Source organism: Ranitomeya variabilis, chromosome 3 (assembly GCF_051348905.1).
Source record: "Ranitomeya variabilis isolate aRanVar5 chromosome 3, aRanVar5.hap1, whole genome shotgun sequence".
Lineage (NCBI taxonomy): Eukaryota > Metazoa > Chordata > Amphibia > Anura > Dendrobatidae > Ranitomeya > Ranitomeya variabilis.
Genome location: NC_135234.1, coordinates 381,340,189 through 381,412,277, shown reverse-complemented (window position 1 = coordinate 381,412,277; position 72,089 = coordinate 381,340,189).

The following is a 72,089-nucleotide window of genomic DNA, read 5'->3' as shown; positions in this document are numbered from 1 at the left end:
TACACATGGCGCTGCTCCGTACACCTTCTACACACCTGGCTCCGCTCCGTACACCTCATACACACACGGCTCTGCTCCATGCACCTCGTACACACACGGCTCTGCTACATCCACACTGTAAACCCCTCCTGACACTACACATAGGCTTACCCTCATCCAGCACCATGACAGCACAGCAGATCCTGCAATACACTGAGGCCCTTGATCATGTGACTCCTGACTCCTCCCCTCCTGTGACCTTATCACAGGTCCTGTGCGCACAAAGCAGCAGCAGCCATATTTGTGGTGTGCAGCTCTCTACTCTGCGGATGGAGAGATGCGGCTCTGCAGTGCGGGACCGCAGGGTACTCTAAAAATCGGGACTATCCCGCGGGATACGGGACGGTTGGAAAGCGTGGTACCAGATCGCGGCTCTGAATCTCCCTGGTTCGGGGAACCAGCTGCTTTTTTAACAAGTGGTTCCATCGAACCGGAGAGAACCAGCCGAATCCCACCCCTGGTCACAGGTCTGTGAGAGACAGAAATCTTGCATGTTTTTAGATGACCAAATACTTATTTTTCACCATAATTTGCAAAATAAATCTTGCCAAATCAGACAAGGTGATTTTCTGGATTTGTTTTCTCATTTTGACTGTCATAGTTGTGGTCTACCTATGATGTCAGTTACAGGCCTCTCTCATCTTTTTAAGTGGGAGAACTTGCCCAATTGGTGGCTGACTAAATACTTTTTTCTCCACTGTATATCGATTATCTGACTACATTCATCTGCAAATCTGTATGTATCTGTCCTTTTAGATCTGTGTCTTGCACTGGCTGATGTATGCTGACCATCTTGCATGAATGCAAATCTACCAGGTGAGCAGTTTCCTTTTCTGCATTATTGTGATGTTTTATCAGTTAAAACCCTATTACGCTCTATTTGTTCTCCAAGTTTTTCCACGGTTTCCAGTGGGTCATGGCACCTGCAAACCATAACAGTAAAATCTGGCGCTCCTTGCCTTTTGAGCTTTGCACAGTGCCTGAAAAATATTTCAGTTTATTGTAAAAAAAACTGTTCCTATTAGCCCTTCTGTGTGTCACAAGTGGTGTCAATATGATCACTGCATCCCTAGATGAATTAATTGGGGAGTGCAGTTTGTAAATTGAGTTGACATATAGGGGGCTTCCGTTGTTCTGGTTTCTCTTGGGGTCTGCTACTGTGACATGGCAACCTCAAAGCATTCCAGCAAAATCTGTCTTTTTTGTCTCAAGATTTAAAATGGATTGGTCCTTCAAGAGTCCAGTAAGAGAAAAGTAACTAAATTCTAGTCAACTTTATGCAACACAGGTTAACAAGGTGCTGAACGCATTTTAGCATTATGTATGGAATGCAAAGTGTTCTGTCCAGCCATATAATAGCTGTCTAGAAAGTCAAGTCATTTTTTTTTATGTCTCTGTTATTACAGACATTGTATTTTTGTGTGTATTAATCCTTCATATATTTCATATTGTAAGGTAACAGCACCATCTGCTGGCCGTTTAATGCATAGATTCTAGTTTAGTTTGCAATGTCTTGTGGGAAGTTCCTAGGGCATTGTGAGATTGTTCCTGATTAGTGTTGAGCGATACCTTCCGATATCGGAAAGTATCGGTATCGGAAAGTATCAGCCGATACCGGCAAAATATCGGATCTCGCCGATACCGATACCCGATACCAATGCAAGTCAATGGGACGAAAATATCGGAATTAAAATAAACCCTTTCTTTCCTTGTAGGTTAATTCTACATGAAGGAAAACAACTAAGAATAATGTAGGATGTATTGGGGGAGGTGGCGGAGACATTAAAGGCATAGAGGTTTAGCCCAATCAAATAGAATAGCAGAAATTTTAAATTTTTTTAAAGACGTTCGGAGTTACAAAGATTTTGACTATGTTAAGATTTTTTTTATTTTGTCAGATATTGATGTTTCACTACTTCCACGCCCTTCACCCTCTTTTTTACTTTTCCCACACTTTCTTCTTCATCATCATCAGCATCTTTGACATCAAGTTCTTCTTCACCTTATTCATCTTCTTCTTCATCTTCTACCTATAATTTTTTTTGGTTACATTGTTCATATTCTTTTTATTTAACTATTATTCTTCTTCATATTCAACTTCTTCATCATATTCTTATTTGTGACAGGCATTCCCGTAGTTGTTATCTATAAAAGTTTGAAGATTACACCTTCCGTTCTGCCTGTCACAAAAGAGTTACATTTGTCCGCGTTCAGTTTGGCCTGCAGCATCAGGCTTTATCCAGGGGCACCACGAGGAGGAACGGACTCACCCCCATACACTGCTTAGTCTTCTTCTGCTTATAATTTAGATAATATCTTTTGCTCTGATATTTAGTGTTATCAGAGGCGTAGCTAGGGATTCAGCCCAGGGGGGGCGAGACATCTGAGTGGGCCCCTAACCTTTGATTACAACTATGGTGATGCACCCTAATAGTGGACGTAGGAGAACCTCATCAGATGATCCTGCTTCAACAAAAAAAAAAAATCTCCACAAGACCAATACTGATATTACCACCATATTGTGACCACATAGGGGTAGATACCAGTCCTACAAAGCATACAAGTGATCACTGCACAGTTACAGATGGTGTCTTACCACTGACGTTCTTTCTGATGGAATCGTTCACTTTTCCATCTGGCCCAGACCGACATGGCGACTTCTTCCACCCAGGACTCAGCTGCAGAGAATACAACAAAGACACATTTCACTTCTCATATTCCAGCCCCATCACCATCTATTCCCAACCTGCACAAACTCCTCATCCTGCTGATACCCCAATACTGAGCTGCTGCTGCCGTATGTGACCCTATTACTGCTCCTGCTGTGTGATACAAATGCAATGCTCCTCATACTGCATCACATAGTAATGCCACCACTGTGCCCTTACATAGTACAATGTCTCCTTTGTGCTCTCACGGTAGCCCCAAACTCTTTACAGGCCCCCATAGTAGTCCCCACACTGTATGATGGCCTACACTGTATGATGGCCCGACAGCAGCCTTCAAACTGTATAGTGTTTAGCTTCCACACTGTATAATGACTCCTGCCTTAGGTCCCACGCTGTGTACCGGCCCCCACATTATTTACCACACTTCATAATGACCCCTCCATTAGCTTCCATACTGTATAATGACCTCCGCATTAGCTTCCACGCTGTATAATGGAACCCGCTGTAGCTCCCACTCCTTGGATTCTGGTCACTGTCTGTCCCTCTCTGTGGGCTGATACTTGCACAGCCCTGAAATATATGAGAAAGACCTAAATAGAAGAAACTGCCAGTGGGTGTGTATAGAGGCCATCATATGGGTATAGTTCCCTGAATGTGTCCAGGTAACCCTAAAGGAATACTCTTGTCTGGACAAGACCCCAAAGAGGGAAACGGAAATGATGGAACCAGAAAAAAGAGGGGGAGGTAGAATATTACCAATCTAAAGAAAAAAGTACACCCCCTGCCTCTTCTGTTCCTTTTTCCTCTTCTCCCCCTTGGGGATCTTGTGGTCTAGACTGAGTATATGTAAATGGACCCGCACCCATTTACACATACACCCACTGTATACGCCGTACGCACCACACACCCACTGTATGCACCGTACGCACCACACACCCACTGTATACACCGTACGCACCACACACACACTGTATACGCCGTACGCACCACACACTGTATACGCCGTACGCACCACACACACCGTATATGCCGTACGCACCACACCCACTGTATAAACCATACGCACCACACACAAACACACTGTATACGCCGTACGCACCACACACAGTATACGCCATACGCAACACACACACACTGTATACACCGTACACACCACACACAGTATACGCCATACGCAACACACACTGTATACACCGTACGCACTACACACAAACACACAGAGTATACGCCATACGCAACACACACACACTGTATACACCGTACGCACCACACACACAGACACACTTTATACACCGTACACACCACACACACAGTATACGCCATACGCAACACACACTGTATACACCGTACACACCACACACACAGTATACGCCATACGCAACACACACTGTATACACCGTACGCACTACACACACAAACACACACAGTTTACGCCATACGCAACACACACACACTGTATACACCGTACACACCACACACAGACACACCATAGCATCGGGTCTCCATATAGTAAATATATATTCATCCTCAACTTTTTTAATAAAAGGTTTTACCTTTTATTTTTCATATTTCGTGTTTTTTATTTTTCATGTTTACCACCTTAGATTTACTGATATGAAATCCTGCAGACACTGGTCTGATGGGATCCCAACCCAGGCTACAGGATAGAACATATAAATGGGTTGGGGTCTTATCAGACCAGTGTCTTTGTGTATGTGTATATATATATATATATGTATGTGTGTGTGTGTGTGTGTGTGTGTGTGTGTATATCTATATATATATATATATATATATATATATATATATATATATATATATATTGACAAGACTGGTCAGTAATGTGCACTCATGAACGTGACCCTGGCTGCAGGACCCCACACATGAGGATACTTGACCCTTTCCCATATATGGTATATATAGGAAAGAGACATACCGTATATCCTCCTCTGTGGGGTCCTGCAGCCAGGGTGAGTGCACATCACATTACTGACCAGCCCCCATAAATCTTCAGTGCCTTAAAAACTGCAGATACAGCGCAGGAATCCTGATGGGTCTTATCAGCAGAGTAGAGTAGTAGTGGGAGCTGTACTTACACCCCTGTGTCCTGTTCCTCTCTCACTGGAAAAAGATGCTCCTTCTTCCTGTCTGCTCTGCAGCGGACATGCCCAGTACTCAGCGTGCAATGTGGGCGTGTCTTCAGTATACTGGAGGCAGGCAGCTGTCAGGTACAGTGCTGGCACTGCATGGGGGGGTGCTTTGGGGAATTTGTTCCTCTCTCTTCAGCCACTGCCCGCGGTAGTGCAGGGAGATCACGTCTCCCTCTTCTCTACCACGGAGCTTACAGTAACTATATCGGCGGTCTGTGCATGCTGATATAATTAAGTGTAGCAATGCATAGCTCCAGGTGGGCCCCTGTGAGTGGTGGGCCCGGGGCGACCGCACCCTCTGCCCCCCTGCTAGCTACGCTACTGAGTGTTATGCTTAATGTTGTTCTGCTCTTTGTTCTGCAGCCTCTTGTTCTTCTGCTTCTCGGTCTCCCATGTCGTCGTCGTCTCCAGGGTCGTCGTCTCCGGGGTCGTCGTCATCGGGGTGGTCTTCAGGGTCATCGTCTCCAGGGTCGTCGTCATCTCAGTGGTTGTCGTCTCTGGTGTCGTCGTCATCTTAGGGGTGGTCTTCCAGGTCATCGTCTTTAGGGTCTTGAACTTGGAAATGTAGCAGAAGGTACAAGAAGGCTGAGAAAATGCCGAGAAACAGCTGATGGAACTGGAAATCGGATGGCTACCCGAAGGTCCAAGAGCCAATGGAACTACCGAGGACCAGCTGACGTTACTGGAACCCGGTTACTAAGCAGGAGGTACCCGTGCCTGAAAGCACTACCAAGGACCACCTGATGTTGGTGGAACTTGGACACCCAGAGGGAGGCACCTAAGCCAAAGGCTCTGCCCGGAACCAGCTGATGGTACTGGAACCAGGATGGGGAGCAGAAGGTACAAGAGCAAAAGACACTGCCGAGAACCAGCTGACGGTACTGGAACCCGGATGGGTAGCCGAAGGTCCTAGAGCCAATGGAACTACCGAGGACCAGCTGACGTTACTGGAACCCGGTTACTAAGCAGGAGGTACCCGTGCCTGAAAGCACTACCAAGGACCACCTGACGTTGGTGGAACTCGGATACCCAGAGGGAGGCACCTAAGCCAAAGGCTCTGCCCGGAACCAGCTGACGGTACTGGAACCAAGATGGGGAACTATTCAAGCTTGTCTTCCTAGAGCCCCAACTAGTGGTGTTGGAGGAAAGGGTCAGCAGGGGGAGCAGAGTGTAGGCCGAAGCCTGCACTGGAGGCATTTGGAGGTCTGTTGTGTCTGCGTGGCGTTTGCAGGCCACGATGCCGGCTACACAGCAGGGGAACAGCTGGCGGTGCTGAACCCCACTGACACATTGGCTGGTGTTTTTCTCTGTGCAGCTAGCACTTCCGGGCTCCAACTGGCAGTGTTAGAGCCCAGGGACAGCAGGAGGAGAGGGAGCAGAGTGTAGGCCGAAGCCTAATTGAACCAATTTTAAAGGTAACCTTTAACCGCCCCTCAGGTGTTACAAACTGGAAGAGCCACACCTTGTGCAGCTGTAATGCTGCACAAGTGAAAGGTTGCTCTTTAAGTTTTGAATCTTGCACACACTGGATGAAACAGGTTTAACATTTAGCCCCTTATACAGTCAAAACTGTCTTGTAGGCGGGAGTTTCCTTCTTAATGAGACGCAGCACAGCTGTCAAGAATCCCACCTTGGTGCTGGGCGCGGCCTCCTGAGCGTCGTTATTTGCTGTACAGGAGTCTGCGCTGTCGTGTTATCCCTTGGCCTTGCGCTGTTACCGCTGCCCGTCTTCTGACTTCATTTAATGTCAGCCGGTGCGGTTCGCGATGCCCATGAATCCCAGCCCCGCAGTGTCTTTTCAGTAATTCACACTGCGGGGCTGGGATTCATGGCCTTGCGCAGTCAATATGTTAGCCTCTCACTCGTGTCCTTACACCTGCTACAGACTGTGCGGCGTCAGCTGATCCCTTATCGCATGCCACGGCCATGAAGCCGTACAGTCTGAAGAAGGCGGAAGGAGATGAGTGACAGGCGAAGATATGCACTGCTCATGCCCATCAATCACACCCTCGCAGTCAAAATAAATAAGACACCGAGGGGCGTTGTGTCGGGCAGGGCGGCCGCAGAGGCGCAGCCAGCCAAACAATGATGTCAGAAGACGGGCAGCGCTACCAAGGGGGGTGCAGCGTGTCATTACAAAGGAAAGTCACACCTCAGGGATGGTTGAGTGGTCTCAGGAGACACATTTTAGACGTGCTGCATTCGGCGTGTGCAAGGAGAGTAACTTAATGAGCCACCTTGTACAAATGCAGCATTACTGCTGTACAAGGTGGCTGTTATACATGCCAACGCCTGGGGGGGGGACAGGTTCCCTTCAATTTCAGTTCTTGTGTCTGCGTGGCTTTTACAGGACACGTTGCCAGCTACACAGCAGGGGAACAGCTGGCGGTGCTGAACCCCACTGACACATTGGCTGGTGTTTTTCTCTGTGCAGCTAGCACTTCCGGGTGCCAACTGGCAGTGTTAGAGCCCAGGGTCAGCAGGTGGAGAGTGAGGAGAGTGTAGGCCGAAGCCTGCACTGGCGGCAGCTTTGTGTCCGCGTGGCTTTTGCAGGACACGTTGCCAGCTACACAGCAGGGGAACAGCTGGCGGTGCTGAACCCCACTGACACATTGGCTGGTTTTTTTCTCTGTGCAGCTAGCACTTCTGGGCGCCAACTGGCAGTGTTAGAGCCCAGGGTCAGCAGGTGGAGAGTGAGGAGAGTGTAGGCCGAAGCCTGCACTGGCGGCAGCTTTGTGTCTGAGTGGCTTTTGCAGGACACGTTGCCAGCTACACAGCAGGGGAACAGCTGGCGGTGCTGAACCCCACTGACACATTGGCTGGTGTTTTTCTCTGTGCAGCTAGCACTTCCGGGTGCCAACTGGCAGTGTTAGAGCCCAGGGTCAGCAGGTGGAGAGTGAGGAGAGTGTAGGCCGAAGCCTGCACTGGCGGCAGCTTTGTGTCCGCGTGGCTTTTGCAGGACACGTTGCCAGCTACACAGCAGGGGGACAGCTGGCGGTGCTGAACCCCACTGACACATTGGCTGGTGTTTTTCTCTGTGCAGCTAGCACTTCCAGGCGCCAACTGGCAGTGTTAGAGCTCAGGGTCAGCAGGTGGAGAGTGAGGAGAGTGTAGGCCGAAGCCTGCACTGGCGGCAGCTTTGTGTCCGCGTGGCTTTTGCAGGACACCTTGCCAGCTACACAGCAGGGGAACAGCTGGCGGTGCTGAACCCCACTGACACATTGGCTGGTGTTTTTCTCTGTGCAGCTAGCACTTCCGGGCGCCAACTGGCAGTGTTAGAGCCCAGGGTCAGCAGGTGGAGAGTGAGGAGAGTATAGGCCGAAGCCTGCACTGGCGGCAGCTTTGTGTCCACGTGGCTTTTGCAGGACACATTGCCGGCTACACAGCACGGGAACAGCTGGCGGTGCTGAACCCCACTGACACATTGGCTGGTGTTTTTCTCTGTGCAGCTAGCACTTCCGGGCACCAACTGGCAGTGTTAGAGCCCAGGGACAGCAGGAGGAGAGGGAGCAGAGTGTTGGCCGAAGCCTAATTGAACCAATTTTAAAGGTAACCTTTAACCCCCCCTCAGGTGTTACAAACTGGAAGAGCCACACCTTGTGCAGCTGTAATGCTGCACAAGTGAAAGGTTGCTCTTTAAGTTTTGAATCTTGCACACGCTGGATGAAACAGGTTTAACATTTAGCCCCTTATACAGTCAAAACTGTCTTGTAGGCGGGAGTTTCCTTCTTAATGAGACGCAGCACAGCTGTCAAGAATCCCACCTTGGTGCTGGGCGCGGCCTCCTGAGCGTCGTTATTTGCTGTACAGGAGTCTGCGCTGTCGTGTTATCCCTTGGCCTTGCGCTGTTACCGCTGCCCGTCTTCTGACTTCATTTAATGTCAGCCGGTGCGGTTCGCGATGCCCATGAATCCCAGCCCCGCAGTGTCTTTTCAGTAATTCACACTGCGGGGCTGGGATTCATGGCCTTGCGCAGTCAATATGTTAGCCTCTCACTCGTGTCCTTACACCTGCTACAGACTGTGCGGCATCAGCTGATCCCTTATCGCATGCCACGGCCATGAAGCCGTACAGTCTGAAGAAGGCGGAAGGAGATGAGTGACAGACGAAGATATGCACTGGTCATGCCCGTCAATCACACCCTCGCAGTCAAAATAAATAAGACACCGAGGGGCGTTGTGTCGGGCAGGGCGGCCGCAGAGGCACAGCCAGCCAAACAATGATGTCAGAAGATGGGCAGCGCTACCAAGGGGGGTGCAGCGTGTCATTACAAAGGAAAGTCACACCTCAGGGACGGTTGAGTGGTCTCAGGAGACACATTTTAGACGTGTTGCGTTCGGCGTGTGCAAGGAGAGTAACTTAATGAGCCACCTTGTACAAATGCAGCATTACTGCTGTACAAGGTGGCTGTTATACATGCCAATGCCTGGGGGGGACAGGTTCCCTTCAATTTCAGTTCTTCTGTCTGCGTGGCTTTTGCAGGACACGTTGCCAGCTACACAGCAGGGGAACAGCTGGCGGTGCTGAACCCCACTGACACATTGGCTGGTGTTTTTCTCTGTGCAGCTAGCACTTCCAGGCACCAACTGGCAGTGTTAGAGCCCAGGGTCAGCAGGTGGAGAGTGAGGAGAGTGTAGGCCGAAGCCTGCACTGGCGGCAGCTTTGTGTCCGCGTGGCTTTTGCAGGACACGTTGCCGGCTACACAGCAGGGGAACAGCTGGCGGTGCTGAACCCCACTGACACATTGGCTGGTGTTTTTCTCTGTGCAGCTAGCACTTCCGGGCGCCAACTAGCGGTGTTAGAGCCCAGGGTCAGCAGGAGGAGCAGATAGGAGGTATTGCAGCACACACAGCAGGGGAGCAGCTGAAGTTACTGAACCCCACTAACACATTGGCGAGGTGTTTGGCTCTGTGCAAATAGCACTTCCGGGCGGCAACCAGCAGTGTTGGAGCCCAGGGACAGCCGGAAGAGCAGAGTGTAGGCCGAAGCCTGCACTGGAGGCATGTAAATGTCTGTTAGTTGTGCCAGCGTGGCGGTCGCATGACACATTGCCGGATACACAGCAGGGGAGCAGCTGACGTTACTGAACCCCAATAACAGAGGAGCGACTGTTGACTGTGTGGACAGCACTTCCAGGCACCAATTAGCGGTGTTGGAGCCCAGGGACAGCAGGAGGAGCAGATAGGAGGTATTGCAGCACACACAGCAGGGGAGCAGCTGACGTTACTGAACCCCAATAACAGAGGAGCGACTGTTGACTGTGCAGACAGCACTTCCAGGCACCAACTAGCGGTGTTGGAGCCCAGGGACAGCAGGAGGAGCAGATAGGAGGTATTGCAGCACACACAACAGGGGAGCAGCTGACGTTACTGAACCCCAAAAACAGAGGAGCGACTGTTGACTGTGCGAACAGCACTTCCAGGCACCAACTAGCGGTGTTGGAGCCCAGGGACAGCAGGAGGAGCAGATAGGAGGTATTGCAGCACACACAGCAGGGGAGCAGCTGATGTTACTGAACCCCAATAACAGAGGAGCAACTGTTGACTGTGCGGACAGCACTTCCAGGCACCAACTAGCGGTGTTGGAGCCCAGGGACAGCAGGAGGTGCAGAGGAACACCGTTTAGGCTGAAGCCTGACTGGAGCAAGTTGAAAGGTAACCTTTAACCCCCACCCCAAAAGGCGTTTGTAGCTGAAAGAGCCAGCTTTTGCATCACAAAGGATGCCAAAGGAAACGGTGGCTATTTTCATTATGCTCCTTGCAAACACAGAACTAAACACTTAAAGTGTGTCCACTGATACCATAAAACCATCCCGGAGGTGGGACTTTCCTTTGTAATGTGACGCAGCCCAGCCGTCATTCCTACCCCCTTGGTGCCATGCACCGCCTCCTCAGCGTTGCTTGATTCCGTCACGGAGCCTGTGCTGTTCTGTTATCCCTTGGCCAGGCGCACTTTGCGGTGCCCGTCTTCTGACATCATTTTGTGTCAGGCTGGCTGCACCTGTGCGGCCGCGCTGGCCGAGATCCCACCTCGCAGTGTCGTCTAATGTAATCCCACCGCGGGCCTGGGATCCGTGGCCATGCGCAGTGCATATCCTCGCCTCTCACTCCCCTTCTTCAGACTGTGCAGTGTCACGGCCGTGGCATGCTATTAGGGATCAGCTGACGGCGCACAGTCTGAAGGTGGAGGGAGATGAGTGAGAGGCGGAGGTGAAGATATGCACTGCGCATGCCCATGGATCCCAGGCCCGCAGTGTGATTAAATCAGAAGACACTGCGAGGCGGGAACTCGTCCGGCGCGGCTGCACAGGCGCAGCCAGCCTGACACCAAATGATGTCAGAAGACGGGCACCGCAAAGTGTGCCTGGCCAAGGGATAACAGAACAGCGCTGGCTTCGGGACAGAACTAAACAACGCGGAGGAGGCGGCGCACGGCGCCAAGGGGGTAGGAACGACGGGTGTGCTGCGTCACATTACAAAGGAAAGTCCCACCTCTGGGATGGTTTTATGGTATCAGTGGACACACTTTAAAAGTGTTAAGCTCTGCGTGTGCAAGGAGCTAAAGAAAAATAGTTACCTTTTCCTTGTGCAGCATAACTGCTGCACAAGGTGGCTATTTCAGTAACAAACGCCTAGGGGGGGGGACAGGTTCCCTTACATTTCAGTTGTTGTGTCAGCGTGGCGGTCGCAGGACACATTGCCGGCTACACAGCTGGGGATCAGCTGACGTTACTGACACCCAATAACACTGGGTCGTATGTTTTGACTGTGCAGACGGCACTTCTGAGCCTCAACTGGCGGTGTTGGAGCCCAGGAATTACAGTTCAGGTGGTAGAAAGATGAACACAACAGGAGACCTGGATACTGTTGACAGTCACCCAATTATTTAATCAGGAACAGGAGTGGCAAATTCCTGCGAGATCCAGGCCTGGTTCATTTTCAGGAAAGTAAGCCGGTCAACGTTATCGGAGGATAGTCGCATGCGACGGTCAGTTAGTACACCACCTGCAGCACTAAAGACGCGTTCCGATAATACACTAGCCACAGGGCAAGCCAGCACCTCCAATGCATACTGGCTTAGCTCTGGCCATGTATCCAGCTTAGCTACCTGTCATGTTCTCAATGGCAAGAGAACATAGCATCAGCATATATAGGAGCTAGCTCTTGGAAGATGGGAACTGAGCTGACCATGAACTAAACCTAACGCACAACTAGCAGTGGCCGGGTAGCATGCCTACGTTGATTCTAGATGCCCAGCACCAGCCGGAGGACTAAATAATGCTAGCAGAGGAAAATATTAGTCCTAGCTCACCTCTAGAGAAATACCCCGAAAGGAGACAGAGGCCCCCCACATGTATTGGCGGTGAATTAAGATGAAATAACAAACGTAGTATGAAAATAGGTTTAGCAAATTTGAGGTCCACTTACTACATAGCAGAAGACAGAAAGGACACTTTCATGGTCAGCTGAAAACCCTATCAAAACACCATCCAGAAATTACTTTAAAACTCTGGCATTAACTCATAACACCAGAGTGGCAATTCCTGTTCACAAGAGCTTTCCAGACACAGTAACGAAACTACAGCTGTGAACTGGAACAAAAATGCAAAAACAAACATGGACAAGAGTCCAACTTATCTAGTAATTGTCTAGGAGCAGGAACAAGCACAGAGAGGCTTCTGATAACATTGTTGACCGGCAAGCAACTAACAGAGCAGCAAGGTTATATAGCGACTCCCACATCTTGATGGGAACAGGTGAACAGAGAAGATGAAAACACCAGTTCAATTCCACCAGTAGCCACCGGGGGAGCCCAGAATCCAAATTCACAACAGTACCCCCCCCTCAAGGAGGGGGCACCGAACCCTCACCAGAACCACCAGGGCGATCAGGATGGGCCCTATGAAAGGCACGAACCAGATCAGAGGCATGAACATCAGATGCATTCACCCAAGAATTATCCTCCTGGCCGTATCCCTTCCACTTGACCAGATACTGGAGTCTCCGTCTGGAAACACGAGAGTCTAAGATTTTCTCCACAACGTACTCCAACTCACCCTCAACCAACACCGGAGCAGGAGGCTCAACGGAAGGCACAACCGGTACCTCATACCTGCGCAATAATGACCGATGAAAAACGTTATGAATAGAAAAGGATGCAGGGAGGTCCAAACGGAAGGAAACAGGGTTAAGAATCTCCAATATCTTATACGGGCCGATGAACCGAGGCTTAAACTTAGGAGAAGAGACCCTCATAGGGACAAAACGAGAAGACAACCACACCAAATCCCCAACACAAAGCCGAGGACCAACACGACGGTGGCGGTTGGCAAAAAGCTGAGTCTTCTCCTGGGACAACCTCAAATTGTCCACCACCTGCCCCCAGATCTGATGCAATCTCTCCACCACAGCATCCACTCCAGGACAATCCGAAGATTCCACCTGACCAGAGGAAAATCGAGGATGAAACCCCGAATTACAGAAAAACGGGGACACCAAAGTGGCAGAGCTGGCCCGATTATTGAGAGCGAACTCTGCCAATGGCAAAAAAGCAACCCAATCATCCTGGTCAGCAGACACAAAACACCTCAGATATGTCTCCAGGGTCTGATTAGTCCGCTCGGTCTGGCCATTCGTCTGAGGATGGAAAGCGGACGAAAAAGATAAATCTATGCCCATCCTAGCACAGAATGCCCGCCAAAATCTAGACACGAATTGGGTCCCTCTGTCAGAAATGATATTCTCAGGAATACCATGCAAACGAACAACATTTTGAAAAAACAGAGGAACCAACTTGGAAGAAGAAGGCAACTTGGGCAGAGGAACCAAATGGACCATCTTAGAGAAACGGTCACACACCACCCAGATGACAGACATCTTCTGAGAAACAGGCAGATCTGAAATAAAATCCATCGAGATGTGCGTCCAAGGCCTCTTAGGAATAGGCAAGGGCAACAATAATCCACTAGCCCGAGAGCAACAAGGCTTGGCCCGAGCACAAACGTCACAAGACTGCACAAAGCCTCGCACATCTCGTGACAGGGAAGGCCACCAGAAGGACCTTGCCACCAAATCCCTGGTACCAAAAATGCCAGGATGACCTGCCAACGCAGAAGAATGAACCTCAGAGATGACTCTACTGGTCCAATCATCAGGAACAAACAGTTTATCAGGTGGGCAACGATCCGGTCTATCCGCCTGAAACTCCTGCAAGGCCCGCCGCAGGTCTGGAGAAACGGCTGACAATACCACTCCATCCTTAAGGGTACCTGTGGGCTCAGAGTTACCAGGCGAGTCAGGCTCAAAACTCCTAGAAAGGGCATCCGCCTTAACATTCTTAGAACCCGGTAGGTATGACACCACAAAATTAAACCGAGAGAAAAATAATGACCAGCGCGCCTGTCTAGGATTCAGGCGCCTGGCGGTCTCAAGATAAATCAAGTTTTTGTGGTCAGTCAATACCACCACCTGATGTCTGGCCCCCTCAAGCCAATGGCGCCACTCCTCAAATGCCCACTTCATGGCCAAAAGCTCCCGATTCCCAACATCATAATTCCGCTCAGCGGGCGAAAATTTACGGGAAAAGAAGGCACAAGGCCTCATCACGGAGCAGTCAGAACTTTTCTGCGACAACACTGCCCCAGCTCCGATCTCAGAAGCGTCGACCTCAACCTGAAAAGGTAGAGCAACATCAGGCTGACGCAACACAGGGGCAGAGGAAAAACGGCGCTTAAGCTCCCGAAAGGCCTCCACAGCGTCAGGGGACCAATCAGCAACATCAGCACCCTTCTTAGTCAAATCGGTCAATGGTTTAGCAATATCCGAAAAACCAGCAATAAATCGACGATAAAAGTTAGCAAAGCCCAAAAATTTCTGAAGACTCTTAAGAGAAGAGGGCTGCGTCCAATCACAAATAGCTTGAACCTTGACAGGATCCATTTCAATGGAAGAGGGAGAAAAAATATATCCCAAAAAGGAAATCCTCTGTACCCCAAAAACACACTTAGAACCCTTCACACACAAAGAATTAGACCGCAAAACCTGGAAAACCCTCCTGACTTGCTGGACATGAGAGTCCCAGTCATCCGAAAAAATCAGAATATCATCCAGATACACAATCATAAATTTATCCAAATAATCGCGAAAAATATCATGCATAAAGGACTGGAAAACTGACGGAGCATTTGAAAGACCAAAAGGCATCACTAAATACTCAAAGTGGCCCTCGGGCGTATTAAATGCGGTTTTCCACTCATCCCCCTGCCTGATTCGCACCAAATTATACGCCCCACGAAGGTCAATCTTAGAGAACCACTTGGCCCCCTTTATGCGAGCAAACAAATCAGTCAGCAACGGCAATGGGTATTGATATTTTACAGTGATTTTATTCAAAAGCCGATAATCGATACATGGTCTCAAAGAGCCGTCTTTTTTTGACACAAAGAAAAAAACGGCTCCTAAGGGAGATGACGATGGACGAATATGTCCCTTTTCCAAGGACTCCTTTATATATTCTCGCATAGCAGCATGTTCAGGCACAGACAGATTAAATAAACGACCCTTTGGGTATTTACTACCCGGGATTAAATCTATGGCACAATCGCACTCTCGGTGCGGAGGTAATGAACCAAGCTTGGATTCTTCAAAGACGTCACGATAGTCAGACAGGAACTCAGGAATTTCAGAGGGAATAGATGATGAAATGGAAACCACAGGTACATCCCCATGAGCCCCCTTACATCCCCAGCTCAACACAGACATAGCTCTCCAGTCGAGGACTGGGTTGTGAGATTGCAGCCAAGGCAATCCTAGCACCAAATCATCATGTAGATTATACAGCACCAGAAAGCGAATAATCTCCTGGTGATCCGGATTAATACGCATAGTTACTTGTGTCCAGTATTGTGGTTTATTATTAGCCAATGGGGTGGAGTCAATCCCCTTCAGAGGAATAAGAGTCTCCAAAGGCTCTAAATCATACCCACAGCGTTTGGCAAAGGACCAATCCATAAGACTCAAAGCGGCGCCAGAGTCGACATAGGCGTCCGTGGTAATAGTTGACAAAGAGCAAATCAGGGTCACAGATAGAATAAACTTAGATGGTAAGGTGCAAATGGAAACAGATTTATCAAGCTTTTTAGTGCGCTTAGAGCATGCTGATATAACATGAGTAGAATCACCACAATAGAAACACAACCCATTTTTCCGTCTAAAATTCTGCCGCTCGCTTCGGGACAGAATTCTATCACACTGCATACTCTCTGGCGACTTCTCAGTGGACACCGCCAGATGGTGCACTGGTTTGCGCTCCCGCAAACGCCTATCGATCTGAATAGCCATTGTCATGGACTCATTCAGACCCGCAGGCACAGGGAACCCCACCATAACATCCTTAATGGCATCAGAGAGACCCTCTCTGAAAGTCGCCGCCAGGGCGCACTCATTCCACTGAGTAAGCACAGACCATTTACGGAATCTTTGACAGTAAATTTCCGCTTCATCTTGCCCCTGAGATAGGGACATCAAAGTTTTTTCTGCCTGAAGCTCCAAATGAGGTTCGTCATAAAGCAACCCCAAGGCCAGAAAAAACGCATCCACATTGAGCAACGCAGGATCCCCTGGTGTCAATGAAAAAGCCCAGTCTTGAGGGTCGCCCCGGAGCAAGGAAATTACAATCCTGACCTGCTGTGCAGGGTCTCCGGCAGAGCGAAATTTCAGGGACAAAAATAATTTGCAATTATTTCGAAAATTCTGAAACCCAGATCTATTCCCCGAGAAAAATTCCGGCAAAGGAATTCTCGGCTCAGATACAGGTGCATGACAAACAAAGTCTTGCAAATTTTGTACCTTCGTGGCGAGATTATTCAAACCTGCAGTTACACTCTGAAGATCCATTACAAACAGGTGGACACAGAGCCATTCAAAGATTAGAAGGAGAAAAAAAAAAAAAAATTCTCAGCAGACTTCTTATTTCTCTCCTTTCTCAGCCAAGGATTTTAACCCTTTAGTGGGCCGGTCAAACTGTCATGTTCTCAATGGCAAGAGAACATAGCATCAGCATATATAGGAGCTAGCTCTTGGAAGATGGGAACTGAGCTGACCATGAACTAAACCTAACGCACAACTAGCAGTGGCCGGGTAGCATGCCTACGTTGATTCTAGATGCCCAGCACCAGCCGGAGGACTAAATAATGCTAGCAGAGGAAAATATTAGTCCTAGCTCACCTCTAGAGAAATACCCCGAAAGGAGACAGAGGCCCCCCACATGTATTGGCGGTGAATTAAGATGAAATAACAAACGTAGTATGAAAATAGGTTTAGCAAATTTGAGGTCCACTTACTACATAGCAGAAGACAGAAAGGACACTTTCATGGTCAGCTGAAAACCCTATCAAAACACCATCCAGAAATTACTTTAAAACTCTGGCATTAACTCATAACACCAGAGTGGCAATTCCTGTTCACAAGAGCTTTCCAGACACAGTAACGAAACTACAGCTGTGAACTGGAACAAAAATGCAAAAACAAACATGGACAAGAGTCCAACTTATCTAGTAGTTGTCTAGGAGCAGGAACAAGCACAGAGAGGCTTCTGATAACATTGTTGACCGGCAAGCAACTAACAGAGCAGCAAGGTTATATAGCGACTCCCACATCTTGATGGGAACAGGTGAACAGAGAAGATGAAAACACCAGTTCAATTCCACCAGTAGCCACCGGGGGAGCCCAGAATCCAAATTCACAACAGCTACCCAAAACTTGAAAGGGGAAGAGCCGTCTGGGAGTACAGCAAGAGGGCAAGACATGTAGTCTGTCACCATCTGACGGAACCGTTGCCTCCTGCTGACTGGAGCCGTCTGTGATGGTTTAAACATTTGTGGCGGGCACAGAAAACTGTGCCACAGTTGGGCCATACTGGTCTTGCCTTGGGCAGAGGCACTGCTTCTGCTCCCTCTTTGTGCAGAGCCTCCTCCACTGCCTGGACGCACTGAGCTGCTTTGTAAAGCACTAGCAGCACTTCTCTGGACTGGAGAAGATGATGGAATTCACCAGTGTGTCTTGGTACTCCCGCATTTTACGCTCCCGGTTCAACGGTGTGATGAGGCTTTGTACGTTGTCCCGGTAGCGAGGATCGAGGAGGGTGAACACCCAATAATCAGACATGTTGAGAATGTGGGCGATGCGGCGGTCGTTTCTCAGGCACTGCAGCATGTAATCAACCATGTGCTGCAGACTGCCAACTGGCCAAGAAACGCTGTCCCCTGCTTGAGGCATGATCTTTGCCCGCTCGTCATCACCCCACCCTCGCTGTACACACTGACTACTGGACAATTGTGTAACTCCCTCCTCTGGACCGATGTCTTCCTCCTCCATTGACTCCTCCTCATCCTCCTCACAAAGTGTCCCCTGCCTACACGTTTGTGAGGAACCACGTGGCGCTGACTGTCCAGAAGATGATGGAAATGGTGAATCCTCATCCTCCACCTCTTCCACAACATCATCCCTTAGCGCTTGCAGTGATTTTTCAAGCAGGCAGATAAGGGGGACAGTCATGTTGACTAGTGCATCATCTGCACTCGCCATCCGCGTGGAATAATCGAAGGGACGCAAAACCTGGCAGACGTCCTTCATAGTGGCCCACTCTGTGGTTGTGAAGTCTGAATGGCGCGGAGTGCGACTTCTTTGCGCCTGATGCAGCTGGTACTCCATTACTGCTTGCTGCTGCTCACACAACCGCTCCAACATATGTAACGTGGAATTCCACCTGATAGGTAGGTCACATATGATGTGATGTTCTGGAAGGCGGAATCGGCGCTGCAGAGCTGCAATACGCGATTTTGCCGTGCTGGAACGCTGCAAGTGAGCACACTCTAGGCGGACCTTGTGCAGCAGTGCATCAAGATCCGGATAGTCCCTCAAAAAACTCTGCACGACCAAGTTGAGCACATGTGCCAGACATGGGATGTGAGTGAGGTTGCCGAGGCCCAGAGCTGCCAACAGATTTCGGCCATTATCACACACTACCATGCCTGGCTGGAGATTCGCTGGCACAAACTACACATCGCTCTCCTGCTTGATGGCATTCCAGAGCTCCTGCGCTGTGTGGCTTCAATTCCCCAAAGAAATTAATTTCAAGATGGCCTGTTGACGTTTGGCCACGGCTGTGCTCATGTCGGTCGTAACAGGTAAACATTCACGGGTCCATGTGGAGGTGGACTGTGACGGCCCCTGCAGCGACGATTCTGAGGAACTTGTGTAAGAGGAGGAGTCAATGCGTACAGACTGGATTCCTGCAATCCTTGGAGTGGGCAGGACACGTCCTGTGCCACTCGCACGATCTGTACCCGGCTCAACAACATTAACCCAATGGGCAGTGAGGGAAAGGTATCACCCCTGTCCATGTTGACTGGTCCACGCATCGGTGGTGAGGTGGACCTTGCTACTGACGGCGTTCAGTAGCGCGTGTTTTATGTGTCCCTCCACATGCTTGTGCAGGGCAGGGACGGCTTGCCTGCTGAAATAAAAGCGGCTGGGCACATTGTACTGTGGTACTGCCAATGATATCAAGTCACGGAAGCTGTCAGTCTCCACCAGCCTGAATGACAGCATTTCCAGTGACAGAAGTTTGGCAATGCCTGCAGTCAGAGTCTGTGCTCGTGGGTGGTTTGCCGAGAAAGGCCGCCTTTTCTCCCATGCCTGTACTACCGATGGCTGTAGACTGGCCTGGGAGTGTGAGGATGACTGGGAACGTGGTGCTGCGGGTGGAATTACAGTGGGTCTCTGGACAACAGTGCCAGAGGTTCTTCCATGGCGATCCTGGGAGGAAGCCGAACCAGCTGTGTGTGAGCTGGAGGAAGAGGCAACACGAGCTGAAGGGGTGGTAGCTGCCGCTGTTGGTTGGCCTAGCTCTTCAGTGTGTTTCTGTAACTCCACCGCGTGCCTGGTCCGCACATGTTTCCACATGTTGGAGGTATTGAGGTTGCTGACATTTCTCCCTCTTTTGACTTTGTGATGACACACCTTGCATTTTACATAGCAAATGTCATCTGCAACTGTGTCAAAAAAGGACCAGGCAATGCAAGTCTTGGGAGCGCTCTTTTTGGCTTTTGGAAGAGACACGCTCCTAACGGGTGCCAAAGTGGAGGCTACAGGATCCGCAGTCTTCCCCCTCCCTCTCCCTCTTTGGCCCATTCGGGGAATCTCTTCCTCAGAGCTGCTCCCACCACCTTCCTGTCCCTCACGCCACGAAGGGTCAAGGACCTCATCATCTACACTACCCTCTGCTACCAACTGCTCCTCCTGGGTAGTCTCAGCAGCAGAGCACGCACCAGAAAGTGGCACCTGAGTATCATCAGCGGATGCGTTCTGCGATGTGGTGACCGGAGGCACTGGCCCACCCGCATCTTCAGACTCAGAGAGAAAAAGCTGTTGGGCATCACTGCACACTGCCTCTTCTTCCATTTCTCCAATGCTGCTTGGCTGGCCCCCTGTTTCCAAGCCAAGAGATTCAGAGAACAGAAGTAGAGATGGCTCCTGTCCTGGGCTCTCTGTCTGCCTGGGCAATTTGGCAGGTGGCGAAGAGACAGATGGGTGCTCTCCAGTGCTCTGTGTCTGAGAGGATGTGGCACTAATTGAAGTCGATGCGTTATCTGCCATCCATCCGACAACGGCTTCGATTTGGTCTTCACGCAGCAGCGGTGTACAGCGTTCTCCGACAAAGCTGCGCATGAAGGACTGTTCCCTGCTGAAACTGGGTGATGATGAGTCACCGGTGCCCGCAGCAGGCACAGAATCCCCACGTCCTCTCCCTGCTCCGCGCCCATGCCCATGTGCCTTACTCCCTGCCTTCTTCATCTTGGTTGACTGATAAAGATAAGCAGAAAAGTACTAACGGCTTAGTGTGCTTATTCCTGAACAGCTCCTAACAGGTATAAGAAACACTAATTTTCTAAAGTGTGGACTAGACTTTAATATGAGCTAATGTGGCTTACACAACTGTAAAGTGGTGTGTTTGGTGAACTTTATTCTTTATTTATTTTTTTGGGGATGAACTGACAACAGGGCGAGCTGCACTCACACGGAGACCGTGCAGACAGCCGTAAATGGCGCTGCAAGGCCCCAAAAACCTCCTCTACGTTATCCTATGTAGTGTTTTTCCACAATTTAGCTGGACACAGGTGGAAAGTCACTAATAGGAATTATTTGAAAAAAATGTGCAGCAGCCTGCACTACTTGCAAAAATGGACAATGGAATGGATAGAACAGTATGAGGCAGTGAACCACCCTGACCTGAATACAACCAGCTATGGCTGCACACAGACTACAGAGTGGGCTGCACTCACACACACACACACACACACACAGACCTTGCAGATCGCTGTGAAAACAGCGCTGCAAGGCAAAAGCAAGGTGAACACACAGCGGTTGCTAAATTAGCCTGGGAAAAGCACAAAGAAGCAAATCGCTATCTCAACTGGCCCTCAGTCAGAACACAGCGTCCTGTCACTAACTGAATTCACAGCAGAGTGAGCCCAAAATGGCGCCAGCGACTTTTAAACTGCAGCATGACATCATTTCAGCAGCCAATCACAGCCTTGCCAGTAGTTTCATGCCCACCATGCTGAACAGGATGTGCCCACACTTGTAATCAGTCCTCATTGGCTGAATTCGTGCAGTTTGAATCCTGGGAACTTCCGATTCCGGTATCCGATATGCGGCAAGTATCGGATCTCGGTATCGGAATTCCAATACCGCAAATATCGGCCGATACCTGATACTTGCGGTATCGGAATGCTCAACACTATTCCTGATGCATCATGGTCTTATTATGACACTGTGAAGGGAACAGCAGCCATTATTCCTCCATGTATCTTAGGAGAAACTACACCATTCGTGTTCTTCATGCTCCTTAAACAGCCTGCTGTAAGCATAGTTGGTAAGCACTATCTATGTGTTATAATCCGATGTTTATCAATATGTTTGGTGTACTAAGTAGGTAATCATCAGTTTGTATATTACCTCATGTTACCTGTGTATTGCAGACTATTTGTGTTTCATGCTCTGCAGTTATATATTCTGAAATGCTCCTGTTATTGTATTCTATAGTTTCACCCTTTCCTGTCACATCTACAATCAATAAAAGGTTACAATTTGACAGCCTCTTTTCTTAAAGAAGACAGGGCGTTTAGCTACATGTCTCATTGCACACCCTGCTAATGTGTATGAGGACAGCATAGTGAAACAACTGCTGAGAACAACAAGCTCAGAAGATCTGACGTTACAGAGCCCGCCATTATCCAAGCATACGGTTATTGCATACGGATATTGCAGCAACCTCCTAACGGTCGGACCGAATAATCGGACCATACAGAGCCCGCCATTATCCACGCAGATCCGACAAAGGGATATCACAGCGGTCGCCTAACTGTTGAATCATGTCTTAAAGACGAGCATCCTCTTTCAAGACGAGATCACGAGTTGGTTCCTCCAAGACATCATCCGTCAGCAATGCCGCCGCTATTGCCCGCACAAATCTGAAGCAGCAAAAGCAGGAAGCACCTTTGCTGAGCAAGAGATAGAATTGAAACTACAACAAGCATGCCTGGATGCGGAAAAATCATCACTGGATGAAGAAAAAGCACGCCAACAAGCATCCCTGGATGCGGAAAAAACGTCACTCGATGCAAAAAAAGCATGCCAACAAGCATCCCTGGATGCGGAAAAAGCGTCCCTCGATGCAGAAAAAGCGCGCCTTGAAGCAACATTACAGAAACTTGCTATTGAAAAAGAAACAGCAGCTGCCATAGCAGAAGCAGAAGCCTTAGAAGCTGCCGTATATTCTGACGATGAACACAGCAGACGCAGCAGTGTGCAAGGCCTACAGCAAGTTACTCACGATCCATTGCAGCGTACTGCAGAGTACGTCCATCAGCATTCCAAATCAAATGACGATCCAGACCCACAGGTGAAGACAGAGCATTTTGTCAACAAGTCAAGCCTACCAGATAATTCGGACCCCCAGAAAGCCAACTATCAGTCTCCCTACCGCAAGCAAGGAAATACACATTGGGATGAGACTGACTACAATAATCTTTCTCCAGGTCAGAAGATCCGGAATCTATCCCGGCTTAAAGAGAATCCCTTCGCTTCAGAAAGGTACTACAGCAGTTGGACCAAACCAGAGACATCTAACAGGTATGATTGCACAGCACACATGTACTCTGACAACACTCCATCAGCTGGCATCAGTGCCAATCAAGCCACAATGGACTTTGCCAAGTTCCTTGCTTGACGTGAGTTGGTCACTAAAGGACTTGTAAAGTTCAGCGATCGTGCTGAAAACTACAGGGCTTGGCGAGCCTTCTTCAAAAATGCCATAAGAGACATAGGTCTATCATGTAGTGAAGAAGTGGATCTCCTGGTAAAATGGTGTAGAGATTAGACTGAAAGAATCCATTGTATCTTTCTCTTGAGACGTCTGGCTTATCAGCAAGAAACTTGAGCAAGTTGACATTTCCTTTTTATGCACGCATTCCTTCTGTTATTATAGCCTTTTACCTACATACTAGAGGTTGTAAATTTCACAGTATAGATAAGCTTTGTAAGAGAATGTGAAATAATGAGCGCTTGTGCGCATGTCTGCAAATGCATAACTCTTTTTCTTTATAAAGGAGGGGTAAAGCCCAGAGAGTCAAACGCGCTCCTGAGCTTCCCCTGTATATGATCACACAATACTTTGTTTGCGTGTCATTTACCTGGAAGCTTACCTCCAGTAAGCCAGGGACTGAGAAGGACTTAACATTTCTCTGGCGCACCGAACAGGGACCTGAGATAAGAGTATTTGCTCGAGATTTACCTGTGGATACGGACAACGGAGATCTGGGATAATGGACGGCAAATGAACTGAAAAACCTGGCCAGGTAAGAGACATTATTAGTTCTCTTTTATCTGCCCTGTATTATCCGAAAGATCTCTATGAGCCGTGTCACGCTGGGTTAGTCTAGTAGTGAGTAGATACCTATAAAACTCGGGTTACCATATTGTATAGACTTATGAGTCCTGTCCCTGGCAGTGTGTGAACAGTGTGAAGGTTGTGGTATGTTGTGAAAGAAGAGCAAAAGTGCGTAGAAAAATAAGCCGAAATAGTTGGGGTATAAGCCTTATACACGAAAGTCAGCCTAACTGGGTCATGTTGTTGCGTCCTTCTGGGAGACCTCCGCCCATGCTTGACTATTCATTAAGTGCTTAACCTCCTTCATTTCTGGATAAGGTTTGATAGAATGAGCCCAGGACGCGGGTTTTCATGAGCCTGGGACAAGTATGCTAACTGACACAGAAAGTTTTGTGATCTGTATGGTGTTGCTGGGTCTGTTTGTGTGCATAATAGCACTTAGGTACGTCCTGCATATTAGAAGAAACGGAGCAGACAAGCCCTTCAATATTTTAGCTCCCTAGGAGAGAAGGCAACGAGACATCACCATAGAGTAAGTGATTGTCCAAACGTCACCTAGGGTAGTCATAGCTAATATTGAAAAGAAAAATGGGAAATAAACAGACCAAAACTGTCTTAGGACAAGTGGAAGCAGCAGATATCATACAGGAAAGATGTGGAAAGACAGTCAGAAGGCAGATTAGAAGGGTAAGAGGAAAATTGGGAATTTCAGAAGCACTTATGTTCAGTACAGAATGGGAAAGACTGAGTAAAGAACGAGGTGGAATTATCAAAGACAATGGGTGGGAAGAAATCATACATTGTATGATAGAGGTCTCATTAGGACCTAAATGTTTTGCATCCAGATTTTTGTATGCCAGAGGTGCCCCAACATGTCTGTTAGGAACTGATGTACTAAAGAAATTAGAAGCTAACATCAAATTTAGGGACGATGGCACAGTTATGCTGACTATCCCTGATGATGCAGAATCATTAGAACAATATGTCAGAATTCAGGCTTTTGAGGATTATACTGAAGAAAAAGAGTACACCACAGATCTAGACCTCTCAATGATCCCAGAAACACTGTGGGCACAGGGTGACACTGATGTGGGATTATTGCATATTTCTCCTGTAAAATTATCTGTGCAACCAGGAGCTGTTCTCCCACAGCTCAGACAATACCCTGTGAGTGCCCAGCAGGAACTAGCGATTACAAAACAGATAGAGGAATATAGAGAGAAAGGAGTTTTGGTAGAGATACAATCACCTGCTAACACTCTTCTGTATCCAGTCAAGAAGAGAACTCTTGATAAGAGTTCTATGCCCAAATACCGTATGGTACATGATCTAAGAGAAATAAACAAAGTTCTAGATCCAATCACCCCAGTTGTACCCAATCCTCATACGTTACTATCACAGATACCAGCCAGTTCTCAAGTGTTTACTGTAATAGATCTTTCAAATGCATTTTTCTCGGTTCCTTTACACCAAGATAGTTGGCATTTGTTTGCATTTACATTTAAGGGCAAACAGTTGGCGTGGACACGCCTTCCACAGGGAATGATACACTCCCCTACTCTTTATTCAAATGCCCTACAAACAGTTCTTCAAAGGTTTGAACCTGAATCACAGGTAGTAATTTTACAGTATGTGGATGACATACTACTTTGCTGCCCAGATCTAGAAACTGCAGAAAGGTCCACTGTGAGTTTACTATGTTTTCTAGAAAAAGAAGGGTGTAAAGTGAATAGACAAAAGCTACAAGTTTGTCAGATCAAAGTGGTCTTTCTAGGTCATTGCATTTCTCAAGGTAAAAAGCATCTTACACCTCAAAGAACTGAAGCAATAAGACAGATGAATGAGCCTAGAAATCATAAACAGCTACGAGCATTTTTAGGAATAGTGTCTCATTGTAGACAATGGATTATACATGCCAGTCAACTAATGCAATCACTGTATGACTGTGTAAAAAGTGAACCTTATTTGTTGACAAAAGAAGGTCAGATTTCGTTCCAACAATTAAAAGATGCCCTTGTTTCAGCTCCAGCGTTAGGGCTACCAGACTACACCAAATTTCAGCTTATGGCTGCAGAAGTTGATTCTCATGCTACAGGAGTTCTTACCCAGAAGCATGCAGGGAAACAAAGACCAATTGCATATCTTTCAGCAAGGTTAGATCCAGTGGCTAAGGCAGCGCCAACCTGTGTACGTGTGGTTGTTGCTGTCTCGCTATTGTTGGACAAAGCATCAGAAATTGTCCTAGAGCATCCACTCACAGTTCAAACTACACATGATGTTTATGGGATATTAAACCAGGTCCAACCAAAACACATTTCCATGGCCAGACATTTGCGGCTACAGTGTTCTTTGCTGCTTCCCTCTACTATCACATTTGCAAGGCTTCAGACTCTCAATTTAGCTACACTGCTACCTCTCGAGTCTGAAGGGGGGAATAAGGACACTGATCCACACGCAAATTTTTTCCCTACAGACACACATGATTGTACAGAGCTCATTTTACAAGAAACAGCAGGCTTACCCAATGTATCCGAAACACCACTTCAAAATCCAGATTTAGAGCTGTTTATAGACGGTAGTAGGTTTGCAGATGACACAGGTAATTTCCATACAGGGTATGCAGTTGTGTCAGAATCTGAAACTCTCAAAGCAGAACCTCTTCCACCGAAACAGTCTGCACAAGAAGCAGAACTAACAGCATTGATTGAAGCGCTAAAAATAGCTGAGAATCAGACAGCTAATATATACACTGATTCTAGGTATGCACATGGTATTGTGTTTGACTTTGGAGTAATCTGGAGAGCTAGAGGTTACATGACAGCGTCAGGCCAACCTGTAAAACATGCTTCTCTGATCAAACAGATCTTAGAGGCTGCACAAGAAACAAAAGAAGTAGCAGTAATTAAGGTAGCTGCACATGTGAGACTCGACACTAGGGAATCTAGGGGAAATGATAGGGCTGATAAAGCAGCCAAGGCAGCAGCGGTCAAACCCTTACAGCAGATTCATACTGTAAACCCCACAGAAAATACTGAAGATAGACTGAGACAAGCACAGGAAGATGCAGGAGAAGAGGAGAGGGACAGGTGGAAAAAGGAAGGGGCAGAAGAACAAGCAGGAATTTGGAAGAAAGATGGACTAATATGTCTACCTAGAGCCTGGTACCCGATTGTAGTTGGTGGACTACACCACCCTACTCATGTGTCTGCAAATGCAATGACACTACTGGCAAAGCAAGTCTGGTTGGCTCCAGGTTTTGGCAACTACGCAAGAGACTATTGTGCTGCATGCGTTATATGCCTGGCACATAATCCCGGACAGACGACAAAGACCCCTATGAAGCACCACGTCCGACCTCTCTATCCGTTTCAGCGATTACAAATAGACTTTATCCAGCTGCCAAAAAGTAATGGGTATGAGTATGTGTTGGTGTGTGTGGACATGTTCTCAGGGTGGCCAGAGGCCTATCCAGTTCGGAAGGCTTCAGCTAAAAACACTGCTGTAAAGCTAGTTGCCGAACTGATACCCCGTTACGGTCTCCCTGAAGTGATCGAGTCAGATAGGGGTACTCATTTCACTGGAGAAATATTTCAAAATGTACTGAAAATGTTGGGTGTTGAAAGTCAGTTACACACTCCATACCATCCTCAAAGTTCCGGTAAGGTGGAACGCATGAATGGAACTTTAAAATTAAAAATACAGAAAGCCATGGCTGAAACAGGAAAGCCTTGGACAGAATGCCTTCCACTGGCCCTTTACTCAATACGCAATACCCCAAGGGGTAAGACTAAACTGTCTCCATATGAAATTTTGTTTGGCAGGACTGCCAATTTAGGATGTTATTTTCCACAACAACTTGTGTTAAATATTGAGTCATTGACTTCTTATGTGCAAAACCTCCAGAAACAATTAACTAAGGTGCATGCACAAGTTTTTGCTTCCCTTCCAGATCCTGACAACATTGAAGGAAGTCACAAGTTGGAACCAGGTGATCAAGTCTATGTAAAAAGACACACCAGAAAGGCTCTTGAACCAAGATTTGACGGACCCTTCCAAGTCCTGTTGACAACACCTACATCAGTCAAGCTTGAAGGAAAGGCATCATGGATACATGCAAGCCACTGCAAAAAAGCAGTACAAAACTCATGATATTGATGTTAATAATGTTAACACAGATGTGGGATAAATTAGTTAGAGCCACGGATTATCTAGATGATCAGATTTGGGATATATTGGACATATTAAATACTAGTATAGCTCTACAGAATCAGCTTATAATAGTCGTCAACCAACATACCCTGGTATTGGATTATCTAACTGCCTCACAAGGGGGTATGTGTCAAATCATCGGACCCACCTGCTGTCATTATATAGACCCGAATAGTACTATGAGTATGACATTTAAATTAAAGGACGTACAACGACTCAGAGATCAGTATGACAAAGATAATGACCAGAATAAGGATAACTGGTGGTCAGATACCTTTTCTTTTCTTAACCCAGCCAACTGGTTCAGAGGAATCGGTGGGTGGGTTGCTGGGATTATGCAGAGCATAATACATATAGTTATGATTATTGTAGTCATATACGTACTATTCCAGATTGTGCTCAAGGGTATCTCAGTATGCACAGATAAACTTTGTGTAATAGATGCAAGAGTATAAAGTTTTTTTTTTTTTTTCTTCCTTCTTATGTTATCCTCTAGTGATTCTGATTAATATTACTGTACTAATTTTTGTTTTTATATTTTAGTATACTGCTAAAGAAGAAAATAATTTGCGATAGAAGAATTAATACTAGATTTGATTCTCTTATTAATAATATAAGTGTGTGCATGTGTAATACCAAAAATAAAGGCTTTGTCTTTGGCCCTATGGTAATAAATAAAAGGAATATGTCAAAGGGGGGAATTGTAGAGATTAGACTGAAAGAATCCATTGTATCTTTCTCTTGAGACGTCTGGCTTATCAGCAAGAAACTTGAGCAAGTTGACATTTCCTTTTTATGCACGCATTCCTTCTGTTATTATAGCCTTTTACCTACATACTAGAGGTTGTAAATTTCACAGTATAGATAAGCTTTGTAAGAGAATGTGAAATAATGAGCGCTTGTGCGCATGTCTGCAAATGCATAACTCTTTTTCTTTATAAAGGAGGGGTAAAGCCCAGAGAGTCAGACGCGCTCCTGAGCTTCCCCTGTATATGATCACACAATACTTTGTTTGCGTGTCATTTACCTGGAAGCTTACCTCCAGTAAGCCAGGGACTGAGAAGGACTTAACAATGGCTAGGAAGTGAGTCTGCTGAACACGCAAAGAGAATCAGAGACATTAATGTAAACTATCCAGATGTCGGCCTAAAAAGAATTTGGAATAGACTTGATGTATGCTATGGCTCAGTAGAGGTTATAGAAAGTGCCTTGTTTAAAAGAATAGAGGACTTTCCTAGAATAGTGAACAAGGACTATTCAAAGCTCAGAGAATTAACTGACTTGTTAATGGAGTTGTGTGTAGCAAAGGCGAAAGGAGATCTTGTGTGGTTGATATATCTCGACACTGCGAGAGGTGTGAACCCCTTAGTTCAAAAACTCCCATATAACCTGCAAGACAAGTGGGTTACATATGGTTCTAGGTATAAACAGACTTACAATGTACCATTTCCTCCATTCGATGTACTTGTAGATTTTGTTTCAGAACAAGCGAAAATTAGAAATGATCCTAGCTTTGATTTCACGCTGTCATATGCCAATAACTCTGTTAGTAAACCTCGTAGAACAACTGTAGAGGTCAACACAACTAACATTTCTTCTACAGGTTCAGTTCACAAAGAGTTTAGCTCCCGTCAAGGAGAAGACAAATCCGAGGACCCAAGCAGACAGTGTCCCTTACACAAGAAGCCACATTCCTTACTTAAGTGCAGAGCTTTCAGAGAAAAGTCATTGGAAGAACGGAAGGCATTCCTTAAGGAGAACCACATCTGCTACAAATGCTGTGCTTCAACATCCCACTTCGCCAGGGACTGTGAGGTTAGTGCAAAGTGTGCCGAATGTGACAGCACCGAACATAACTCAGCTCTACACCCTGGACCACCATCCGATGCTTTGCCCCAAGAGCATAGCGGGGAGCTGGAGGACTCAAATACTGACACTCCAACAATTACTTCTAAGTGTACAGAAGTTTGTGGAAATCTCATAGGAGGCAAGTCCTGCTCCAAAATTTCCCTAGTGAGAGTCTATCCAGCAGACGAAAAGGACAAAGCCATCAAAGTATACGAGATTTTAGATGATCAGAGTAACAGGTCATTAGCCAAGTCTGCCTTCTTTGATAGCTTTAATGTCAGAGGACCCAGTGCCCCCTACTCTTTGAAAACTTGTGCCGGTATAGTACAGACAGCTGGTAGAAGAGCAACAGGCTACATAGTTGAGTCTATAGATAGCCAAATGTGTTTGCCCTTGCCAACCATATTGGAATGTAACCAGATTCCTGACAACAGGTCTGAGATACCTACGCCTGAAGTGGCATCCCATCATCCTCATCTGAAGCGTATAGAACACCTGATTCCTAACCTTGACCCAGAGGCTCAAATAGTCTTGCTCCTTGGGAGAGATATTTTACGAGTCCACAAGGTTAGGCAGCATATCAATGGCTCTCACAACGCTCCATATGCCCAGAGACTCGACCTTGGGTGGGTCATTGTAGGAGAGGACTGTTTAGGAGAAGCACACAAACCGACGGTGGTTAACAACATGCTTAACAGTACGCTCGAGAATAGACTTCCATCTCTCCTTCAGCCATGTGAAAATCACTACTTCATAAAGGAGTTGCCACACAGCACTTCAGCACCAAGTATTATAGCAAGTCGTGCCTACGATGATTGCATCCTGAATGACGACCAAGATCACCTTGGGTGTACAGTCTTCCGCAAGACGAAAGAAGATAATTGTACAGCCATGTCATTTGAAGATAGACTGTTCCTAGAGATGATGGAGCAAGGAATGGTGCAGGACAAAACGAAGAGCAGGATTGCACCTCTACCCTTCAAGCCTCAAATACAATGCTTGCCTAACAACAGAGAACAAGTTTACAAATGATTTGTATCCCTCAGGCACAGCTTCCATAATAAACCAGAGATGAAAGACCATTTCTTAACCTTCATGGAGAAGATATGCAAGAACGGTCATGCAAAGTTAGCATCTACACTTCAAGACTCTGATGACCCAACTGTTCTCACCCCAGCCCTGCTGCTTAGGCAGAAGACCGACCCTGATTGTTCTCCACCTGGAGAATGTAATGTTAAAGACCGTTACAGGAGTCGATGGAGACAAGTACAGAGTCTCTCCAATGCCTTTTGGGACAAGTGGAAAAAACAGTACCAGCCTACTCTGCAACAGAGGAGAAAGTGGCAAACCAGCAAGCCTAACCTCGAGCCTGGTGATATAATACTAATGAAAGACTGTCAGTCTCGGAGAAATGAATGGCCATTAGGTCTCATTACCCAGACATTCCCAAGTATGGATGAAATCGCACGTAAGGTGGAAGTAAAAATAGGAAAACAAGGCGAGACCTAATTGTTCCTCAGGCCAGTAGGGGAACTCATTCTGCTGTTCTCGTCCATTAAACACAATAGTGACGTCGGCTGACATCAAGCGGGGAGTGTTCTGTCCAGCCATATAATAGCTGTCTAGAAAGTCTAGTCATTTTTTTTAATGTCTCTGTTATTACAGACATTGTATTTTTGTGTGTATTAATCCTTCATATATCTCATATTGTAAGGTAACAGCACCACCTGCTGGCTAGATTCTAGTTTAGTTTGCAATATCTTGTGGGAAGTTCCTAGGGCATTGTGGGATTGTTTGTATGATGCATCATGGTCTTATTATGACACTGTGAAGGGAACAGCAGCCATTATTCCTCCATGTGTCTTAGGAGAAGCTACACCATTCGTGTTCTTCATGCTCCTTAAACAGCCTGCTCTAAGCATAGTTGGTAAGCACTATCTATGTGTTATAATCCGGTGTTTATCAATACGTTTGTTGTACTAAGTAGGTAATCATCAGTTTGTATATTACCTCATGTTACCTGTGTATTGCAGACTATTTGTGTTTCATGCTCTGCAGTTATATATTCTGAAATGCTCCTGTTATTGTATTCTATAGTTTCACCCTTTCCTGTCACATCTGCAATCAATAAAAGAAGGTTACAATTTGACAGCCTCTTTTCTTAAAGAAGACAGGGGGTTTAGCTGCATGTCTCATTGCACACCCTGCTAACGTGTATGAGGACAGCATACAAAGCAAAGCAGTAATTGAAAAACAGCTTTGATCATCAATTAAGAATTCATAGACCATTGCATAAGCCATTCAATCATTTATATATTGTACAGCCTGGTACGGACTGGGGTTGAAATTCAGCCCTGGCTTTTGAAATCACACAGGCCCATATTGCCCCTGACCCTGTCCCCTGGCCTGCTGGGATAAGTGACAGAGTCAACAACTTTGTGCTTCGTCACAACTCTTAACAGTATGGGAGTCTTTAGGACACCGATTCTGTTAACAACATAGCAGACAAGGCAGCCCACAACCAGACAGGCACTTCTGGCATTTGCCAGAATTGCCAGATGGCCAGTCCGGCCCTGAGTACAGCACATTTCTCTGAGCAGTATGTAGCAACCTGATAAATACCTATTTTCATTACATTGAATACTTCAATACTTCATTTAATACAGAAATATAGAATAGCAATCAGTTTAATCGCTACATATTATTTAGTCCATATTGCCATAGGGAACAGAGGCATAGCTACAGAAGTATAGGGCACACCAGGACCATGTTATCAGATGGGGCCCCAACTGGTCCGTCTGCCACATAAAATGACACTATAAAGGCCTCATCCCTGTTAGGGACTTGTAAAAGATTTTCCATTGGAAAATTGATGCCTTTACTAAGGAGTTAAGCATAAAAAAACAGCATCTTTAGAAGCTAATGACCAGAATCCTTCATACAACTAAAACTTGGCAAATTGATCACCACCTGTCTGATAGTCACATAAGCTGCCCATACACCCTAGGTAACTGTCGGCTAAATGCTTATTTGGCTGACAGCTATTGCTTCAGACTCCCCCATACACATGCTCACTCAGGAGAGCACCCATATGTTATCTATGAAGAGAAGAGTATAAGCTGCTACCATACACCTCCCACTTAGCTCCCATAGGAACGAAAGGATCTGTGCAGCTCTATAATATTATAAGAAAATTATTAATTGGCTAGATAAGCAGTAAGTGACAAATCTGCTTCTGAATCTCTCCAACCATAACACTACATAATGCTGCAGCAGATTTTATACATTGTGTCACACGTGCATAGCCTGGAAAGGACTCGATGATAATAATAATTATCCTAATGAAATCCAAGTTTGATATCAATTGTAGCTGGCACTTATTGGATTGGTTGTGATCATCTTGCTTATACATTAAAGGAAATCTATGATGTACTTTGGACTTGTAATGTTTTGTCTTTATTTTCATCTTTCCCTGAAAATTATTTCTGACAATAATTATTTGTTGGGATTCCTCATGTTTTACAGGTTTGAGAAATCAGATTTTTCTTGAATTTATTGTGTCACTGAAAATAGAACATTGATTTAGATAGGGCTTAGACACATTACATTTTTTAATTTGAGCAAAATACTGTATTTAAACCCAAAATATGTATGATAATATTAGTCCGTATAGGCAAATTAAAAAAAATTGGAATCTGTAGAGGCCTATGATCACATTGTTTCAGATAATTATTCTCCTTTGCTATACATCTTTATGAACATTTCCTTCATAATACAAAGCATTTTTCACACACAATTTCCATTCCTTCCTCTTTACTCGTTTGTTTCACTAACTTCAATGTTCATCTCTACTTCACTACAACCCAGCTCAGTACTACAGTCCACTTAGCAAGAGTCCTATTCTCAACCTGTGGTTCCCCATCTTCTTTCCCCTCTAGGGAACTATGTTGCCAATATGGCCGGTAGTTAACTTCTCTGCTACTGACGCTCTGTATTGCTCGCCCGGGGCACTCTCTTCATCTCAGGTACTTTGTCCAGTCTTGGTCAGTTATATCTCCGAGTTAGAAACTCTGGGCTAAACTTCTAGGCATCCTCTCCCAGGACCCATCTCCGATTGATCACTCTATCTTTCGGTCACCACTTCTCTGCTTTTCACTAGGATCTTGCTATCCTCTGTCACGGTCTCCTCTCATGTTAGGGACATTCAAAAAATGTGACACTGCTCACTGACCAGACCTTGGGTCCATTCTCTATTTACACTGAGACCTATCTTAAATCCTGGCAGGAAACTGTCTCTGTCTCCTCAACTTACCTCTTTTCACTTTGGGCTAGTCCGACTGTTAACCCTAACTTTCCCTACTGTTGGGCAACATGCAACATTAACATAATTAACACATGTCAAAGTTCACATCACACAATACAATATTGCTCTTGTTCTTCAAGTGTGAATGTGGGTAATATGTCCATCTCCCTTCAAGTACATGTGAGTTTCTTATGCATGCTTGTCAAACGGTATTGACTACTTGTTGCAAGTAAATGTGGGTTGATACCTAAGTGCACTTATTAACATTAGAGGAAATTCAATTGAACCTCTCCATTTTGGTAGGACTAGCTGACCATCGGATGTGTATGGAGGCTTTTTGACATTTTCTTAATATAATATCAAGGGAAATACCAATTACACATTTTGAATTTTGAACACACATTCATTTTCTTTTTGTTCTCCCAGCTCCACATTGAAAACATAACCTCCGGCATAATGAGGTCTAGAAATTATAGCCGTCTATTTGTTTTACTTGCATATATAGCATCATTCATTCCACAGCATTTTACAAACATCAGCACTGCCTCATTGGGGCTCACAATCTAGATTCCCTATTAGTATGACTTTGGAGTATAGGAAGAAACTGGAAAACTGGCTGAAACCCACGCAAACACAGGGGGAGCATGCTAATTTATTTCAGATGTTGTCCTTGGTGGGATTTGAACTCAGGATCTCCGAGCTGCAAAGAATCAGTGCTTAAACAAAACTAGAACTAAAAAAACTCTCTCTTTTAGATTTTTCATGTGTGTGGCCCGGGGTGACTTTTCATGCGGCCCGGGGGCAGATCCCAACTGTATATATGTGTGTGGATATATATACACATGTTCCTGGAACGTTGCCAGCTATCGAAATACCACTTGTGGAAGCTGCTCCTTGAGGTAGACACAGGCACACATGGGGTTAACGTGTCTGGGTGTTTTATTATATCATAAACCAAAAACCCCAAAATGGTAACAAAAAAACAGCCTTTCCGGCTCAAAAGAAAATAAACAGTTCATACACAGTCCTGCCCAGTACTTCTGGGACAACACATGTGGCAGCTCTCACAGGAGCTTCAGTATGGGACTTCCTTGCCTACATGGAACTTGAAATCCTGGAGGCCTAACAACCACCTAGTTAGCTGGACATTCTTACCATTTTCCTCTCTTATCCATATCAGAAGGGTATGATCGGACATAAGTTTGAACCTCTGGCCTAGTAGATAATACCTCAATGTATCCTCGGACCATTTTATGGCTAGACACTCCTTTTCAACAATGGCGTAGTTCTTCTTGCATGACGAAAGCTTCCGGCTCAAATACAGGATAGGATTAGTGTTGAGCATTCCGATACTGCAAGTATCAGGTATCGGCCGATATTTTCTGTATCGGAATTCCGATACCGAGTTCCGATATTTTTGCGATATCGGAAATCGGAATCGGAAGTGTGCGGTGCGTATGGTTCCCAGGGTCTGGAGGAGAGGAGACTCTCCTTCAGGCCCTGGGATCCATATTCATGTAAAAAATAAATAATAAAAATTAAAAATATTGATATACTCACCCCTCCGGCGGACCCTGGACCTTAGCGATGTAACCGGCAGCCTCCGTTCCTAAGAATGAGTGAGTGTAGGGCCTGCGATGATGTCGCGGCTTGTGATTGGTCGCGTGAGCGGTCACATGAGCGGTCACGCAACCAATCACAAGCCGCGACGTCATCGAAGGTCCTTCACTCTGCATTCTTAGGGAACGGAGGCAGACGCTTGGACCGGTGAGAGCCGGGGCCGTCAGAGGGGTGAGTATATCAATATTTTTTATTTTTATTCTTTATTTTATACATGAATATGGATCCCAGGGCCTGAAGGAGAGTTTCCTCTCCTTCAGACCCTGGGAACCATTCCGATATTTTGTGTCCCATTGATATGCATTGGTATCGGGTATCGGTATCGGCGATATCCGATACTTTTTGGGTATCGGCCGATCCAATCCGATACCGAAACCTTTGCATATCGGAAGGTATCGCTCAACACTAGATAGGATGTTCTTCTCCATTTATTACTTGAGACAGCATGGATCCCAAGCCAACGTCTGATGCATCCATCTGGACCACAAACTCACTGCTGAAGTCTAGTGTGACCAGAGCTGGATGTTTACAAAGAGTTCTCTTCAGTTCCTGGAACACCATCTCTGTGTCTTCAGTCCTTTTAACTATCGTCGATTTGGTGCCTTTAAGAAGATCTGTCAATGGCGCAGCGATTATAGTGAAACTCGGAATGAATCACTATTAGTACCCCACAATTCCAAGAAACGCCCTCACTTGATTCTTGGAAAACGGTTGTGACCACTCTTGAATCGCCTCGATCTTGTTGATTTGAGGCTTAATTTTGCCTCTCCTGATGGCATAGCCTAGGTACTTAGCCTCCTACTTCCTTATGGCACATTTTTTCGGATTTATCGTGAACCCCGCATTTCTTAAAGCATCCATCAGCTTCGATAGGAGGACGATGAGACTTGACCATCCACCTTTTGACTCCTCTTTCAACCCGAGGTCTAGCATCCTCTTCACCTCATTGGATATCACCTCTCTCTGTGCTTCCGGAATACAATAGGGCTTGAGGTTCACCATCACATGCAGTTCCGTCAACACATGATGCTCAACCACCTGCGTATGCCCCAGCAACTCTGAGAATAGGCACGGATTCGCTGCAACAGCTCTTGACACTGTTGCCTCTGGGCCAGCATCAGAGTCTCTTCAATGGTGACATTGTCCACAGTGACTATGAAACTGGCTTCCAGGGAAGGGGTGTCCAGCAATTATCGGTCTTGACAGGGTTTGAGCAAGTTTACATGATAGACCTGGTGTAGCTTCTTTTGCCCCAGCTGATGCACCTTGTAATTAACTTCGCCCAGTTTTTCTACCACCTCGTATGGGCCTGGCCACTTGACAAGGAACTTGCTCTCCACCGTGGGGATAAGCACTAACATGCGGTCCACTGACTGGAACTGCCTCAGCCTTGCTGATTGGTTATACACCCTTGAATGTGCCTCCTGTGCATGGAGAAGATGTTCCTTCCCAATAGGCATCACTTTCGCCATTCTCCCATGCAGCTGGGCAACATGCTCTATGATGATCCGGTGTGGCGTGACCTCAGCTTCCCATGTTTCCTTGGCTATGTCCAGGAGCCCTCGCGGATGTCGACCATACATGAGCTTGAAAGGAGAGAAGCCTGTAGAGGTCTGGGGAACTTTCCTTATGGAGAAGTGCAGAAACGGAAGCAAATAGTCCCAGTCTCGACCATCCTTCATAATGTCCTTTGGCTTTCAAGGTTTCATTGAAGCGCTCTACTAAGCTGTTGGTCTATGGATGGTACACTGAGGTTCACAGCTGGAGGACAATACAGCTTCTTTTATTACCTTGCTCATGAAGGGGGTTCCCTGGTCTGTCAGAATCTCCTTCAGCAGGCCCGTCCTAGCAAAAATATGGACAAGTTGCCAGGCAAGTTGCTTAGCCGAAGAGTTCCTTAGGAGCTCAGGGTACCGAGTTGCATAGGCCATAACTACTAAGATCTATTGGTGCCCTCGTGCAGACTTTAACTAAAGGGCCTACTAGGTCCATGGCAATTCGCTGAAATGGGATCTTTATTACCGGTAGCGGGACTAGAGGACCTCGGAACTGCGCAGAGGGAGCGGCTATCTGGCAGGTGGGGCAAGACCTACAATAATTCAGAATCTCTCGATAACATCATGGCCAATAGAACCTCTGCAGTATTCTCTCATGCATTTTCTCCACCCCAGATGTCCCCCCAAAACATGCAAATGAGCCATGTCTAGAACCCTAACCTGGTATGGCCCTGGAATCAACAGCTGCTCCACTATTTCACCTCCCCTCAATGTAGTCACTATACAGCAATTCGCTATTGACTGCAAAGTGTGAGTACCTGGTGTCAGCCCCCGGCTCTTGAGCATCTCCATCAATCAGAGGACATATTTTCAAAGGCCACTTTTAGGGTAAGATCCTGCATTTGAGCAGTCCCAAAATATTCCCCAGAAACCCCCAGCACAGGAACCACAGCCTCACTGGTCACTGTTTCATCCTCATCACCAGCTAGGACACATAAGGGGAACTCCTCCACCTCCAACTGCGATGGGGATTCTTCAGGGTGGCACTGGCTCCTGCCTGAGCCACTGGGCAACCCTGCCTTTCCCCACAAGTCCCAGAACAGGCTGAAATCCCACCCGATTATCACAGAGTGTAGTAAGTCTCTGACTACCCCGAACTCATGAAACTGTACTGAAGCTTGTTTTAATCAACTCTCTGGCAACTGGGTAGCCTTTGTCTTTGGATACAGCGTATGCCCATATGTTTCCCTGAGATCAACTGGTGGGGAAGCGCAGCCCTTATCAGGGTCACTCCTGGAGTCTAAGTGTCCTGATACCAGTATTCCATTTATGATCATGGGGCATGACTGCGTCCCCTCTCTGGCCTGATAGTCCACACTGCAGGTTGGGTAGCCATAATACGAGCAGCGCCTGCCTAGGCTACAAACCATCTGCTCAGCATAGGACAATGGGCCGCTATGTGTCCAGGGCCATGACACCACCAGCAAATCAGGTCTTTACCCCAAGCCTTTGGTAACCCCTCAGCAGTTCCTTGGAATCTCGTACTCACCCAAGTGGTGGCTGTATTACCCCTCTTTTGGGACTTGGGCTCCTGTTGGGTATCCCAGTATGGAGATGTACCACCCCGTTGCCCCCACCAGGTCATCCCCATTCAGGGGGGTCTCCTTGGGAAACCCACATCTGCACTGGACTGGGGAGAGAGTGAATAAATTTGTCCATGACGACCCGCTCGACCATCTGGGTTGGAGTGGAGGACTCCGGATGCAGCCATTTCTAGACCAAATGCAACAAGTCAAATATTTGTTAGCGGGGAGGTTTGTCACCACAATACGCCCAATGATGAACCCTTTGGGCTCTGTCAGACATAGTGACCCCTGAGCATGCCAATATCTCCATTTTCAACTTGACATATTCCCGGGCATCCTGCAAGGCTAAGTCAAAATAGTCTTTCTGGGGTTCTCCTGTCAGTTAGGGGGCCAGCACCTCCACCTCCCCCCGCTCTGCAACCCGTTAAAAAACAGTCAAAAAATGCCTCTATATCATCCCCTGGGGTCATGTTTTGCATGGTTCATCTTACCGCTTTCCGGACGCAGGAGTCATCACCTTGATGTGGGGGATGGATGGTTTCTCTGCTGCGGAAATCTCCCATCAGGAATTCCATCTGCCTTTGCTGTTGTTGCAGCTGTTGTATTAGGAGTTTATTAGTCTCCTGCTGTACGTGGTGCGGTTGCTGCTGGGTCAGGATCTGGTGCTTGAGTTGCTCATCCATTTTGTCTGACCACTGTTCCATCTCCGTAGCTTCCTTAACCCAGGACATATGATTTGTCCACCACTGCTATACGTGTTCCTGGAACGTTGCCCGCATCCGAAAAACCATTTGTGAAAGGTCGACTCATTTAGCTGCTCCTTGATGTAGACACAGGCACATGTGGGGTTAAAGTTTCTGGGTGGTTTATTGTTTCATAAACCAAAAACCTCCACATGGTAACAGAAAAACAGCCTATAAGGCTCAAATGAAAATAAACAGTTCATACACAGTCCTGCCCAGTACTTCTGGGACAAGGCATATGGCAGCTCTCACAGAAGTTTCAATATGGAGACTTCCTTGCCTACGCACAACACAGGCAGAGGAAAAAAGACCTGGCTGAACATTTATTACCCCAGCAACACACACTTGAGGTGTACCTACTCACCGAAAAAAAAGTCCATAACATAGCCACTTAACTCTTTCAGCACATAGCATGCTGAAAAGAAGCTCATGGGTTTCAAGATCACGGAGGAAAGCAATCTCCGTGGCACATATCTCCCCTCTCATACAGTGCCAGTGAACCTGTCACAGTATATATATATATATATATATATATATATATATATATATACACACTGCTCAAAAAAATAAAGGGAACACTTAAGCAACAGAAAATATCTCCAAGTAAATTAAACTTCTGTGAAATCAAAGTGTCCACTTAGGAAGCAACACTGCTTGACAATCAATTTCACATGCTGTTGTGCAAATGGAATAGACAGCAGATGGAAATTATTGGCAATTTTCAAGAAACACGCAATAAAGGAATGGCTCTGCAGGTGGCGACCACAGACCACATCTCAGTACCAATGCTTTCTGGCTGATGTTTTAGTCACTTTTGAATGTTGGATGTGCTTTCACACTCGCGGTAGCATTAGACGGACTCTACATCCCACACAAGAGTCACAGGTAGTGCAGCTCATCCAGGATGGCACATTAATGCGAGCTGTGGAGGTTGGAAGAAGGTTTGCTGTGTCTGTCAGCATAGTGTCCAGAGGCTGGAGGCACTACCAGGAGACAGGCTAGTACACCAGAAGATGTGGAGGGGGCCGTAGGAGGGCAACAACCCAACAGCAGGACCGCTACCTCAGCCTTTGTGCAAGGAGGAACAGAAGGAGCACTGCCAGAGCCCTGCAAAATGTCCTCCAGCAGGCCACAAATGTGCATGTGTCTGCACAAACGGTTAGAAACCAACTCCGAGAGGATTGTCTGAGTGCCCGCCATCCACAGATGGGATGGGATTGGCAAATTCACCACTGGCGCCCTGTGCTCTTCACAGATGAAAGCAGGTTCACACTGAGCACATGTGACAGACGTGACAGAGTCTGGCGATGCCGTGGAGAGCGATCAGCTGCCTGCACCATCCTTCATCATGACCGGTTTAGCAGTGGGTCAGTAATGGTGTGGGGTGGCATTTCTTTGGAAGGCCGCACAGCCCTCTATGTGCTCGCCAGAGGTAGCCTGACTGCTATTAAGTACCGATATGAGGTCCACAGGCCCCTTGTGAGACCATATGCTGGTGCGTTTGGCCCTGGGTTCCTCCTAATGCAGGACAATGCCAAACATTATGTGGCTGGAGCGTGTCATCAGCTCCTGCAAGATGAAGGCATTGAAGCTATGGACTGGGTCGCCCGTTTACCAGACCTGAATCCAATTGAACACATCTGGGACATCATGTCTCACACCATCCACTAACATCACGTTTCACCACAGACTGTCCAGGAGTTGGCGGATGCTTTAGTCCAGGTCTGGGAGGAGATTCCTCAGGAGACCATCTGCCGCCTCATCAGGAGCATGCCCAGGTGTTGTAGGCAGGTTATACAGGCACGTGGAGACCACACACACTACTGAGCATCATCTCCTTCTCTTGAGACTTTTCCACTGAAGTTTGATCAGCCTGTAACTTCATTTTCCACTTTGATTTTGAGCATCATTCCAACTTCCAGACCTCAGTGGGATATTAGTTATGATTTACTTTGATCATTTTTAGGTTTTATTGTTCTCAACACATTCCACTATGTAATAAATAAAGATTTACAACTGGAATATTTCATTCAGTGATATCTAGGATGTGGGATTTTAGTGTTCCCTTTATTTTTTGGAGCAGTGTATATACAGTACAGACCAAAAGTTTGGACACACCTTCTTATTTAAAGATTTTTCTGTATTTTCATAACTATGAAAATTGTACATTCACACTGAAGGCATCAAAACTATGAATTAACACATGTGGAATTATACACTTAACAAAAAAGTGTGAAACAACTGAAAATATGTCTTATATTCTAGGTTCTTCAAAGTAGCCACCTTTTGCTTTGATGACTGCTTTGCTCACTCTTGGCATTCTCTTGATGAGCTTCAAGAGGCAGTCACGGGGAATGGTTTTCACTTCACAAGTGTGCCCTGTCAGGTTTAATAAGTGGGATTTCTTGCCTTATAAATGGTGTTGGGACCATCAGTTGTGTTGTGCAGAAGTCTGGTGGATACACAGCTGATAGTCCTAATGAATATACTGTTAGAATTTGTATTATGGCAAGAAAAAAGCAGCTAAGTAAAGAAAAATGATTGGCCATCATTACTTTAAGAAGTGAAGGTCAGTCAGTCTGAAAAATTGGGAAAGCTTTGAAAGTGTCCCCAAGTGCAGTGGCAAAAACCATCAAGCGCTACAAAGAAACTGGCTCACATGAGGACCGCCCCAGGAAAGGAAGACCAAGAGTCACCTCTGCTTCTGAGGATAAGTTTATCCAAGTCACCAGCCTCAGAAATCGCAAGTTAACAGCAGCTCAGATTAGAGACCAGGTCAATGCCACACAGAGTTCTAGCAGCAGACACATCTCTACAATAACTGTTAAGAGGAGACTTTGTGCAGCAGGCTTTAATGGTTGAATAGCTGCTAGGAAACCACTTCTAAGGACAGGCAACAAGCAGAAGAGACTTGTTTGGGCTAAAGAACACAAGGAAGGGACATTAGACCAGTGGAAATCTGTGCTTTGGTCTGATGAGTCCAAATTTGAGATCTTTGGTTCCAACCACCGTGTCTTTGTGCGACGCAGAAAAGGTGAAGGGATGGACTCTACATGCCTGGTTCCCACCGTGAAGCATGGAGGAGGAGGTGTGATAATGTGGGGGTGCTTTGCTGGTGACACTGTTGGGGAGTTATACAAAATTGAAGGCATACTGAACCAGCATGGCTACCACAGCATCTTGCAGCAGCATGCTATTCCATCCGGATTGCATTTAGTTGGACCATCATTTATTTTTCTACAGGACAATGACCCCAAATACACCTCCAGGCTGTGTAAGGGCTATTTGACCAAGAAGGAGAGTGATGGGGTGCTACGCCAGATGACCTGGCCTCCACAGTCACCAGACCTGAACCCAATTGAGATGGTTTGGGGTGAGCTGGACCGCAGAGTGAAGGCAAAAGGGCCAACAAGTGCTAAGCATCTCTGGGAACTACTTCAAGATTGTTGGAAGACCATTCTCGGTGACTACCTCTTGAAGCTCATCAAGAGAATGCCAAGAGAGTGCAAAGCAGTCATCAAAGCAAAAGGTGGCTACTTTGAAGAACCTAGAATATAAGACATAATTTCAGTTGTTTCACATTTTTTGTTAAGTATATAATTCCACATGTGTTAATTCATAGTTTTGATGCCTTCAGTGTGAATGTACAATTTTCATAGTCATTAAAATACAGAAAATCTTTAAATGAGAAGGTGTGTCCAAACTTTTGGTCTGTACTGTATATCTGTAGATTTGTCGTCATAAAAGTTGGATTACCCCGACACATTTTTTGCACAGGGGCCCCAAGATGTCAGTGTCCACCCCTGTGCTGAAGTATTGGTTGGGGTTTAGCATTATATGGCCAAAATAGTTAATTTCTGAAGTGTCTTTCCAATTACCATGCCAACACAAAAATTCAGTAGTTTTGCAAATATGGCAGAATTTCTTTGCCATAGGATAAAATAATAAGTTGTAGAAATGCTGTGATTATACTTCAATTTCAGACAACAAAAGCTGCCTTACCCTAAGTACAATGCTCTTAATATACAGCATATTGGTGCCATTTGGTTTATGCCTTTCCCTGTATTATTTTTTCAGATCTTGTATTGATATTAAAAATGCCACGGTTTTTTTAGAATTCATTTGAATTCATGCTGCATGAGATCAAGTGAAACAATAGAATGGATGCTGCAAGCATATCAACTAACTCAATACAGCCATGATGTATTGATGTCTGATATTTATTTGTTTTTCAAAGTCTGTCCTGTACACAATGAAAATGCTAGATGAACAGATGTGCAATGGGAGGCCCAATGGGAAAATATATAATCCACGTAAACATGTGCATCCGGAAATTAATCACGAATCAAATTTCTACCACACTGTGAAGACAAAGGAAGGCATATGTTATAAACACATAATGGATAATTTTCGTTAATATACATTAAAATGAGATCAAGTTAAAATATTGTCATAAAATAAATAGCACAGATGTGTGTCAGCTCGGAATGCTTTCAATTTATTATAATTTGTATTTACATAATAACACTTTAAGTCTTTTACATTGTCTATTTTTCACTATAATATGTGACTATAATGTTTAATACACTAATAAAGGGGTTATCCAAAAATTTTTCTATGGGGCAAAGAACTTAAAGGCTGGTAGTTGCTATCTAACAGCATGTCTGCATTGCCGTTCTCTCCCAATTGAGGCAACAATGCACCTGCTTGCTTTGACCTCACATTCATAGAGCAGCTTTTTCTCTTCTGTCAATATGGTGTCACTGCCGACATCATGCTGATTGACAGTTGGCTCCCTGCAGTTAGGAAGCAGAGAGCTGGCTGTCAATTAGCAAGACGTGCACAGTGATGCCCCATCCTCAGAGCAGAGCAGAAGAGAAGGAACTGAAGGTTACAAAAAGAAGTCGTTGTGGACATGGCTGAAATTGTGTGGGAGGTAATTAGTGCAGCTGGAGATTCGCATATGACAGGATTTTGCCTGTTAACGTTAGGACAATACATTGCTTGTTACTCAGACAATGATTGGCACTGTAGCTGCTATTAAATGAGAGTACATTCCAGATGGCCTTGTCCACAAAGCACATTGTTAATGGGCACAGACTTGGACTGGTGCATCCTCCAGTGGCGGCAAACTAGAGTCTCATGGGCCCTGGTGCAAAATTTGGAACAGGGCCTTACCATCCTGAATATATACATAGTGCAGCGCCCCAGAGTCCTGGTCGTTGCAGTACTGTCGCTCTGCCACTAAGGGGAGTGATGGTATGTCTGATTGCACTAAAAGAGTTCACCTTGCAGATATCACAGACACACATTACACTTCACACTCCGGCCGCCAGGGGGAGCAAAAGGTCCTATCTACTAGGCCACTCCTCACACATGGGTAAAACTGGGGGTTGGATAGGAAGTCAGGGAGAAAGTAGCTGGGGAGAGCTCGAGAGAGGACCTGTCAGGGGTGGGATTTTGACAGAGCCCTAGAAAAGGACAGATCGTTACGGAGCCATGCCTGTGCCTTATAGCGGCAGACTCCTAAGAAAGGACACGAAGCGAAGCATATTGTGGAGAAGTGAGAAATGGGATCACAGCACAAAGGAGATAGAAACAGAAGGAGTCATGCCTCAAGATCAGCAACATCCTTCTGAGGCGCGTAGCCAGCGGCCGGAACGCCGAGGAAGTAAGAGACTCTACGCATTACTTTGAACTACGGCCGGACAGTTAACTTCAGGTTGGCTGTCTCACCTTTACACCTAACAAAGACAACGGAGGCAATTGAGGGAGAGGGGCATCTCTAGGGTCCCTATAAAATAACTCCAGGCCTACCCCGTCATACGGGTGCGTCCTATCCATATCCTCTGGGGGACAGAGAGAAAGAACAGAAACATACATGACAGTTGTGAGGACTATCCCGTGGTGCTCAGCAGGGAGGTACTACAACACACAGGCGCTGGTAGGAAGGACTTTGATTTCCACCTGTAAAGGACATTCTGGATGTGCCTTCGGACCGGCCGGTCTCAGCCAGCCCTGTTAGCAGTGCTCTGGATTGCAGATTCTGAAGCCTTCAGTAAAAAGGTAAAGAGACTGCAACCTTGTGTGCTCGTTATTTACTGCGACCTACACTACCACCTACACCTTTTATTGGGCGCCCCTTAGCAGGACCACGGACCGGGTCAGGCCACTGTGACATCCTCAGAACCGATAGACCCGGTACCGAGTACCCCGTTGTCCTGCGTCTGGGGGCCGCTCCAATTTGGCGTCACAAACAGGATCTACTTAAGCCTGAAGAATCAGGTCATGTGTGCCTTGGAACTGTGACTGAATTGTGCTGAATCGTGATTTATTGCAAAGACTGTGTGTTGCTATTTGCCGCCAAAATCCGCCATCGCCGTGCACAAAGGGAGGAGCCATAGCTTCGTGGGCGGAGCCGGCCAAAAAGAGCGCGGAACAAGAAGACGCGGTGAGGTGCCGATTCTGGAAGAGGAACCCCGACTTCCAGCAGGTTAGCAGGGGGGAGGAATGGCCATGTCTGATTCGGGAGGAGCGGAGGCGGCGGACGCAGCCGCAGTCCCAGGGGCGCCTCCGGGCCCCACAGTAGACGCCGCCGCGGGCCTTGTACCACCGCCGGTTGCCGCAGAGCTTGCCGCCCCCATCAGCCAACTGGGTACTGCCGTGGCTACAGCAGCCATAATGCCCTTCTCCATGCTGTACCTACCTGGAGCAGCCTGGCACCCGCGATACTCTGGAGAATCACACACACTAATTGACTTTAAAGAAGGGATCTGCAGCCTGCTCGAGTTCTATCCCTTGACAGAGCCCCAGAAAGTTCATATGATAATAGGCCAACTCTTTGGAGCGGCTCTGAGAGAAGTGAAGTACTGGCCCGCCGCGGATAAGAGAACTGCGCAGCAGGTCTTTGCAAAGCTTAAAGCCACCTTTGACATCCGCACTGCTACGGAAAGTAAATTGATGTTCTATGGGTGAAAGCAGAGGCCGCAGGATAGCTTACGGGTCTATGCCCTTAATCTCCAGGAGGCACTGCGGGCCATCAAGCAGAGTGACCCAGACAGCATGCAAGATGAAGATAAACTCCTGAAAGAGCAGTTCATCGAGGGGCTCTTGTGCAGTCACCAAAGGGCTCAATTACACTTCCTGGCCATGCAGAATCCAGACCTGACTTTTGTGCAATTCAAAGATAAAGCCATCCAGGCACTAACGGAGCGACAGCCCAGCCGTGCCATACTTCCCAGGTGTCAAGCCCTCACGTACCACCAGGAGGTGGTGCTGGATACGCCAGTTTCCGCCGAGGCCGATGCCCAGATCCTGGAAGATGACTCCCCTGCAGGACTATGCCTCCAGATGCAGGAGCTGACCAAGAGCGTTGCTGCCCTAGCCCGGACCGTACAGTCTCTACAGGAGGCCCCCAAGGAGAAGATCCAGCTGGCTTCCAGACCAGAAGATGTCCCCTGGCAGCGACAGAGGAGGACTCCACCGACCAGAGGCAGGGACAACGATCGCTTTCATCGGGACCGACGACCCATCTGCCGCCGCTGCCACCAGGTGGGCCATCTTGCAAGGTACTGTCATTTAAACGAGCAACCCCTGGGGCAGAGAGCCAACCCCCAGGAGTAGGACGATCAGGCCCGCAAAACTGGAGAGCCAAATACATCGGGGGCGACCAGTTCTCCCCATCGTGATCGACGGTATCCCCATGGACGCTTTGCTGGACACCGGTTCCCAGGTGACGACTATGCCTTACATCCTTTATAAACGTTATTGGGAGGACACCGACATTACCCGTGGCCCCAATGATGATTTCACCATAATAGCCAGTAATGGTCAGCCATTGCCACAAGTGGGGTATAAAGAGGTCACCATTAAAGTGGGGCGGGTAGAATTGGAGGCCCAAGGGATTGTAAGTGTTGATATTGACCGCCGCGAATGTAATCCCATGATGACCATCGGTACTAATGTCATAGAAAACTGTCTTTCAGAAGTTATTGTCTTGTTACAGCAGGTAGCAGAAACAGCTGGCTACAGTGAACAATGCGCCCTGCAAAAATAAATCAGGGCTCTGATGCAGAGACAGCAGGTGGAGCTGACTGGTGGTGAAATTGGTCGTGTCACAGTGAGTGATTCAAACCCCATTGCGATACCCCCAGGAGTGAAATGTTAATATGGTGTTGGGCAGCCATAGGCCTCAGGGGTAAAGACTATTAGGCCCTGGTAGAACCCGTATATTCAGATAATAGGCCTACCCACCTGACAGCCAGAGGGGTGGTTGACGTCCGCAAGGGAGGAAGGAAAGGAGGAAGTCCATCTGACCAAATATGCCACACTTGCCAAACTGTTTACTGTTAATAATAGTGTGATACAGGCACCCGGACCCTTGCTCTCATCCAATCCGTCGGAGAACAACGGTTCTGCAGGGCAACTGAAAGATTGGTGTCGGGAATTGCATGTGGGCACTGACTCTACCCCATCTCACCAGAAGCAGGGGGCCTACAGGGTGGTTCATGAGTACGATCGGATATTTAGCAAACACCCCCTAGATTTTGGGCAGGTAAAAGGGATTCAACATCATATACCCACAGGAGACCATCGACCCATAAAAGAGAGATACCGTCCCATACCCCCAGCTCATTATCAGTGTGCCAAAGACATGTTGCGAGAGATGAAGGAGGCTGGGGTAGTGAGAGACAGTTGTAGCCCCTGGGCCGCTCCATTAGTCCTCATTAAGAAGAAAGATGGCACAATGAGGATGTGTGTTAATTATAGGCAGTTAAATCACATTACACATAAGGATGCATACCCACTGCCCAGGATAGAGGAGTCCCTGGCTGCTTTAAAATCTGCTAACTACTTCTCTACCTTGGATCTCACCAGTGGGTACTGGCAGGTTCCCGTGGCAGAGGCGGACAAGGAGAAGACGGCCTTCACGACGCCGATGGGTCTCTGCGAATTCAACTACATGCCCTTCGGATTGTGCAATGCCCCGGGAACATTCCAGAGGATGATGGAGTGCTGTCTAGGGCACAAGAACTTTGAAACCATGTTGCTATACCTGGATGACGTCATCATCTTCTCCAAGACTTATGAGGACCATCTGAAGCACCTGGCCGAGGTGTTCGAAGCCCTGTCCAACTTTGGTTTAAAGGTAAAACCGTCCAAATGCCATCTGCTAAAACCCAAGGTGCAGTACCTGGGCCATGTGGTGAGTGCTGATGGGGTGGCTCCAGACCCCGACAAAGTCACGGTGATCAAGGACTGGCCAAAGCCCGGCAACCTCCATGAGGTTTGGCAGTTCCTCGGGTTGGTAGGCTATTACAGGAGGTTCATCAAGGACTTCACCAAGAAGGCCGCGCCATTGCAAGACCTGTTGGTGGGCCAATCCAGGAAGACCAAGGGTAAGAATACCCCATTTGATTGGAACGAGGGACTGGAAGAATCGTTCACTTGCTTAAAGTTGGCGCTGACGGGAGAAGAGGTACTGGCCTACCCTGAATATGATCAACCGTTTGTGCTGTATACGGATGCCAGCAACGTGGGACTGGGAGCCATGTTGTCCCAGGTCCAGAAAGGCAAGGAGAGGGTAATCGCTTACGCCAGCCGAAAACTTCATCCCACTGAAAGGAATCCGGACAACTACAGTTCCTTTAAGCTGGAATTCCTCGCCATCGTTTGGGCAGTGACGGAGAGGTTCAAACACTACCTTGCCTCAGCAAAATTCACCATCTTCACGGATAACAATCCACTAATGCATCTGGACACAGCAAAGCTCGGGGACTTGGAGCAGTGGTGGATGGCCCGGTTGTCCAATTACGACTTCACCATCAAGTACTGGGCAGGGCACAAAAACGCGAATGCCGATGCATTGTCCCGGATGCCCAACTTGCCAGAAACGGGAGAAGACACTGAGGCACTTGAAGAGCTAGAGCTGCCCGCTTTCCATCACCCCAAGGCCACCCAGTGCTCCCATCAGGTGGAGAACAGGCGCAGGAATAAGCAAGGCGCCACGCTGAACCCCCTGCCCCATCACGGGTGGGCAGAGACCCAGGATGGTGGCCCCACGGTCCGTTGGGTGAAAGAGCTCCTGATGCAGGCAGGTTTGCATCCCGGCCCGGATGACCCACAAGAGACACAACAGCTGTGGAGGGGGAGAGGCAAATTGTTTATTCATGATGGTAAGCTGTGCCAGAGAAGCATTGACCCAACGCACTCATGAATTGGTATGGCAGATAGTGGTCCCAAGACAAGATGTGCCAATGATTCTGGGAGCGTACCATGATGGGGCAGGACACTTTGGATGGAGGAAGCTGGAGAGGCTACTCCGTGGGAGGTTTTACTGGATTGGCATGAAGAAAGCCATCGAGAAGTGGTGTCGGGAGTGTGGCCCCTGTAGCCTACGAAGGAAGGACCGTGACAGCCAACGGGCTCCCTTGCAGCCCATCATCACCAAACGGCCGCTCGAACTGGTCGTGCTAGATCGTGAAGCTAACACCTAGTCGGTCAGGCTATATCTACGCCCTCACCATCGTGGACCACTACTCTAGATTCCTGGTAGACGTGCCCGTCAAAGATCTAACGGCCAGGACGGCCGCCAAAACCTTCCAGCAGTACTTCTGCAGACCCCATGGGTACCCAGAAAAGGTACTGACCGATCAGGGGCCAGCATTTGAAGCGGAGGTGTTCCAGGAGTTCTGCAATCTGTACGGGTGTAAGAAGATCAGAACCACACCGTACCATCCACAAACCAACGGGATGTGTGAGAAGATGAACCAAGTGGTAATCGACTTACTGAAGACCTTACCTGTGGAGGAACGGAACTTATGGCCAAAAAAGTTTACCCGACTTGGTAGACATGTACAACCACATCCCAGTGAATTCCACCAACTGCACTCCAGCGTACCTGATGCGAGGAAGATCTAGTAAGTTGTCTGTTGATCTGGACATGGGGGTCCTTGTTGTGAATTCCGTTCTCAGGCTCCCTCCTGTGGTCGTGAATGGTACTTTGGTGAGTTCTGTCCTTGGACACCCTCTGGTGGCTTTGAGTGGAACTGCTGATCTTTGAGGTTGGCTTTCTCAGCTGCCCTCGTTTATTGCTTCTGCTCGCTTCCCTATTTAACTCTGCCCAGGTCGTTAGTCCATGCCAGCTGTCAATGTCTCAGTACTGGTTCAGATCTCTCTTGGAATTCTCAGATGACCTGACTACTTCAGCAGAAGCTAAGTCCTTGCTAATCATTTGCTGTTCATTGTTTTTTCGAATATATTTTTCAGTACATGTTATGTTTCAGTCCAGCCTGCTATTGTGATATTTCCTTGCTGGCTGGGGGCTTTGGGGGTGCGGAGCTGCACCTCCACACCGTGGGTCGGTGTGGAGGTCTTTTTGCACACTCTGCGTGGTTTTTGTAGTTTTTTATACTGACCGCATAGTTCCCTTTCCTATCCTCTGTCTTTCTAGAGAAGATTCGGCCTCCTTTGCTGAAATCTGTTTCATTCCTGTGTTTGTCACTTCCCTCTTAACTCACAGTTATTATTTGTGGGGGGCTACCTTTACTTTGGGGAATTTCTCTGAGGCAAGGTAGGCTATTATTTCTATCTTTGGGGGTAGTTAGCTCTTAGGCTGTGAAGAGGCGTCTAGGGAGAGTTAGGTACGCTCCACGGCTATTTCTAGTGTGTGTGATAGGATTGGGGATTGCGGTCAATAGAGTTACCACTCCCTCAGAGCTTGTCCCAGGTTTTCTGTTTTAACCATCAGGTCACTTCGGGTGCTCCTAACCACCAGGTCATAACAGGTCCTATCTCCTGAAGATACCTTGCCCGATGCAGATTGGGATACAGAAAGGCAGCAAAGATACCGCAAAGTACAGGAATGCGTGGAAAGAAGTCTCGCCCAAGCCAGACAAAAACAAGAAAGGGACTACAACCAGCATGCTCCTGTGATTCCCTTGTCACCCGGTGAGCAAGTACTCAAACGGAAGAGGAGGCTACACAAGCTTGACGATCAATGGGAAGCAGAACCGTATACCATCCTGCCATCCGATTTCGACAACACGAAGGTCTGTCTCATCAGCAAAGATGGAGGGGAAACCTCAACGGCAATATCCAGGGACCACCTTAAAATATGCCCTGATAAGTTGAGAGAGAGGGAAACAGATCCAGGAACCTCTCCACCTGTAGAAGAGGAGAAGATGATACACACTGTTCTTGGCGATTTTCCCCAGTCTTGGACTCAAATAAATCAGGCCATCGTGGTACCTGTCTTAACGTTTCGTCAACTGAAACCGCCAGAACTAAATATGGTGCCAGATCATCCGGACCCACAATCACAGCAGACCCCACCAGAGGATGCTAGGCCAACCGTTGAACCGGCAAGTCCTCCCTCTGCTATCGGAGAATCTGCCATACCCACCAGTAGTAGCAGCAGCCCTGAGAGCTCCAGCATGCCATTGCTACCCAGACTCACTAGAAGTGTAGCTAGAAGGCAGTGCATTACACCAGCGATAGCAAGCATAGCGGGCCCTGTTAGGCCAATAGCAACCCCTGCACTGCGGAGGTCTACTCATAGCACCAAGAATCAAACTCCACTTCGCTACAAAACTTGGAGATATTAACAATAGTTGCTATTTGGTTGAAAATATTTGTATAAATATTTTTGTTACAGGTTTAAAAAATGGACAATGGAGTAGTGGACAGTGAATTGCTCCAAAACTTTCACAGGGACCACTTTGTTTACCCGGGGTCCCTGCTGTTTCAAGGTTGCACCCACTGAACTGGGAGTCATGAACTGTGCATGACCAAACTTTCGGAACGTTCAAGTGTCCTCACCTCCCATAAAGGGAAGCCCTGTTATATTTACTTGTTCATAGCATTTACTTGTTCATAGCATTTCAAAATTTTGTATGTCTGTTACTAACATGTATTATTGTTCTTCTTTTCCCAGTCAGGGAGTACTGGATTTTACCAGGGGGGAGTGCAGCGCCCCAGAGTCCTGGTCATTGCAGTACTGTCGCTCCGCCACTAAGGGGAGTGATGGTACGTCTGATTGCACTAAAAGAGTTCACCTTGCAGATATCACAGACACACATTACACTTCACACTCCGGCCACCGGGGGGAGCAAAAGGTCCTATCTACTAGGCCACTCCTCACACATGGGTAAAACTGGGGGTTGGATAGGAAGTCAGGGAGAAAGTAGCTGGGGAGAGCTCGAGAGAGGACATGTCAGGGGTGGGATCCTGACAGAGCCCTAGAAAAGGACAGATCGTTACGGAGCCGTGCCTGTGCCTTATAGCAGACTTCTAAGAAAGGACACGAAGCGAAGCATATTGTGGAGAAGTGAGAAACGGGATCACAGCACAAAGGAGATAGAACCAGAAGGAGTCGTGCCTCAAGATCAGCAACATCCTTCTGAGGCGCGTAGCCGGCGGCCGGAATGCCGAGGAAGTAAGAGACTTTACGCATTACTTTGAACTACGGCCGGGCAGTTAACTTTAGGTTGGCTGTCTCACCTTTACACCTAACGAAGACAATGGAGGCAATTGAGGGAGAGGGGCGTCTCTAGGGTCCCTATGAAATAACTCCAGGCCTACCCCGTCATACGGGTGCATCCTATCCATATCATCTGGGGGATGGAGAGAAAGAACAGAAACATACACGACAGTTGTGAGGACTATCCCGTGGTGCTCAGCAGGGAGGTACTACAACACACAGGCGCTGGTAGGAAGGACACTGATTTCCCCCTGTAAAGGGAACTCTGGATGTGCCTTCGGACCGGCCGGTCTCAGCCAGCCCTGTTAGCAGTGCTCTGGATTGTGGATGCCGAATCCTTCAGTAAAAAGTTAAAGAGACTGCAACCTTGTGTCCTCGTTATTTACTGCGACCTACACTACCACCTACACCTTTTATTGGGCGCCCCTTAGCAGGACCACGGACCGGGTCGGGCCACCGTGACATCCTCAGAACCAATAGACCCGGTACCGAGTACCCCGTTGTCCTGCCTCTGGGGGCCGCTCCACATACCGCATATATATATCCTCCATCTTTAAATATATGTTCTTCTTCCTGGTGTATATGGCCCTCATCCTGGTATATGCCCCTCATCTAGGCCCTATTCTGGTATATTTCCTGTTATATCTCTTTCATCCTGGTCTATTTTCCCCATTTTGTCACTGTTCTTTAATATATAAAGGCAAATAAACCATTATATTCACCAGGGGCGTGCATATAAGTCATGGGGCCCCATAGCAGAAGTACAGTTGTGCTAAAAAGTTTACATACCCCGGCAGAATTTTTGCTTGCTTGGCCTTTTTTCAGAGAATATGAATGATAACACCAAAACCTTTTCTCCACTCATGGTTAGTCATTGGGTGAAGCCATTTATTGTCAAACTACTGTGTTTTCTCTTTTTAAATCGTAATGACAAACCAAAACATGCATAGGACCCTGATCAAAAGTTTACATACTCCATTTTTAAATACCGTGTATTGCCCCCTCTAATATCAATGACAGCTTGAAGTCTTTTGTGGTAGTTGTGGATAAGGTTCTTTATTTTCCCAGATGGTAAAGCTGCCCACTCTTCTTGACAAAAAGCCTCTGGTTCCTGTAAATTCCTGGGCTGTCTAGCATGAACTGCACGCTTGAGATCTCCCTAGAGTGGTTCAATGATATTGAGGTCTGGAGATTGAGATGGCCACTCCAGAACCTTCACTTTGTTCTGCTGTAGCTAATGATCAGATCCACTTGGCATGGTGTTTTGGATCGTTGTCATGTTGGAACATCTAAGTATGTCCCATGTGCAGCTTCTGGGTTGATGAGTACAAATTTGCCTCCAGTATTTGCTGATAATGTGCTGCATTCAGCTTTCCTTCAACATTGACCAAGTTTCCTGTGCCTTTGTAGTTCACACATCCCCAAAACATCAGCAATCCACCTCCATGCTTTACAGTAGGAATGGTGTTCCTTTCATTATAGGCCTTGTTGGCCTCTCTCCAAATGTAACATTTATGATTGTAGCCAAAAAGTTCAATTTTGGTCTCATTACTCCAAATTATCTTGTTCCAGAAATTTTGAGGCTTGTCTCTGCTCTGTTTTGAATATTGTAGGCGAGATACTTTGTGGCATTTGTGCAGTAATGGTGTCAGGAGCCTTGCTTACAGCAGGAGTCTGTGCACGTGTTACAGAAGGACAGAGAGATAGTAAAGAGCGCTGCGGTGAGCTTACCTCCCGGAGCGCAGAACCTGAAGTACGTGACCTCCACGGAAGTGGATGGAGGCGAGCCAGACGCAGAGTAGTGGCGGTGACCGGTGAAGCCGGTAGAGTAGTCTGAACGTGCCGAGGTCAAACCGGGAGGTCAATAAAGTGCCAAAAGGGTGAAATGTAAGCGTGGTCGAGACATGGCAAAAAGGTCGAGGAGCCGAAGATACAAAACAGGGCAGACAGGAGGGAAGTAGGAGTACCAAGCCGAAGGTCAGAGCCAGAAACAGACAATAAACACGGAGTCACAAGGCAAAGCACAGAACAAGAAAACAGGCTGAGTCATACACAAGAAAGCAATCAGACTAAACAGTATGCAAGCACACCAGGGGGTCAGACACACAGCCAAGACAGATGTATCACTGACAAGGATCCACAGATGAAGACGGGTAAATATAGCCCTGCCCAAACCAAAAGGAGGCTATAGAAATTAACCCCGAGAGGACAGGGAAGGAACCCTGTCCACAACCATGACAAATGGCTTCCTTCTGGCGAATCGACCATGCAGCCCATTTTTCTTCAAATACCTCCATATTGTGCTTTTTGAAACAGCCACACTGCTAGTTTTAGAGAGACCTGTATTTCAGCCGATGTTATTTGTGAGTTTTTCCTTGCAACGCAAACAATGTTCCAGGCAGTTGTGGATGACATTTTTCTTGCTCTACCTGACCATGGTTTTGTTTTTAGAGCCCCTGATTTTCCATTTGTTAATCACAGTTTGCATGCTGCTGACCGGCATTATCAATTCCTTGGATATCTTTTTGGACCCCTTTCCTGTTTTATATAGTTCAACTACCTTTTCCCGTAGATCTGTTGACAATTCTTTTGCTTTCCGCATGGCTGGATAAAAGATGAAAGAGTCTGTCTGGATCACAGAAACTCACTCAGATTTTATGCACACACTGATTACAAGCAAACAGGTCACAGGTGAGGATGTTACCTTTAGTTGCCATTCAAACCCATTTGTGTCAACTGCTGTTGCATGTTATGAGTAGTGTTGAGCATTCCGATACTGCAAATATCGGGTATCGGCCGATATTTGCTTTATCGGAATTCCGATACCGAGTTCCGATATTTTTGCGATATCGGAAATCGGAATCAGAAGTGTGCGGTGCGTATGGTTCCCAGGGTCTGGAGGAGAGGAGACTCTCCTTCAGGCCCTGGGATCCATATTCATGTAAAAAATAAATAATAAAAATAAAAAATATTGATATACTCACCCCTCCGGCGGACCCTGGCGCTTAGCAGTGCCTCCGTTCCTAAGAATGCAGGGAGTGAATGACCTTCGATGACGTCGCGGCTTGTGATTGGTCGCGTGAGCGGTCACATGAGCGGTCACGCGACCAATCACAAGCCGCGACGTCATCGAAGGTCCTTCACTCTGCGTTCTTAGGAACGGAGGCAGACGCTTGGACCGGTGAGAGCCGGGGCCATCAGAGGGGTGAGTATATCAATATTTTGTATTTTTATTCTTTATTTTATACATGAATATGGATCCCAGGGCCTGAAGGAGAGTTTCCTCTCTTTCAGACCCTGGGAACCATTCCGATATTTTGTGTCCCATTGATATGCATTGGTATCGGGTATCGGTATCGGCGATATCCGATACTTTTTGGATATCGGCCGATCCAATCCGATACCGATACCTTTACATATCGGAAGGTATCGCTCAACACTAGTTATGAGGCCAAAATCACCAGGGTATGTGAACTTTTGATTAGGGTCATTTGTATGTTTTGTGTTGCTATTATGATTTAAAAAGAGAAAGCACAGTAGTTTGACAATAAATAGCTTCATCCAACCACTATTCATGACTGGAGAAAAAGCTTTGGTGTTATCATTTATATTCTCTGAAAAAAGGCCAAGAAAGCAAAAATTCTGCCAGGGTATGTAAACATTTGAGCACAACTGTATAATGTACCCCGAATAGTCTGCCATATAGTATAATGCATCCCATTGTCCTCCATATAATATACTGCATAGCCCATAGTCCTACATACAGTATAATGCACAACCCATAGTCCTTTGTATAGTATAATGCACAGCTCATAGCCCTCATTATACAGTGACATGAAAAAGTTTGGGTACCCCTAGTTAAAATTATTGTTATTGTGAACAGTTAAGCAAGTTGAAGATGAAAGGATCTCTACATGGGCTAAAGTTAAAGATGACACATTTCCTCTGTATTTTAGGTAACAAATACGTATAATATCATGTTTTACATTTTAAAAATTACAGAAAGGAAAATGGGCCTATGTAAAAGTTTAGGCACTCTTCATGGTAATACCTAGTATTATTCCTTGGAAAATTCATCCAGTTCTGTGAAATTCCTGGGTCGTCTTGCATGTAATTTTATTTTTAGGTCTAGCCACATATTTTCAATGATGTTCAGATCAGGGGACTGTGAGGGCCATTGCAAAACCTTCAGTTTGCACTTTTTGAGATAATCTATTGTGGATTTTGACATGTCTTTAAGATCATTATCCATTTGAAGAAGCTATCCTCTTTGCAACTTCAACTTTTTACAGATGGTGTTATGTTTGCATCAAGAATTTGTTGAAATTTAATTTAATCCATTCTTCCCTCTACCCTTGACATGTTTCCTCCTTTTTTTCTCTCTATGCTTTTTATCAACATATAGAGGCTTTTTGATCCTGAAAATTCCATATACCTGCATAAGAAGGTATTTTTAGTATGCAAAATAAGGGAGTTCCTACTTACCAATTAATGACATCACTAACTAATTAGCTCCCATAGCAGGAAAAAAGAAATATAAAAACTCTGTCTTTTATTTTCAATGTTATCCATGCCTTACTTCCTATAGCTGAAATGCGTAGGATTGTTGTTCCTCAAGTTCAGTCCTGTGGCTGCAACATGCTGCACTGTATTTTAATATGTACAAACTAAAAGCTTTAAATACATTCTACTGCCCATAGACAATGGATTAATACACTGATTTTTTTGCATCACCGATTATCTGACTGGAGCCCAAGGCTAATCCGTGCACAGGGGGTGAATCCAGAATGCAAGAGGATGACCAATAAAGGGTGAGCTGAATTATTTTACTTTTGTTTTTACATTTCCCGAAATTATGTGCCCTTTTTTCTCCACACATATCTTTGCTCATTGTGGTCAGAGTTCTATTTTAAGTTTATCGGTCCACATGACTTGTTTCCAAAATGCGTCAGGCTTGTTTAGATGTTCTTTTGCATACTTTCTAACACTGAATTTTTATGTGTGAGGACACAGGAGAGGTTTTTTTCTGATAACTCTTCCATGAATGCCATAATTGTCCAGGTGTGTCTGAACACTAGAACAATGTACCACAATTCCAGAATTCGCTAAATCTTTCTGGAGGTCTTTTGCAGTCAAACGAGGGTTCAACTTTGCCTTTTTAGCCATCCTATGAGCAGCTCTCACTGAAATTTGCTTGGACTTCAAAATAGGGTGGTCATATATACCAGCCAGGATATGGCCATATATACCAGAATGGGGGCCAATATATACCTGGATGGGGTCAGCTCTCACTGAAATTTTGCTTAGTCTTCTAGACCTTTTCTTGACCTTCACTATTCCTGTTAACTGCCAATTTTTAATTACATTTTGAACAAAGGAAAGGGCATCTTGAAAACGTTTTACTATCTAGTTGTAGCCTTCTCCTACTTTGTGGGCCTCCACCATTTTCATTTTCAGAGTGCTAGGCAGCTGCTTAGAGTAACCAATGGTTGATGTTTTTTAGCAAAAGATTAGAGGAGGCTGTTTTGTTACCTTCTGTCTCTTCCCCATTATCCCATAGAATGTAAGTCCGCAAGGACAGGGTCATCTCCCCTCTGTACCAGTCTGTCATTGTAAATTTGTTTACTGTAAATGATATCTATAACTCTGTACGTAATCCCTTTCTCATGTACAGCACCATGGAATTAATGGTGCTATACAAATAATAATAATAAATAAATAATAATAATAACCTTTACAGAAATATGCAAATTGTCTATTCAGAGAGGAAGAGGACTAGAACTCTAGTGCTACAATTTGCATATTTCCCAGAGGAGCTTTAAGTCTCCTCACCTCGACATGCTTAACATGTCACTCTCCTCAAGGTAGAAATGATACTTCTTGGATCCCGTAAAACGAAAAAGGAGGGGCTGACAGCACTCACTCAATGGGGCGCCAGTTCCATATCCAGGGAACCAACCTGGATACTCCAGCAAATCCGTAAATAGATGAACAGCACTCCAACCGGGTGTAATAATATCAAAATAGAGTCTTTATTAAGCCATGGTACAGCAATGTTTCGACCAAAGCATGGTCTTTTTCAGTGCTTGAAAAAGACCATGCTTTGGTCGAAACGTTGCTGTACCATGGCTTAATAAAGACTCTATTTTGATATTATTACACCCGGTTGGAGCGCTGTTCATCTATTTACGGACTTCTTGGATCACGGTCAGACGCCTCTCACTCAGCCAAACTAGATCTCCACTTTGCACTGACGAGGGGCAGTACCCCGAAACACAGTGTCTGCAAATTGAGATCTGGTTTGGCTCTTATCCTAAGTCATGTGACAAGGCTTCATAAAGGGTCGAAATTGACTGTTAGGATTGCTACTTCCAATAGGTGGCACTAGAGTTTTAGTCCTCTTCCTCCCTGAAGAGACAATTTGCATATTTCTCAGAGGAGCATTGTGACTTTAAGTCTCCTCACCTAGACATGCTTAACATGTCACTCTCCGCGAGAAACAATACTTATCGTATATAATTAAGACACACATCTGCATGTACAACTGCATACAGTCCTGACACACATCACCAATTCTGTATGCACAAACTTTTCAATTGCATACACTCCAGACACACTGTACACATCTCTATGATCAAACTGTACCACTGATATACTCCAAACACACATACACACTGTGCACATCTGTATGCACACACTGCATAACTGTGTACACACCAAACACACTGCCCAATTTGTATGTGCAAACTGTACAACTGCAAACATTGCAGACACACACTGCACATCTGTATGAGCAAACTGTACAACTGCATATACTCCAGACACATACACTGTGCACATATATATGCACACATTGTAGTTTCATAGATTGCAGACACACATTACACATCTGTATGTACACACTGTGCAGCTACATACACGCCAGACACACACTGTGCACATATGTATGCACATTCTCTATATCTGAAAAGATACCTCACTGTCCTCTGCTCACACTCACCATGCACAAACTCACTACACATAACACAAACACATATATATCAGCTGTAGTCTTTATTCATAGATAAATTACATCACAATCAAATCAAAACCACACTGACCTGGTCTGCATGAAAAGTAAGGTGGAGAGACTAAAAAATACTCACAAAGTTTACATCTGAAAATGGGGTGAGCGAGGGGCGTAGACTTGGACATGTACAATACAGCTTTAATGAAAACCCATCTTTTCAGGAAAGCCTACAGCCTGCAATAACCATTCTGCCACCTCACCATCACCCATGCTGCCGCCTCACCACCACCAGAGCTGCTGCCTCACCACCACCAGAGCTGCTGCCTCACGCGCAGCGCGCCGATACAGTTACCATCTGCGGCAGAGCAGAGAGAATCGATCTCCCTGCTCTGCCGCCCAGCCGCTATGGGGTCCCTGAGCAGACGGGGGGGCCCAGTGCCAGCAGTGGGCCCCCCCGCCATCATCGGAAGATCAACTGTACAGGCATTTAGCCGATACAGCTGATCGCATTGATGGGGGAAGGAGTGCTGCGCTCCTTCTCCCATCATCCCCCTGTCAGGAGATCAGCGGGAGTAGCGCAGGAACCAGGAAGAAGAGAGGTGAGTTGTTTTTTTTTAACCCCTTAATCCCGTATGACGTACTATCCCGTCAAGGTGACCTGGGACTTAATTCCGGGTGACGGGATAGTACGTCATACGCGATCGGCCGCGCTCACGGGGTGAGCGCGGCCGATCGCGGCCGGGTGTCAGCTGCCTATCGCAGCTGACATCCGGCACTATGTGCCAGGAGCGGTCACGGACCGCCCCCGGCACATTAACCCCCGGCACACCGCGATAAAACATGATCGCAGTGTACCGGCAGTATAGGGAAGCATCGCGCAGGGAGGGGGCTCCCTGCGGGCTTCCCTGAGACCCCCGGAGCAACGCGATGTGATCGTGTTGCTGCGAGGGTCTCCTACCTCCTTCCTGGCTGCAGGTCCCGGATCCAAGATGGCCGCGGCATCCGGGTCCTGCAGGGAAGGAGGTGGCTTACCGAGTGCCTGCTCAGTGCAGACGCTGGTAAGCCTGCAGCCCTGTCAGTGAGATCGGTGATCTGACAGAGTGCTGTGCACACTATCAGATCATCGATCTGTGATGTCCCCCCCTGGGACAAAGTAAAAAAGTAAAAAAAAAAATTTTCCACATGTGTAAAAAAAAATAAAAAAAATTCCTAAATAAATAATAAAAAAAATATATATATTATTCCCATAAATACATTTCTTTATCTAAATAAAAAAAAAAAACAATAAAAGTACACATATTTAGTATCGCCGCGTCCGTAACGACCCAACCTATAAAACTGCCCCACTAGGTAACCCCTTCAGTAAACACCGTAAGAAAAAAAAAAAAAAACGAGGCAAAAAACAACGCTTTATTACCATACCGCCGAACAAAAAGTGGAATAACACGCGATCAAAAAGACTGATATAAATATCCATGGTACCGCTGAAAACGTCATCTTGTCCCGCAAAAAACAAGCTGCCATACAGCATCATCAGCAAAAAAATAAAAAAGTTATAGTCCTGAGAATAAAGCGATACCAAAATAATTATTTTTTCTATAAAATAGTTTTTATCGTATAAAAGCGCCAAAACATAAAAAAATGATATAAATGAGATATCGCTGTAATCGTACTGACCCGTCGAATAAAACTGCTTTATCAATTTTACCAAACGCGGAACGGTATAAACGCCTCTCCCAAAAGAAATTCATGAATAGTAGGTTTTTGGTCATTCTGCCTCACAAAAATCGGAATAAAAAGTGATCAAAAATGGTCACGTGTCCGAAAATGTTACCAATAAAAACGTCAACTCGTCCCGCAAAAAACAAGACCTCACATGACTCTGTGGAGCAAAATGTGGAAAAATTATAGGTCTCAAAATGTGGAGACGCAAAAACTTTTTTGCTATAAAAAGCGTCGCTGGTTTCACACTTGCGTTTTTGTCTGCAGCGTTTTTTGCACAAAAAAAGCATGCGTTTTTTCCCTATATTTTTCCCACTATATTCCCCACTGGGATTAGGGTTAGGGGTGTGTTTGGGTTAGGGTTTCAGGTAGAATTGGGGAGTTTCCACTGTCCAGGCACATCAGGGGCTCTCCAAGCGCGACATGGCGTCCAATCTCAATTCCAGCCAATTCTGCGTTGAAAAAGTAAAACAGTGCTCCTTCCCTTCCGAGCTCTCCCGTGCGCCCAAAAAGGGGTTTACCCCAACATATGTGTTATCAGCGTACTCGGAACAAATTGAACAACAACTTCTGGGGTCCAAGTTCTCTTGTTATCCTTAGGAAAATAAAAATTTGGGGGGCTAAAAATCATTTTTGTGGGAAAAAAAAGATGTTTTATTTTCACGGCTCTGCGTTATAAACTGTAGTGAAACACTTGGGGGTTCAAAGTTCTCACAACACATCTAGATAAGTTCCTTGGGAGGTCTAGTTTCCAATATGAGGTCACTTGTGGGGGGTTTGTACTGTTTGGGTACATCAGGGGCTCTGCAAATGCAACGTGACGCCTGCAGACCAATCCATTTAAGGCTGCATTCCAAATGGCGCTCCTTCCCTTCTGAGCTCTGTCATGCACCCAAACAGTGGTTCCCCCCACATATGGGGTATCAGCGTACTCAGGACAAATTGGACAACAACTTTTGGGGTCTAATTTATCCTGTTACCCTTGTGAAAATACAAAACTGGGGGCTAAAAAATCATTTTTGTGAAAAAAAAAAAGAATTTTTATTTTCACGGCTTTGCGCTATAAACTTTAGTGAAACACTTGGGGGTTCAAAGTTCTCAAAACACATCTAGATAAGTTCCTTGGGAGGTCTAGTTTCCAATATGGGGTCACTTGTGGGGGGTTTGTACTGTTTGGGTACATCAGGGGCTCTGCAAATGCAACGTGACGGCTGCTGACCAATCCATTTAAGTCTGCATTCCAAATGGCACTCCTTCCCTTCCGAGCTCTGTCATGCGCCCAAACAGTGGTTTCCCCCCACATATGGGGTATCAGCGTACTCAGGACAAATTGGAAAACAAATTTTGGGGTCCAATTTATTCTGTTACCCTTGTAAAAATACAAAGCTGGGGGCTAAAAAATCATTTTTGAGAAAAAAAAATTATTATTTTCACGGCTCTGCGTTATAATCTGTAGTGAAACACTTGGGGGTTCAAAGCTCTCAAAACACATCTAGATAAGTTCCTTAGGGGGTCTAATTTCCAAAATGGTGTCACTTGTGGGGGGTTTCAATGTTTAGGCACATCAGGGGCTCTCCAAACACAACATGGCGTCCCATCTCAATTCCAGTCAATTTTGCATTGAAAAGTCAAATGGCGCTTCTTCCCTTCCAAGCTCTGCCATGCGCCCAAACAATGGTTTACACCCACATATGGGGTATCAGCGTACTCAGGACAAATTGCACAACATTTTTTGGGGTCCAATTTCTTCTCTTACCCTTGGGAAAATAAAAAATTGGGGGCGAAAAGATCATTTTTGTGAAAAAATATGATTTTTTATTTTTACGGCTCTGCATTATAAACTTCTGTGAAGCACTTGGTGGGTCAAAGTGCTCACCACTAGTGTTGAGCATTCCGATACTGCAAGTATCGGGTATCGGCCGATACTTGCTGTATCGGAATTCCGATACCGAGATCCGATATTTTTGTGATATCGGGTATCGGTATCGAAACAACATTAATGTAAAAATGTGTAAAAGAGAGAATTAAAATAAAAAATATTGCTATACTCACCTCTCCGACGCAGCCTGCACCTTACCGAGGGAAGCGGCAGCGTTCTTTGTTTAAAATTCGCGCTTTTCTTTCCTTTACGTGAGTCCCGGCTTGTGATTGGTTGCGTGCCGCCCATGTGACCGGGACGCAACCAATCACAGCAAGCCGTGACGTAATTTCAGGTCCTTCAGGATTTTAAAATTACGTTCCGGCGTTGTGATTGGTTGCGTCGCAGTCACATGGGCGACGCAACCAATCACAGCAAGCCGTGACGTAATTTCAGGTCCTTAAGGATTTTAAAATTACGTCCCGGCTTTGTGATTGGTTGCGTCGCAGTCACATGGGAGACGCAACCAATCACAAGCCGTGACGTCACGGGAGGCTGGACACGCGCGCATTTTAAAATGGGCGCGTGTCCAGCCTCCCGTGACGTCCTGGCTTGTGATTGGTTGCGCCGCGATCAACCAATCACAAGCCGGGAGGCTGGACACGCGCGCATTTTAAAATTTTAAAATGCGCGCGTGTCCAGCCTCCCGGCTTGTGATTGGTTGACCGCGGCGCAACCAATCACAAGCCGGGACGTCACGGGAGGCTGGACACGCGCCCATTTTAAAAAGCGCGCGTGTCCAGCCTCCCGTGACGTCACGGCTTGTGATTGGTTAATGGCGGCCATGTTGCCGGGACGCGGACCAATCACAGCAAGCCGTGACGTAATTTCGTCACGGCTTGCTGTGATTGGTCCGCGTCCCGGCAACATGGCGCCGTGACCAATCATAAGCTGGGACGTCACTGGAGGCTGGACACGCGCGCTTTTTAAAATGGGCGCGTGTCCAGCCTCCCGTGACGTCCCGGCTTGTGATTGGTTAATGGCGGCCATGTTGCCGGGACGCGGACCAATCACAGCAAGCCGTGACGTAATTTCGTCACGGCTTGCTGTGATTGGTCCGCGTCCCGGCAACATGGCCGCCCTGACCAATCACAAGCCGGGACTTCACGTAACCAAGTAAAAGCGCGAATTTTAAACAAACAACGCTGCCGGTTCCCTCGCTGAGGTCCAGGCTGCGTCGGAGGGTGAGTATAGTGATATTTTTTATTTTAATTCTTTCTTTTACACATTTATATGGATCCCAGGGCCTGAAGGAGAGTTTCCTCTCCTTCAGACCCTGGGAACCATCAGGAATACCGTCCGATACTTGAGTCCCATTGACTTGTATTGGTATCGGGTATCGGTATCGGATTGGATCCGATACTTTGCCGGTATCGGCCGATACTTTCCGATACCGATACTTTCAAGTATCGGACGGTATCGCTCAACACTACTCACCACACATCTAGATAAGTTCCTTAGGGGGTCTACTTTCCAAAATGGTGTCACTTGTAGGGGGTTTCAATGTTTAGGCACATCAGGGGCTCTCCAAACGCAACATGGCGTCCCATCTCAATTCCAGTCAATTTTGCATTGAAAAGTCAAATGGCGCTCCTTCCCTTCCAAGCTCTGCCATGCGCCCAAACAATGGTTTACACCCACATATGGGGTATCAGCGTACTCAGGACAAATTGAACAACATTTTTTGGGGTCTAATTTCTTCTCTTACCCTTGGGAAAATAAAAAATTGGGGGCGAAAAGATCATTTTTGTGAAAAAATATGATTTTTTATTTTTACGGCTCTGCATTATAAACTTCTGTGAAGCACTTGGTGGGTCAAAGTGCTCACCACACCTCTAGATAAGTTCCTTAGGGGGTCTACTTTACAAAATGGTGTCACTTGTAGGGGGTTTCAGTGTTTAGGCACATTAGGGGCTCTCCAAACGCAACATGGCGTCCCATCTCAATTCCAGTCAATTTTGCATTGAAAAGTCAAATGGCGCTCCTTTCCTTCTGAGCTCTGCCATGCGCCCAAACAGTGGTTTACCCCCACATATGGGGTATCAGCGTACTCAGGACAAATTATACAACAACTTTTGGGGTCCATTTTCTCCTGTTACCCTTGGTAAAATAAAACAAATTGGAGCTGAAATAAATTTTGTGTGAAAAAAAGTTAAATGTTCATTTTTATTTAAACATTCCAAAAATTCCTGTGAAACACCTGAAGGGTTAATAAACTTCTTGAATGTGGTTTTGAGCACCTTGAGGGGTGCAGTTTTTAGAACGGTGTCACACTTGGGTATTTTCTATCATATAGACCCCTCAAAATGACTTCAAATGAGATGTGGTCCCTAAAAAAAAATGGTGTTGTAAAAATGAGAAATTGCTGGTCAACTTTTAACCCTTATAACTCCGTCACAAAAAAAAAATTTTGTTCCAAAATTGTACTGATGTAAAGTAGCCATGTGGGAAATGTTACTTATTAAGTATTTTGCATGACATATGTCTGTGGTTTAAGGGCATAAAAATTCAAAGTTGGAAAATTGCGAAATTTTCAACATTTTCGCCAAATTTCCATTTTTTTCACAAATAAACGCAAGTTATATCGAATAAATTTTACCACTAACATGAAGTACAATATGTCACGAGAAAACAATGTCAGAATCGCCAAGATCCGTCAAAGCGTTCCAGAGTTATAGCCTCATAAAGGGACAGTGGTCAGAATTGTAAAAATTGGCCCGGTCATTAACGTGCAAACCACCCTCGGGGCTTAAGGGGTTAAATGGATGCTGCTGCCTTATTACATGGTCTGACTATGGGGGGGCTGCCTTATTACAGGGTCTGACTATGGGGGCTGCCTCATTACATGGTCTGACTATGAGGGCTGCCTCATTACAGGGTCTGACTATGGGGGCTGCCTGATTACAGGGTCTGACTATGGGGGCTGCTTTACCTCAGGGTCTGACTACGGGGTGGCTGCCTTATTACAGGGTCTGACTATGGGGATACTGCCTTATTACAGGGTCTGACTAAGGGGGCTGCCTCATTACAGGGTCTGACTATGGGGGGGCTGCTGTTGTGAACTCTGTTTTTGGGCTCCCTCTTGTGGTCACAACTGGTACTGTGTAGTGCTGTCTCGTTATCTGTTAGCTGGTTTCCTATTTAGTTCACCTGGACTCTCAGTTGTTGCCTGCTGTCAATGTCTTCAGTGCTATTTTGGAGCTCTCCTGCAGTCCTTCGTTATCAGTCTCTTCAAGAGAAGCTAAGTTTTGCTTGATTCATTTTTTCACCATCAGTGGTCATATGTTTCTTGGTTTATTTTTGTTTTCTTGCCCAGCTTGCTAATATGTGATTTCCTTGCTTGCTGGTAGCTCTAAGGGGCTGAGTCTCTCCCCTCACACCGTTAGTTGGTGTGGGGGTTCTTGTATTCTCAGCGTGGATATTTTGCAAAGGGTTTTTTACTGACCGCACAGTTCACTATCTGTCTTCTGCTATCTAGTATTAGCGGGCCTCATTTGCTGAATCTGTTTTCATTTCTACGTTTGTGTTTTCCCCTTACCTCACCGTTATTATTTGTTGGGGGCTTCCTATATCTTTGGGGTGATTTCTCTTGAGGCAAGTGAGGTCTTACTTTCCCTCCAGAAGTAGATAGTTTCTCAGGCTGCGTCGAGACGTCCAGGATTTTAGGCACGTTCACCAGCTACCTTTAGTGTGTTGGTTAGGATCAGGTTTGCGGTCAGTTCAGTTACCACCTCCCTAGAGCTCGTGTCTATGTTCGTAAACTTAGCTAGTCCGTTTTGTGATCCTCAGCCACTAGGATCATAACAGTACAGCAGGCCAACAAGTGTTTAATGCATCGCAGAAGTGGGATAAGAGAAGCCCTGAGTACAATTTTTTTTTTTTTCCTCTCTATCTTTGCTGCAGTCTGTCCAGCTTCTCTCATCCCCTTAATCTCTGGGTGGTTTTGTGTTCAGCTGCAGACATGGATATTCAGAGTCTAACTTCTAGTGTGGATCGTCTTGCTGCAAGGGTGCAAAGCATTCAGGATTTTGTTGTTCATAGCCCTATGTCAGAGCCAAAAATACCTATTCCTGAGTTGTTTTCTGGAGATAGATCTAGGTTTCTGAATTTTAAGAATAATTGTAAATTATTTCTATCTTTGAGACCTCGTTCCTCTGGTGATTCCGCTCAGCAAGTTAAAATTGTTATCTCCTTGTTACGTGGCGACCCTCAAGATTGGGCTTTCTCTCTGGTGCCAGGAGATCCTGCATTGCTGAATGTGGATGCGTTTTTTCTGGTGCTTGGACTGCTTTATGAGGAACCTAATCTTGAGAACCAGGCAGAAAAGGCCTTGCTGGCTCTTTCTCAGGGCCAGGATGAAGCTGAGGTGTATTGTCAAAAATTTCGGAAATGGTCGGTGCTTACTCAATGGAATGAGTGTGCCCTGGCTGCAAATTTCAGAGAAGGTCTTTCTGAAGCCATTAAGAATGTTATGGTGGGGTTCCCCCTGCCTGCAAGTCTGAATGACTCAATGGCTTTGGCCATTCAGATTGATCGGCGTTTGCGGGAGCGCAAATCTGTGCACCATCTGGCGGTGTTTTCTGAACAGAGACCTGAGTCTATGCAATGTGACCGAGTTCTGACCAGAATTGAGCGGCAAAATCATAGACGTCAAAATGGGTTGTGCTTTTACTGTGGTGATTCAACTCATGTTATCTCAGCATGCTCTAAGCGCGTTAATAAAATCACTAAACCTGTCACCATTGGTACTATACAGCCTAAATTCATTTTGTCTGTTACTTTAATTTGTTCTGTCATCCTACTCGGTTATGGCTTTTGTGGATTCAGGTGCTGCCCTGAATCTGATGGATTTGTCGTTTGCCAGGCGCTGTGGTTTTGTCCTGGAGCCTTTGGAATTCCCTATTCCACTGAGGGGAATTGATGCTACACCATTGTCTGAGAATAAGCCTCAATATTGGACTCAAGTGACCATGTGCATGACTCCTGTGCATCAGGAGGTGATTCGCTTTCTTGTGCTGCATAATTTGCATGATGTTGTCGTGTTGGGTCTGCCATGGCTGTAGGCCCATAATCCAGTTCTGGATTGGAAAGCTATGTCTGTGTCAAGTTGGGGTTGCCAGGGGATTCATGGCGATGCTCCTTTGGTATCAATTGCTTCTTCCACTCCTTCTGAGGTCCCTGAGTTTTTGTAGGACTACCAGGATGTATTTGATGAGCCCAGATCCGGTGCCCTGCCTCCTCACAGGGATTGTGATTGTGCTATAAATTTGATTCCTGGTAGTAAGTTCCCTAAGGGACGACTTTTTAATTTGTCTGTACCAGAACATGCCGCAATGTGGAGCTATATAAAGGAGTCTTTAGAGAAGGGACATATTCACCCGTCCTCCTCCCCTCTTGGTGCAGGATTCTTTTTTGTGGCCAAGAAGGATGGTTCTCTGAGACCTTGTATAGATTATCGTCTTCTAAATAAAATCACGGTCAAATTTCAGTATCCTTTGCCATTGTTGTCTGTTTGCTCGGATTAAGGGGTCCAGTTGGTTCACCAAGATAGATCTTCGTGGTGCGTATAACCTTGTGCGCATTAAGCAGAGGGATGAATGGAAAACAGCATTTAATACGCCCGAAGGTCATTTTGAGTACTTGGTGATGCCTTTTGGACTCTCTAATGCTCCTTCTGTGTTCCAGTCCTTCATGCATGACATCTTCCGAGAATATCTGGATAAATTTATGATTGTGTATCTGGATGACATTTTGGTCTTTTCTGAGGACTGGGAGTCCCATGTGAAGCAGGTCAGGATGGTATTTCAGGTCCTGCGTGCTAATGCCTTATTTGTGAAGGGCTCAAAATGTCTCTTCGGAGTACAGAAGGTTTCCTTTTTGGGTTTTATTTTTTCTCCTTCTACTATTGAGATGGACCCAGTCAAGGTCCAGGCTATTCATGACTGGACTCAGCCTACATCTGTTAAGAGTCTTCAGAAGTTCTTGGGTTTTGCTAATTTTTACCGTCGCTTCATTGCTAATTTTTCTGGCGTGGTTAAACCCTTGACGGATTTGACCAAGAAGGGTTCTCATGTGACTAATTGGTCTCCTGCGGCCGTGGAAGCCTTTCGGGAGCTGAAGCGCCGGTTTTCTTCGACTCCAGTTTTGTGTCAGCCTGATGTCTCTCTTCCTTTTCAGGTCGAGGTTGATGCTTCTGAGATTGGAGCAGGGGCTGTTTTGTCGCAGAGAAGCTCTGATTGCTCTGTGATGAAGCCTTGTGCTTTCTTTTCAAGAAAGTTTTCGCCTGCCGAGCGGAATTATGATGTTGGTAATCGGGAATTGTTGGCTATGAAGTGGGCATTTGAGGAGTGGCGACATTGGCTCGAGGGAGCTAAGCATCGTGTAGTGGTCTTAACTGATCACAAAAATCTGATTTATCTCGAGTCTGCCAAGCGGCTGAATCCGAGACAGGCTCGTTGGTGGTTGTTTTTCTCCCGTTTCGATTTCGTGGTCTCGTACCTGCCTGGTTCGAAGAACGTGAAGGCTGATGCTCTTTCTAGGAGTTTTGTGCCTGACTCTCCGGGAGTTTCAGAGCCGGCTGGTATCCTCAGAGAGGGAGTGATTTTGTCTGCCATTTCCCCAGATTTGCGACGAGTGCTGCAGAAATTTCAGGCGGATAGACCTGACCGTTGCCCACCAGAGAGACTGTTTGTCCCAGATAGATGGACCAGCAGAGTTATTTCCGAGGTTCATTCTTCGGTGTTGGCAGGCCATCCTGGGATTTTTGGTACCAGAGATTTGGTGGCTAGGTCCTTCTGGTGGCCTTCCTTGTCGCGGGATGTGCGTTCCTTTGTGCTGTCCTGTGGGATTTGTGCTCGGGCTAAGCCTTGCTGTTCTCATGCCAGCGGTTTGCTTTTGCCTTTGCCTGTCCCGAAGAGGCCTTGGACGCACATTTCCATGGATTTCATTTCGGATCTTCCAGTCTCTCAGAGAATGTCTGTCATCTGGGTGGTGTGTGATCGTTTTTCCAAAATGGTCCATTTGGTGCCCTTGCCTAAGTTGACTTCCTCCTCCGATTTGGTTCTTCTATTTTTTCAGAATGTGGTTCGCTTGCACGGCATCCCTGAGAATATTGTGTCTGACAGAGGATCCCAGTTTGTGTCCAGATTTTGGCGGATCTTTTGTGCTAAGATGGGCATTGATTTGTCTTTTTCGTCGGCCTTCCATCCTCAGACGAATGGCCAAACCGAGCGAACTAATCAGACCTTGGAAACTTATTTGAGATGTTTTGTTTCTGCTGATCAGGATGATTGGGTGACTTTTTTGCCATTGGCCGAGTTTGCCCTTAATAATCGGGCTAGTTCTGCTACTTTGGTTTTGTCTTTTTTCTGTAATTCTGGTTTTCATCCTCGTTTTTCCTTGGGTCAGGTTGAGCCTTCCGACTGTCCTGGGGTGGATTCTGTGGTGGATAGGTTGCAACAGATTTGGAACTATGTGGTGGACAATTTGAAGTTGTCACAGGAGAAGGCTCAGCGCTTTGCCAACCGTCGTCGCGGTGTGGGTCCCCGACTTCTTGTTGGGGATTTGGTGTGGCTGTCTTCTCGGTATGTTCCTATGAAGGTTTCCTCTCCTAAATTCAAGCCTCGCTTCATCGGTCCTTATAAGATTTTGGAAATCCTTAACCCGGTGTCATTTCGTTTGGACCTCCTAGCGTCGTTTGCCATTCATAACGTGTTCCATAGGTCTTTGTTGCGGAGGTATGTGGTGCCTGTGGTTCCTTCTGTTGAACCCCCTGCTCCGATGCTGGTTGAGGGCGAATTGGAGTACGTGCTGGAGAAGATCTTGGATTCTCGTATTTCTAGACGGAGGCTTCAGTATTTGGTTAAGTGGAAGGGCTATGGTCAGGAGGATAATTCCTGGGTTGTCGCCTCCGATGTTCATGCGGCCGATTTGGTTCATGCCTTCCATGTGGCTCATCCTGATCGCCCTGGGGGTTTTGATGAGGGTTCGGTGACCCCTCCTCAAGGGGGGGGTACTGTTGTGAACTCTGTTTTTGGGCTCCCTCTTGTGGTCACAACTGGTATTGTGTAGTGCTGTCTCGTTATCTGTTAGCTGGTTTCCTATTTAGTTCACCTGGACTCTCAGTTGTTGCCTGCTGTCAATGTCTTCAGTGCTATTTTGGAGCTCTCCTGCAGTCCTTCGTTATCAGTCTCTTCAAGAGAAGCTAAGTTTTGCTTGATTCATTTTTTGACCATCAGTGGTCATATGTTTCTTGGTTTATTTTTGTTTTCTTGCCCAGCTTGCTAATATGTGATTTCCTTGCTTGCTGGTAGCTCTAGGGGGCTGAGTTTCTCCCCTCACACCGTT